Genomic DNA, 72,089 nt, shown 5'->3' with positions numbered 1-72,089 from the left:
ACAAACAAAAAATCTGATATTTTAAGGAAATTTTTGTTACATTGATGATTCGAAATTACAGATTTGGTACAGATTTTAGCAAGACTCATGGAATGATATGTGATTTGCTTGCGCGGACCACATAAATTGATATGGTGGGCTAGATCTGGCAACTGGGTCTTGAGTTTGACACCTGTGAACAAGTGGATAGCGTAAACAGTGAAGCGTGCGTCTTGTGATGGGGATAATGTCTGTAGTTTGGAAGTATTTTCATCTGGAAAGCGACTTGTAATGTTTGTAAAATGAGCGAGCGCTTCGCATGGAACTGAGATATCTGTTGTGCATTTCAATACTTGACTACTTAAATTTATATTCCACACTAGCCTAAAATGCTATTTTTTTTAGCTTTTAGTTTAGTTAGGAGAGCATATTTCCATAAAATCTAGGTGGAATGTGGGATGTTTTGTTTTTTAGATATTCTATTTTATAGATTTTAAGACAGGATATTGAAATGAAATTTGTTTGCATTATTTTGTGCTGCACAACTGATATGCTAGGAAAAGATGTTATTAAAGAAAAGATAGCAGTTTACTTCATTTGAACCACTATTGCACTAGACAAATACAAAAAATGACGACAACTGAGATTATCTGGATGCACTCTTTTCTATTTTAACGCACTGCAGAGGTATCAGCTCAAGACTCCGTTTCGGCAGACAAACTCAAGTGACTTGGGTGCCAAAAAAAAAAAAATTTAAAAAAAATTAAATTAAAAAAGTGATCCAGCTATTCAAAATGTTAAAAATTCTTTAATTTAGTATAATAAGTACTTTAATTTCATGTACTTTGTCAAGGGTCAGACGACCGATGCTGTCTGTAAACAACGCAGGATTACCGTCCGTAAAAAGTCTGGCAATATGACTAATTTATTTTCCCGTTTCAGCTGCTGACCTTTCAAGCCAGCTGCAACGACGATTGCTCTTACTGTGCATTACAGTAACACGCCGCCAACAGCTTGCGAGAGCCACCTTCAAAATAAAACCTGATCAAATAATATATGGACATCAGTGCTTTGGATTTCAAAGTATTATATGAAAGAATCTCCCGTTTAACACACAACCAGTCCACTTCTGGAAGAAAGTAGACTGTCCCAAAAATGCACCCACAAAGGTTAATTCGGATCTAAAATTGCATTAAAAAAATAAAAGTTTATTTGAAAGACCACCCTAGAACTCCAGCAAAAGAATGTCCATACAGATCTGGTTTTGTTGGTTAACAGTTGGTTAATAGCTGTGGTGACCTATTTTTAAAAGGTTAAAGATTATGTTTTAAAATAAAAAAATATAAAATCAAGCCTTTTTTCTCCAGGTCCTTATTTTGAATAGGTAAAAAAAAAAACAATAATTATCAGTGTCGACCGTTATGAAATAATTATATTGGGATAAATTTTTCAGCCTTATAGTTTTTGTCCTGCTTGACGTGTTGCGCACGGGTTTTGACTTACTTCATCTGTTTAACAATTGTACTCTTCCCAGACTCGCCAGCACCTGAAAGAGACAAACATGGGAATTACACCACAACAGACAAAGGGATGCCGAGTTGACATCGGGCCAAGAAATTCTTTAGCGGGCAATAAAAACAAAAACAAAAAGTTGGAATTCAGATATTCTTTCAAAAATTATTTTTTTTTTTGGGGGGGGGGGGGGGGGGAATATCCGGATGGGACTTTAGAGATAATGTCAGACCTTTAAATATGAGCCTTGAGAGAATGATCTTTTTTTTCCCATTATCAGTCCAGGCCCGTTACAGTGGGGGACACTTACACCATACACCAAATTTGCGAATGGAGCTTCCCTCCTCTCCATCTGCGGTTTGTCAGCCGACATGCTAACAGAATCTTGTTAACGCTGCGACTCAATCCGCAGTTGAGCCGCATCTCAGCGCAATTGGATTAATCAACTCGATCCTGGCGTCAACGAGATTACACATGGCTCAAACATCCCTGGGGTTACAATTTAATGCAGGCTGGACTCGCATGTAAAGTGAGGAACACATAGCTAATCAGGCTGAGTTTGAGCTTTCTGAGTTTTCTACACCTTCCGAACAAATTAAGCAAAGGCCAGATTGTCGGAGGACTGCAGTGTGGAGTGGTTTGGTAGAGAGATTTCTCTCTCCAATCTACTTGGAAAACAGTCAGGGCTGACAATCGTAAATGTTAAACCTGTTCAATATTTAATATGGCAAATCCATATGTGTAGGTCAACACTGATTGTGGTGATTATAACATGAACCAAAACGATAGCCAATCAAAAAGCAGCCTGAAGTTGAAACAGAGAGCAACCGGTTGTGTTGAGTGTTTGTATGTGTCTCACAAGTGATTGACAAAAGAAATTACATGAACAATTTGAAACAAAAATGTAGTTACCAGACATGCGAAAAGTTAGCCTAGCTTCGATTACTGCTCCTGCTACTATTCTTTCTTGTGCTTTGAATTTTCTTGTCAGTCTGGATTCCCTGTGGTACTATGCTGCCTCTCATAGGTCAGTCTTGGTACTACGGCAGACTCTGGATTGTCAGTTACGCGCGGGGTGTGCTGCACCGGTCCCCTCGAGTACACCACACACTAAAAGCAGGAAGCACACACACGACGATTTTTTTTTTTTTTTCCTCGTGACGTGTGGGGTCTCACATTTTGAAATTTAATCCCCCTTTAGACACCCCAGAAACAAAAATGAAACTTTTTGGAGTGCATCCCAGCCATTCCCGGTGAGGCACGACAACTCCCCATGAGATCCATGTGTGTTTACAGGTGAGAAGACAACATTTTAATTACTTTCCCTCTGCTGGGACTCCATGGTCCCAGGTGAGGAGACCTGTTCACCAGTTGGGTGTCACACAAAGCTCTGAAAACACGACAAGTAATTTGTCTGCAAATATGTTCAAATTCTAACTCCCAAATTGGAGAGCAGCTGCCATGCGTGGGGACATAACAGGAGACAGAAACGTACAGAAGACTTCAGTTCAATGAGCATCCAAGGAGTAACTGGGGGTGTGTTGTGCTTTCACATCTATCCATCTTCTATACCTCTTACGCTCACTCGGGTCACAAGGAGCTGGAGCCTATCCCAGCTGACTTTGGTCGTGAGGCGTAAAATCGCAAACACTGGCCAGCACTTGCGGAGCAGAGAGACGACAACCAGAAGCAGCACCGCCTTCATTCACGTCTACAGCTCAATTTAATTTCGGATTCACCATTGAATACGACAACGAGGGAGTGAAAACTGTTGAGAGGCATTCTGCAAACGCCACTTGAAACATGTCTCATACTTGAAAGGACACGCAAGCAATACGACCTGGCATGGGCAGCGTGAGCATCCTGATACTTACAGTCGAGCGATTTGAAAAGGGAATGCCATGTCTGTTGAGAATGCTTTTGAAAACACCCTGCCACTTCAGATAAACACTTGAGGATAACCCAGGCAGTGGGAGGATTTATTGCTAAATATTTGCAGCCCTTTTCTGCGATCGAAGATGTGGGGTTTGGTCAAAAAATGAAAAGCCTCAACCCACGTTATGTTGTGGCTTGTCGTACATATTTCAGCAACATAATTCCCAACTTCTGAGACTGACTAGTGTTTTTGTTTACATTTCTGTACAATTTGGGTTACATATTTAGTACAACTGCATCTTTACGTGTACAGATGTAATCAAAAAATAAGAGACAGTTTACCATATGAAAGTGTTGTTGTTAACTGTCAACTTTAAGTAAAAGCGGTATATTATTCAGTACACCAGTAATACCGGAATTTCACAGCCCCATACCATCACAGATGCTGGCTTTTGAACTTTGCGTCCATAACTGTCCGGATGGTTCTTTTCCTCTTTGGCCCGGAGGACACGACGTCCACAATTTCCAAAAACAATTTGAAATGTGGACTCGTCGGACCACAGAACACTTTTCCACTTTGCGTCAGTCCATCTTAGATGAGCTCGGGTCCAGAGAAGCCGGCGGCGTTTCTGGGTGTTGTTGATCAATGGCTTTTGCTTTGCATAGTAGAGTTTCAAGTTGCACTTACGGATGTAGCGCCGAACTGTATTTACTGACATTGGTTTTCTGAAGTGTTGCTGAGCCCATGCGGTGATATCCTTTAACACATTGATGTCGTTTTTTTATGCAGTGCCGCCCGAGGGATCGAAGGTCACGGGCATTCAATGTTGGTTTACAGCCTTGCCGCTTACATGCAGTGATTTCTCCAGATTCTCTGAACCTTTTGATGATATTATGGACCGTAGATGATGAAATCCCTAAATTCCTTGCAATTGTACATTGAGGAACATTGCCCTTAAACTATTTTCTCACGCACTTGTTCACAAAGAGGTGACCCTCGCCCCGTCTTTGCTTGTGAATGACTGAACAATTCAGGGAAGCTCCTTTTCTACCCAATCATGGCACCCACCTGTTCCCAATGAGCCCGTTCACCTGTGGGATGTTCCAAACAGGTGTTTGATGAGCATTCCTCAACTTTCTCACTCTTTTTTGCCACCTGTCCCAGCTTTTTTGGAACGTGTTGCAGCCATAAAATTCGAAGTTCGTGATTATTTGCTAAAAACAATCAAGTTTATCAGTTTGAACATTACATATCTTGTCTTTGTAGTGTATTCAATCAAATATAGGTTGAACATGATTTTCCAAATCATTGTATTCTGTTTTTATTTGTTTAACACAACATCCCAACTTCATAGGAATTGTACATATTACTCGTACTATTTTATTGTTATTTTTTTATATAATCTTTCTTGAATTCTTTTTTTATTCGTTTTTCTAATAGACAGAGCGCAACGGCATTTCTATTCTTCTGTCCGTTCTACATTGGAGGATTGGCAAAACAGGCGTCCCGATGCAGTCACGTGATCGAAAATGGGGGCCAGTCGCATCATTTTCATCTGATCAGTATAGGCTGAATTCTTTTTTTTTTTTTTTTAACAGAGCTGTTTCATGCTGTAAAATATATTTTTCGAGGTGCAAATAACAGTGGAAGAAGTATGTCGCTGTCGAATGTAGTGTTACGTTCTGTCGCTTCCCGGGCCTTCACACACTCACAGAACGGCAAGCGAGAGGGACACAGCCCCAAGCGGCGACGAAAACTTAACAGCGAATTCACAATACATGACACAGCGGCACCTTTTTGCCCGGAATGCTTGTTTTCGGAGAGAGGGTATAATTCCACAAACTTTTGCTTACAGGCCCGGGCAGTCAGGGCAAGCAGAAAGATACCACAAGCTAAGTCTGCAAAGTCACACAGGCCAGAGGAGGGAAAAGAATGGCAGAAGAACTCGCTTGTCTTCATGGAATGGTGCAAGAGGTCAAAGGGTGACAGGTTAGGAAATTTTATGAACTTTAAACAATTTCAAATAGAAGTCTTAAAAAGTGGTTTTGTGTGTGCTTATTTTGTGACGAACTAGTCCCAGTAGTGTTGGGTGTAGACGAGGAGTCACGGATTCACCTAGCAATTACGAATCTGTATGGACTCGTTATACTTAATGAAGACAGCGGTTTCTGAATAACGATGTACTGTACTGAAAATGTATTGTTTACTATCGAAAAAATCCTATGCACTATGCAGACTTTTCTTCTCAATGCATTGCCGAGGTATCGAATCGGACTCTGTATCGGCTGATACTCATAATCAAGCGACATGACTCGGACACAGGAAGAAAAAAACGTGATCGGGACATCCCTATTGACAATTACTTGAGTCCTTGAATTGTATAGCACCATTTAATGTAGAAAACTTTGGATTACTACATGTAAAGCAGAATTTTATACAAATCATGTACTGGATGAATTTATTAATCAAGTGCCAGTGAGCTCAATTTGGCATCAATTTTGTGGTGAAATTTTAAAGTCTCCGAACAAACTCACATTTAAGGAGATAGACTTGAGAATGACTTTGCTGAGTTAGAAGCTAAAATTTACACCAAAAAAAAACAAAAACAAAAACCAGACCAACTAATTGGGATTAGGCATGACAAAAACAAATCCAAATGTCACTTTATTCATGGACACCCGAGTTTGATTGCGTCTCTATCACTATTTTCACCATAATACTGTTCCTTGTTAGCACAAGATGTGGGATGCCCATGTGCCCCAAATGTGATTAAGTGAGACAGCAAGCTAGATTTGGAGACAAACAACAAACAAAGGTAAATCAACATTTCAAACCAGTTTACCTACATTGTAACTAAAACATGACTTGACCGTCATGATAAAATCTACGATACCGGCGCCATCATACTGGTCAAAGGAAACTCATCTCTTAACTGTTAAGGGTTGGGTGAAGGGAGCCACGGTTTATTATTATTTTATGCGTGTCGTGTTTTGTGTACAGTTTATGCACATCACATTGTATAATTTGCTGCCTATATCTTTATTTGAACGAGCTTTTATTTTGCCTTGTACTCTGGTGCCAGCAGCCAGGTTGGCATTGCAAATAAGAGTCTGTTCTAAACGGCCTAACCTGGATGGATGGATAAATAAATGTCTTATTTTAGGCCTACAAATACTGTCAGTAACTATGGTTTCCGGGTGTATGGTGTGTTGTTGTTGTTTTAAATAACAGGCTGTACATTGAAGGTCTTTAAATCCATTAACCAGCCATCTGTCCGTCGCTCGATAGCGGGTCTCCTCATTAGGGCTGTGGCTGTTGTGTAGCCTAATCCCAGCTGGCGTACACCCTAAACTGGTCAGCAGTCAATCACAGGCCACATGTAGACAAACCAGCATTCATTCTGACCTTCACCCCTATGGACATCAGCAGCGCCACCAATGTTCCCAAAATGAATGGTTTTTTTTTAAATTATTATTATTGCAATGTGAGAGCAAGCCAGAGTACCCAAAACACATGCAAGAATAAGGAAAACACCTCAAAAGTGTGAGGCAGGCGTGTTCCCCCATCTCCAAATGAGCTTTTCTGAATTTTACCCTGAAGCTATCCACATTTTGTCCTGAATTTTCCACCGACAACACAACGGCAAATTGACTCTCAGAATCGATTTCACCTGATCAACTGCCTACGGGCAATGAAATTATTCATACGTGAGAACGAGCGAATATTTGTAATACGCGGAAATTTACGGCCAAAAGTTCCTCGAATTGAGCAAGAGGCCACCACAAGTGTGATAGGGTTTATTTTCGCACCAGTCTGCGCGCAAACAAGACAAAGTCAGCTGATTGGAATTGATTGGAAACCGTGCCACGGCAATTAACAGCGATTTTAAATCGCTGGAGTTAAAACTAATAGAAGGGGTGGGGAGGTTTTGTACCCCCCCGCCCCCCAAAAAACTAACAAAATACATCCTCAATTCGCTAACTAATCCGGGCTAGCGACGCTGAGGTGGCTAGGTTAAGAAGCTAATTGCTAAATTAGCTTAGCGATTTAATGCTTTAATGCCAGTATTGGGCGGCAGCAGCTGGCTAAAGTGGCGATAATCCTCCACGGCGGATACATTTTAACCACCTTTATAACTCTTACGATGGAGTTAGCTGACGGGGGGGAATAACAGTTGAACTTTTGAGCTATCTGCGCGACGAAAGCCCATTGACGACAAAATGTCTCCACTTGTTGTTTCACGAAAAGTTCAATTGAACCGCAGATGCAGCTTTTAGACGTGGCGTGATTTGACGAGACGAAGACGGACGACAGCAATGAGTTGGTTGTGTTGTGTAGGGGCTTGGGGAAGGTCCCGAGACCCCCTTCCGGCCCGTCCATCTTTCTCTCACCGAGCAGCAACAGCTTCACCTCCCGGGCAGCTTTCTCTCCGTCGTCCCGGAGGTTCCTGTCGATCATCTTGCTCCGCTCCTGCGCCGCCTTGTCGTCCGTGCTCAGAGTACATCCCATCTTTCTTTCTTCTTTCTTTTTTTAAATTGTGCTGCAGTCGGATATCCCCCGAAAAGAATATTTTTGGGGTAAAACCGGACGAAACAACTTTTGACTGGGAGTGCAATACGACATACAACGGCGACCAGCGAGCTAGCATCCACCAGAAATGGGGAAGAGGAAGAGGAGGGGGAGGAGGAGTGGGTTTCCAGTTGCGGATTGAAGCCCGCCCTCCTCTTCCAACCACTCTGACTTCGCAGCGAATACACGTTAAAAAAATTGTTTTTTTCAATTGTGTTGTTTACTTGACGAACCGAATTTTTAATAAATGTGTTATCCCTCTAAAAGGGAATATAGAATCGAAGTCTGCCTCATATTCTGAAGAAATTCTTCCTTTCCGGGTCTGCACTGGACGTAATGTGTTATGCGCATGCGCAGAGGTTCATTTAAAAAAAAAAAAAAGCTATAAGAGCGCATGCGTAGTGAGGTTCAAGTTTTAAATAAAGGCTGTTTAAACTGCTGTGATTGAATCTTAAAATAATTTCAAGAGAACGGAAACACGGTGTAAAAAAACAAAAATATGTATTTTTACAAAACTTTTTTATTGTGCCTAATTGTGCACTTCATTAGGGACATCTACACAGTCAAATCAGAGCTGATACAAGAGTTGCGCCAAATCCTTTTTACAGTTACTGAGATTAAAATGCTTGGATTTAAGTGGCACTGTCAAAAATGGATTCATTTAGCAATGCTTATTGTGGTTGTAGTTTGTGGAACTACAGAACTGTACTGAATCATACTTAGAGCTCATGATACATTTTCACCCTATGTGCTACTCGATAGCTTTCTAAAAAAATATTAAAAACAAAACATTTGTTTTGTTTGTTTCATAGCGGCTACATTCTATCCATCAATTCCTTATTAGTCCTTATTAGGCTCCTGGGCAGTGGGGTGAAATTGGCATGTGCGACGTCTGCAACCGCACAGGGCATCATTCATCGGGGATGAGGCCTGACGGATGGATTTACAATGCAATAAAATCCAATTTTAATTTGTCGATCACATAGTATTCCGAACATCATGGAACGGTGAAAACGGTTTGTTTTGAAGATCACCCACGCAGGATTTTACTAGCTAGTTACCAAACATTTGGCACTCCTGACAATCACGCGATCGTTTAGGCAAATTTAGCCGGAATGTTGGGTGAAAATGCTGGTGGCAGATTTGCATGGTTGGCCTCTGTCATAAGCCGCAAATGCTCACTAAGCGCCTTTGCATGTGATGCTTTGACAGACAGACATGCTGCCAGTGCAGAGGGAGAAGCACAGAAGACATCCCCACATGCACGTCTAACAGGTGGAAATACAATAGGCAGTGTAAAGGAAATCTGTTTTTCAAAAAAAATACTGGCAAAAGTGGTGCTGATTCTAGCCCTTAGCAATTTTAAAAGAAATCCCTTTGAAAAATGTATCAAAACTTTCAGTAAGACCTGACAGTATGACATGAGTAAAATGATCTGTACAAATAATAATAATAATAGTAATAATAATCCGCCCTCTCTGGCAGCAGGTTTGACCTCGAATTAGATTTTTAGGAAACCACCACGCCCGAGAAAGAACAACCAAACAGAAGTAGAAGGTGTGACCTATGAGGTGTCGCTCAATTGTCGCGCACTCGTGGGCACAAATGTAGCTGCTCAAGTACAATTATTATTATTTTTTTTAACTTTCGGTTATATACTGTACGATACCTGTTTTTAAAACTTGGCACAATGAAAAAAACAATTCTCTGCACACCAAATAGTTTCCCTTGTTTATTGACTTACATGTCGCTGCTGTCCCTGTTCTAATAAGATCCTGAGATTTTAATTAATCACGATCTCAGCTGCAGTCCATTTATGTCCGCACAGGTTTAAAAAAAAAAAAAAAAAAAAAAAAAAGAAATGAGCCCTTTTTGACAAAGTAAGGACGAGAAAGTACAAGTATCTGTTTTCAATTATATGGAGTAAAAGTAAAACAAATTATTGTCAGAAACTCAAACAAAGCACAGATACCTAAAAAAAAATCTACATAGTACAGTGACAAAAAAAATGTACATTGTTACTTCCCACCACCATTTCAAAATAAACTGAAACAAAAAGCCAAGAATTAATGGTGAAGGCCTGTTTTTTTTTTTTCTCTCTCCATGGGATGAAAGGATGTGCTGATGTTCACAAATCAGGGCTCCGCCCGGTGGTTACATTTTCTCTGTGACCACATCCAGCAATTCAAATGAGTGTCAGATGACTGCGATGCAGCCCGGGGAGTGACAACACCTGAAATGAATGAAAACAACTCGTACACAAAGGGGTATTCACAAAAGCACATTACCACAGCCCTTTTGTGTGTGTGCAAATGACGACGTGTTAAGTAATGTGTCAAATGTGCAATTGTCAGAAAGAAAACCACAAAAATCAAGTCAGTCACACAAGATCTTTTTCAGTGAATGTGTGAATGGACAGACAGAGGTTAACATTTTGTGTGCGTGTGTGTGTGTGTGTATATATATATATATATATATATATATATATATATATGTTTGAATGAACAGACCCTATTTTCGTGAACGGCATAAATCTGAGGCGGGGAGCGCGGGTTAGACCAGTGTCGGTAATTTCGTGGACCAGCGCTGCCCGGCGGATCTGCGTGCGGGCGGGCCGTGCCGACTTCATTCGGCTCCAATCAAAGCAGCTCCTCTCATTCCCTTTAAATGTGGCGCGGAGAAAGAATGGAGAGAGAACTTTACATTATTTGTGTTTGTGATTGAACTGAAAGCTGTTTAAACGTGTAATAGACTAGAACGACAGATGTCAGTTAAAGAAAACATAACTTTGGTCCCATTCATTTGAATGTCTTGTAGCGCAATAGTGTTTGACCTCAAGTGGCCCAGTCATATTCTTAGGAGCTGTATGTCTAAATGGGATGGAAAAGGTTTGAAATGCGGTCAGAATTCATCTCTTTGCTTTGCATGCAATTTCCATTGCAGGTGGCTCCTGTATTATGCAAACGTACAACCATTTCACCGCATTCTTTTTCAACCGAGTGAGCCAGGAGGGCAAAAGTGCATTAAAAAGCCCCCCGAACAAGGCTGTTTTGTTGTCCTCCCAGAAGAAAGAATGCATTCATTTTTCTGCAGGGGAGGGATGTGGTGTACTAATGTCGCCATGACAAAACCATGTTGCTGCACTTCCAGGCAACCAGAAATGTTTTGAATCCTTCCAGCGACCGAGTGTGAACGCAGGACGGATACTCGGCACGTTGATGCTCATTAGGGCTGCGCGGCCGGCGTGCGTGCGTGTGTGAGTGTTCATTATTTAAAACTCAAAATTGCCCGAAGCTTCACGCACTGCTGCCTAACATCTTGTTATTATCGATTCATTATGTTAATTATCTTATTCGAAGAGTTTCAACGAGCACTTCAGACATCAAACTACTGCACATTCCCAGCTGGGACTGGTTAAAGAAAGCGCAAATATGGAAACACAAATCAAATAAATTGGGACATAAATAAATATTGAAATCATTCAAAAAAAAAAAAAAAATGTTGAAATAATTAAAGTTTAAGATAATTAAATAAAGGTTGAAGTAATTACTTAGCTGTTGAAATATTTAAATGCAAACTGAAATAAATAAATAAGTAATCCATGACACATTGAATTATTGGTTGCATTATGTATCCATTTATTTACTTTACTTTTACATTTGGGCACTTTTACATTTGGGCACTTTTGGTCCCCCCCCCCCCCCAAGTCTTTGACTCCTCAAAGACTTGTAGTGACGCATTAGTCCTCTGGGTGGCAGCAGAGTTGTAAAACAAAATGGTAGTTCTGATGGAACCATTAACTGTGATTTAGAAAAATAATTTATTCTGCTTCAGTAATCCCACTATAAGATTTTATCACTGCATTCTGATTTACTTTACATACATCGCACACACGCGCGCGCGCACACACACAGACTCACACACAACACACACACATGCACACGCACACGAACCTACAACTGATTTTGCGAATGGGCAAACAAATGGCTGCATTACATGTTCATTGGATGTTTACATTCTGTGTGTTATTGAATTAGAGTAAAATTATGTGATTATGTGAATGGACAGACAGACTGATTTACAGTATGTGAGTAGATTTCCAGTCATCCAGATCATTGTGATCCGCAACGGGGGAATCGAATTAAAAACCTTGTAAACTGACCCAAAAATGTTTTTCGTAAATTTAACTCGCCACAGAGAAGAGTGTTGTTAACAAGTCGGCCAAATGTCAATGAATAAAAAAAATCAAATAATCGGCAAGTATATGAAATCAGGGTTGAAAATGGCGGAGAAATTACAGTTTGTCCGCTTTTGGAGGCTTTAGGCGTGTCGGCTAAAACGCGACCTGTGAAACTTTTAGCCGTTCCGCCGCGGAGGGGGGGCACAAGACAGAGACATTTAGCCCAAACATCACAAAACACAGATCACTTCAGGGAAGAGGAACTTTTTTTAGTTTGATGGCTAACTGCACGCTACAGTGATAAAAATGTTCCAAGTTTATTTTCAATAAGCAAGTGGCAATTGCGCCGAATCGCCACAGCTAAAAAGTGGGCGGTGAGTACTTCTACAGTGGGGGAGGGCCGACTCATTTTGTTCCCTGGTGCCAAAAAAAAAATCCAGACAACTGCGATGGTGAAAAACTGGGAATGCTAGATCTCAACAATTCAGTCCTAAATTGTTTTCAGTCTGTGTACGTTTTCAGCATGTTAATGTACAGGATTAAGAAACAAAACATGAAAAAGACTTAACAAGGTCTTTTGTGAAGCAGATGTTAGGTTTAGCAAAGTATAGCGAGGGGGTTACTTTTGGGTGCCGGAAAAACACAAAGGTCCTGCTGAGATTTGAACTCAGATCACTGGATTCAAAGTCCAGCGTGCTAACCATTACACCACAGGACCACAGGATGGATTCACTTGACGACAAAAATACATTCATCATAAGTCACTTGGCAACCCTAAATTGAGGCATGACTGTTTTATATTACTAGTACAGATGTTCCATGTTGCCTCAACTCTTGCCCTGAAGCAGGGTACACACATTCCAATTTGTAACATCTCAAACTTGTTTCTAAAATGTGCGAGACTCTGCAAAAATTAACTTTTTAAAAAAAAGTTTCTTCTTAAAGTGTGGTGTGTACTCCAGACGACCAACACAGCAAATCCCACATATAGCGATAATTCCACCGACAATCTGGAGCAAATGAAGTCATAGTACCAAGACCGACCAGTGAGAGGCAGCACGGTGCCACAGGGCATCTAGACTGCTGGGAAATACAAAGAAGAAGAACTGGGAGAAGCTAGGCTAACTGTTAGCTCATCTGGTCACTAGGTTCTTCTTCTACTCTTCTCCTTTTTATTTTTTATGTGGTAAAGAACTTGGGAGACATGTTATATGAAAACATCAACACGACCAGTTGCGCCTTTCTTTGTGTCCGACCACACGCGTAAGGATTCATGATCGTCGAATATTAAACAGGTTGAACATTTATGATTTGTCGTTTGCCGTTTCCCAAGCAAATCAAGATCGAAAAATCACTCTTAACATAGAGGATAATCGCACAGGGTATTCCCTCAGAGACATCCGGCAATCGAGCATTGAATGCCTTGGAGCAGTCGTGATGAAAATGGGTCAAATTCTTTTTCAAATTCTGATTCTTGCCATGTGTACCTTGCTTTAGCTTCTCGGGTCGAATCACAGTTTGGGTGTGCAGCAACAAAATGTTTCTGTCCAGATGGATCATCAAGGGCTTTATGGAAGCTTTATGAAACATGAACATTAGTCACTGTCACAGATTCTGTGACGCTAAACTGGGTAATAAATCATAGGCACAATAATTGATGCGACTGTGAGTCGGTGCCAGGAGTCAGGTTGGACTAAATCCCAAATCGTAATGACAAATCGCAAGTGATGACGATGCATTTCCCTTGCTCGAAGTGATATTATGCGACATTTCCAATTCTTGACCACGAGAGAGTGAGTACAGGTGCTAAAGAATACAGATACGAGTGACTTGATTTACGGGTTTTCCGAGATATGCCGTCATTTGACTGAATTTTTTTTCTTTGCTTGGACTTGCGAGCACAGACTTGAGATATGAGCGCTGTACGACGGCAGTGACTCAACTCGCGTCACAACAAGCAGCATTTTGGCAGATACAATTTGTGGGTCATCCCTGAAAAAGAGGCTTCAAACTGTTTCATGTCACTCCCACTTGAATGTTACTGTCAAACTAAATGTAAAACTAAGATTTAAAACAAACACATAGCTCAGCGTTTCAGTTAATGCTAATGCTAAATAGCATCTACTGTTTGCAGTGTTTATTCTCTGCATAGAACCACTATTAGTGTCATACTGATGAGCTAAAAGAGGAGTTGAGACATCTCAGTGAACAGTATATCTGTCTGTCTTATACTACCCTAAGATGACCAAGGCAGGCACACCAGAAGGAGAAGCACAATGGCCATTCAGTTGATGCAGTGTGACAAAAACTACTGTATTTTTGTATTAAAAAAAAAAACAAAAAGTACAATATTATGGGGCACTATCTTTTCTTCATTAAAATACACCGAGAACTGCCAGTGATCGCAGGGCACCAAACATGTTTTATTTTTATTTTTTTTAAAAGTTTAAATATTTTTAAAGCATGTGGGAGTGGTAAAACTATATAGTGGATTATCACCGACCACAGGGGTGTCAAACAGATTTTTGTCACGGGCCACATGGTAGGTATGGTTTCCCTCGGATGGCCAATATGACTGTGAATCTAAGTAAATGTATCATTGCCTCATGTTATTCCATCCATCCATCCATTTTCCTAACCAGGGTCATATACAACAAACGGATGTATAACTAGTTTTGAAATCAGAATCCAGTAAAAATAGCTCAAGTATTATGCAATTTCTTTGAAATGGGACATTGGCAAAAAAAAAAAAAAAATGCTTGAAATATCTCATCATTCTTAAAAGTGAAGACAATTTACAATTTTGTTATTTTGGGGGGGAAAAACATGAAGTCGACGCACATGATTTGCTTTCGCGGGCCACTTAAAATGTTGTGGCGGTCCAGATGTGGCCCCGGGCCGCGAGTTTGACACCTGTGACCTACCACATGTGTGTCTGCGTGTGTGGAACGTATCCTCTGCGTTCACACTCGTCGTAAAATGAGAAAGAGAACATGTAAAACTCGAAATTTGTTTCTCTTTCTGGATTTCAACTTATTTGGATTTCTGCACGCACCAGTAAGTTCGTCAGCTAAAACGTTCCATAGCGGGCTGCTGCTATTGTGTTTGGCTCTTCGTCATTCATTCAGAAAGCTGCTCCAACTAAATGACCTAATTTCCCCTTTTTAAAAGAAATAAATAAATACAATAAAATAAAAAATAAAAAACAAGCTCGGGGCATGGCTTCAAATAGTGAAAAGAAAAGAGCTTGCTTCATTGTTAGCATCGGTGTTTTCTTACTTTTTGAGTGGTGCGGGGGAAATGAGGATGTTACTCTTGTTTTTTTCCAGGACTCTTCTCTTGCTCTGACGTTGGCGGGGAAGGGGAAAAGAAAAAAAGAACCAACCACATTTACGTGATTGACAAAATGAAAGAAACTGGAGATAAGGAAATGAATGGGCATTATGCATGCACATGTGTTCAGGGGTGATGGCTTTTATCACTCAGGGCGCCGTACAATCCTATATGGTACTATACAAGCGTCCTTTTATCAGTCCTTCTATTTAAAAAAACAAAACATTGTAGTGTTGTTAATAAGAAAAATAGCACTGAGTACTTTTTTTAAAAAAAAGATACGTTAATAAAATAATTAAATCAAGTTTCGAGAATCAAACAGTTTTTGCATCATGATGAATTAATTATGCAACTCCTTCTGTTGTGCAACACTTGGCCACCAGAGAGCAGTATAATATATACACACTGACAAAAATAAACATGGATGTTCACAACTGCTCAGTGAGCTGCAGTATGATGAGTTGTTTTTTCGCAGAGGATAAAGAATACATGCATATTGGTGTTGTTATGTTGTCTGTATATATATGTGTTGCTGCACCGTTTGTGTTCAAAGAGCCGATGCCTCGCAGGTTCTAACACTGCAACATCAATGCTACTTTTGTTAGCTTGTCCATGATGTTTTGCATTGTGCGTTAGCCAATTCCGGACGCTAACCAGGCGCGGGAGATGTTCTATAATGTTAACACGCATAACAGCTGCTCATGGCCAGCGGGAACCAAACAAGAGTGTACGTGTGGTCATGAATTATGCATTTCATATTGCGCTTTTATCATGGCACAATCATTGCCCAAAGGTATTTTTTATTTTATTTATTTATTTTTACTATTTATCTCCATTTCCAACACATGATCATCCGTGGTGCTTTCTGTTTTAGTAGCTGAAATAATAATAGTGTTAACAGTCCAGTGGTACCTTCGCATTCGGTGGCTGTTTACTTTTACATGTGCTGTATATGAAATAAGTTTTTCCCATTTAAATACATCGAAATGCAATTAATACATTCCAGACCCCCCCGAAATCAATGCATTTTTAATATAGAACAATAGTAAGCCTACTGAAACACATAAAAGAAAATAAAGAACTAAATTGGTTTTATGAAGGGTAATTACTGTAGGCACTCTCGTATTCGTGTGTTGGATGTGTGCCTGTAAGGGGCGTGGCCCAGTGAGTGACATCAGAAGATTCTCTTTAGACCACTGCTACACTACGGTAAAAAACGCATACCGTGCTATACCTCGTGCAGCCCTGGGCTCGTCTGATCACTGCTTAATTCACTTAATACCGACGTACAGGCAAGAACTTAAATGTGCGAAGCCTACAGTGAAAACAGTCAAAAAGTGGACCAATGAAGCCAAGATGGAACTTCAAAGCTGTTTCGACTGCACAGACTGGAGTGTCTTTGAAAATTCAGCTGGCAGCCTGGATGAATATACGGACACTGTCACATCCTATATCAGTTTCTGTGAAGAGGTTTGTGTACCAACAAAATCATTTTGCACATTCAACAACAACAAGCCGCGGTTCACTGCTAAACGTAAGCAGCTTCTCCAAGCTAAGGAAGATGCATATCAGAACGGGGACAGGGCCCTGTATAATCGAGCTAGAAACCAGCTTACTAAAGAAATTAACATTGCAAAGAGGAACCATGCAGCAAAGTTGGAAAAACAGTTTCGCGTAAACGACTCTAAATCAGTCTGGCATGCATTCCAATCGCTGACTAATTACAAGCGACGACCCCCCCAAGCTGAGAACAATAGCACACTAGCCAACTGACTTGAATACCTTCTATTGCAGATTTGAAAAGGACAGTTTCACTCCACACACCCACCCGGCCGCACCCGCGACCACAACCAGACTTCTGACTTCTGCGTTAACCATCCATGAACAGGATGTGAGACGCATCTTCAAACAACAGAAGATTAACAAAGCGGCAGGCCCGGACCATGTGTCCCCATCCTGCCTCAAAGTCTGCGCAGACCAGCTCGCTCCAGTCTTCACTCAGATCTTCAATAGATCTTTGGAAATGTGCGAAGTTCCATCCTGTTTCAAACGCTCCACCATCATTCCAGTCCCCAAGAAACCTGCAATCTCGGGTCTGAATGACTACAGGCCTGTCGCTTTGACATCTGCGGTCATGAAGTCCTTTGAACGTCTCGTGCTGGACCACCTCAAGAGTGTCACAGGTCCCCTGCTGGACCCCCTGCAGTTTGCCTACCAAGCGAACAGGTCTGCGGATGATGCAGTCAACATGGAACTGCACTTCATCCTAGAACACCTCGACAGTGCAGGGACCTACGCGAGGATCCTGTTCGTGGACTTCAGCTCAGGGTTCAACACCATCATCCCTGAACTCCTTTCAACCAAGCTTCTCCAGCTCAGCGTCTCACCTGCCATCTGCCAGTGGATTTACAGCTTTCTGACGGGCAGGACACAGCAGGTCAGGCTGGGGGAGGCCACCTCATCCACACGCAGCATCAGCACTGGGGAGCCCCAAGGTTGTGTCCTCTCTCCGCTGCTCTTCTCCCTCTACACGAACGACTGCACCTCAGCGAACCCGAATGTCAAACTCCTGAAGTTTGCAGATGACACCACTGTCATCGGCCTCATCAAGGACGGTGACGAGTCTGCATATCGACAGGAAGCGGAGCGGCTGGAGCTGTGGTGCGGCCGACACAACCTGGAGCTGAACACGCTCAAGACTGTAGAGATGATCGTGGACTTCAGGAGGCATCCTTCGCCACGGCTGCCCCTCACGTTGTCCAGCTGCCTTGTGTCAACTGTCGAGACCTTCAAGTTCCTGGGAATTACAATCTCTCAGGACCTGAAGTGGGCGACCGACATCAACTCCGTCCTCAAAAAGGCCCAGCAGAGGATGTACTTCCTGCGGCTTCTGAGAAAGCACGGCCTGCCACCGGAGCTGCTGAGACAGTTCTACTCAGCGGTCATCGAATCGGTCCTGTGTTCTTCCATCACAGTCTGGTTTGGTGCTGCTACAAAAAAGGACAAACTCCGACTGCAACGGACAATCAAAACTGCCGAAAGGATTGTCGGTACCCCCCTACCCACCATTGAGGACTTGCACGCTGCCAGAACTAAGACAAGGACGTGCAAAATCCTCTCGGACCCTCCGCACCCCGGTCACCAGCTCTTCCAGCTCCTTCCCTCAGGTAGGCGCTACCGATCAATGCAAACTAGAACTAGTAGACATTCCAACAGCTTCTTCCCTCTTGCGATCAACTTCTTAAACACCTAACCTATAATTCCATTACAACAAGCTGGCAATTTTTTGACTTGAGTTCGTTGTCACATTTCTGTTGGGGCCAATTATGTATTACTCGCGCACTCACTGTAGTTGTCTCGCCATGCTGCACTATTTGCATATGCTGGCCACTCATGCCAGAGTAGCATCTGCTCCATTTGCACACCGATTGAGGAGTATCTGTAACATTTGCACAACCGACATTGTCCCAGATGATCGCACTACTCGTCACTTTAAACCTCATACACTCCTTGAAGTCTCGGCGCCCTTTGCACAATGGTCATTGCACCGGATTGTACGCAGAGCAGCAACACATACAAGCAGATTATACAACAATAGTCAAATATTAAAATGGCAAAATGTCGTACTGTATAACACCAAAGGGCCGTCCGCGTTTTCTTGCTGTTAATTACGCAGATTCTCTTCCAGTCGACCTCAGTGCTTCCCAGCATGTTGCTGAAGACGCACAACTCTAAATTTCAGACTTGCTTCTATACTGTATACGTCTGTCTTGAACATGTATCATCCAGAAAGCAGAGTTACGACGGTTCTATGTAGCTACCCGGGGGGGGGTTCTTTGATCAGTCGTCTCCATCCAAATCGCTTCTTTGATCAACATTGCGCTCTTCCTTCGGCGATTATTGTCGTGCAAAAGTGCGACCATTCTTCTTTGTGATAATTCCATCAAAGGAAGGTCATCCACCAGCTGGAGCGCACTGCGTCACGGGTTCGCTGAAAAGGTCAAACAACAGAGTTTTAAAGGTTAACGTCCTGCAGCGACGCAGTATAGCAGGGCGGACGCTCCTTTTCTTTTATATTTTATTTTCTGTCCGGCCACTAATTGCGGCGTAGCATTTTACATTTGATTCCGTGCGGCGCAAACATCGGGCCTACAGCTGCGAGCGGAGGCCAGCACGCTCGCTCGCTCTCGAACAAAACGTCCCTCGGCGCCTGTCTCGTCTCTTGTTTATTCAAATTTGCCACTCTGGCTGCAGGCTTGCAACGCTAAAGTCACTAAAAGCTCCTGTAGATCCCCCTCCCCGTCTCCCTCCCTCTTAACTGTCTATCAGCCACACACACACATACATGTGGCACAGACACACACACGCACACACACGCACACACACACACACACACACTGTCAGAGGAGGAGCAACATCCAGTCGGTTTCTGCTCGCATCCAGTGTGTCCACAAAGGTGACAGTAACATGGAGCACGTGAAGAGCGCTCATCCACGTCACTGCATGCATGTAAAGTGAGATTCCTCAACAAACTTTGCAGGTAAGGGCACTTTTTTTTTTTTTTTTTTTTTTACCCCCCAGAAATAACAACATTATTGGGATTATGTGTTATAGTATGAGGATATTCGATGAGAAAAGATGATCCAGTTCAGACCACTAAAGTAACCAACTGTGTTTGGTCACCTTCTTCTTATGTTGCGTATGTTTTCCCCTTGGAGCGATATTTGAATGCCTCGCTTGTTCATAATGCACTAATCAGCGATTCCTAACTAGGGTGCTGTGCCACTCTAGCTTGCCCTGAGAGATCATCAGGGATGCCGAGTGAAATTATCCAGTTTCATCTTTGTTCATCTAACAGAGCCGACGACGTAGAGTGGCAGGGAGAACAATTTAATGCTCTTCCGCTAGATGGCAGAAGGTACAATAAATGTGTTTCCACCTGTTGCCATTCAGAATGGCCTCAGCTGTCACACAGTCACTCGGTGTGGGACTAAATTGACTATTCATACTTTGTGTGACATTTTTAGGTGTGCTGGGAGATTTTTCTAATGTTGAAACGGGTGCCTTGGTTCAATAAAGATTGGGAAACGCTGCTCTACGTTGTGTGCTCAATGTACCCCAAAATGCATCTTGAAAAGCAGTGAACAATCGATGGTCACTAGAAAAGCAGTACAGTGATCCCGAGAGACCGAGACGTGCCGCGAATATCGAAAACCCATGAGTAATTGACCCCCCACCCCCCACAAAAAAAACGTTTGTAATTGCCAATAGGTGCCACAGGATGGTGACGAATCACTACTTTTCTATTAGACAGGGCTATGAACTGACTAAATGAAGCTCCTCCACTTCAACATAGTTCCTTGGCAGCAACATGACACAAAATAGCATCAAAGCAATAGTGAGGTGATTTTTTTTTTTTCCTCAACAGAAGTTTCTTTAAAAAAAAAACCAAACAAACAAAGAAATCAAAGTGCTGTAGATCCAACACAAAACATCCATCCATTTTCGCGCGCTGCTGGAGCCTACGCCAGCTGTCTTCGGGCGGGAGGCGGAGTACACCCTGAACTGGTCGCCAGCCAATCGCAGGGTACATACAAACAAACAACCATTCGGACTCACATTCACACCTGCCGGCAATTTAGAGTGTTCAATCAACCTATCACGCATGTTTTCGGGATGTGGGAGGAAACCGGAGTGCCCGGAGAAAACACATAAAACCCAATCATAATAATAATAAAAAAAAAAAAAAAAATCTTTTTTTTTATTTTTTATTTTTTTATTAAAAACTAAACTCCCGCAGCGCTTCTACTGTCTCTTTACACCTTGCAGCACTTATGTTGGTCGCCAGCTGTTCCACCAGCAGCCTGTCGGTGGTGTCAAAGATTATAAAGTTTTGGTCAGAATCCCAAAAGGAAGGCACGAAAAAAATAAATAAAATAATTCCCGAATATATCCGAAGACAAAACAAAATCTTTGATTCAGTGAATTCGGAAATCATGAGGATGATGATGATCAATCACATGATGCATTACGCCACTACTGAAAAACGAATTTCTTTTTCTGGGGTATTGAGATTTGACACAAGACAAATTTATGAGTTGTAAAAATTTCAATAACTTTCATGTCTTTAGAGCGACACATCACAGCATGGGTGAACATAAAGTGCTTTGTCTGTATCAATTTTGCAAAACTCACTCACCCTAAAAATAAATCATGCTATAATACTTGTTTATTTGTTCCATATTTATTACGCAAGTCTCCCCCAGTTGACATTGTAGTTGTGTGACAGCAATGATGGATTTAACGCCGTGAAATAATTTTTGATTTGACTGATGAGTGAACTAAATCGTCCACTACATAAAAATCCCTGTAGTCATTAGTGAGCAGGGAATGACAAATGATTCTAAACGCCGAACACGACTGCGTTTGGAATCATTCATCATTCCCTATTCACTCATTACTATATCGAGATTTTTAGTCTACTGTCACTAAAAATCCCCGTATTGTGATTAAGGAGTAGGGAATGAGCGAATGAAGGTGTTGTTTTATCCTTTGTGTACTGAGCCCGAGCCCTGGAGGATTCGCAACTGCGGCTTTCCCTCATTGTGCGTCCTGGCACATCCGAGGAATCTCCTGAGTTGCGTGCAGGAAATTAGATGACTTAAATAAAGTTATGTATCTTAATCACTGCTGCTGGTTTGCCTCTGCAGCTGCCTCTCCCTTTGCTGCTTTTGTTTCACTGAGAACAGTCTCCACTGTTTTGAGATGAATTCAGTTACACCTTCCACCGCCGTGTGTGAGGCCACAACTCAGGCAGATGTGAAATGTCCCACTTCTCAGAACAGAGACAAACTGAGCTCAAATACTCTTTAACAAATAGATGTTGCTAATTTATCCAATAATAGCTAGGAGGATCATCTGGAGCAGTTCAGAATCGGAGCAGTTCTAATAACATGACAAAAACAAAATATTTAAACAAAATACATCATACATTTTGGAGGACTGGAACAAATTAATGGCATTTCAATGGGAAATATATAGTTTATATATAAGTAAATTGACTTATGAGCTTGGTCACAGAACGTGTGCTATGTACGTATTTAGTTGAAATTGGTAAATTGAAACTGAATTTGGTATCTCAGACTCAAGGGTTATGGCCTGTGGTGTTCCGCAGGGGTCAATTTTGAGACACCTATTGTTCAATCTGTACATGCTTCAATCAATATGTGGATGCAAAACCATTTTTATTCCAGCTGAACTCAGACAAAACTGAAATAATTATCTTTAGCCCACATAAACAAAGAGAAAGTGTCATGTCACCTGGAATCTAAAAACCTAAAAATCTAAACATAGGGTAATATCAGACACAGACCTGAATTTTAACAGCCGTATTAAATCAATAATATCAGCGGCTTTATACGTCTAAAAAACATTGCCAAAATCAGTGGAATGCTACTAATCCATGGGCTTGTCTCCAGGTTAGACTGGTTAGATTACTGTAACACAGCTGCTCAGTGGGCTCTTTAGACGAACTATAAGACAGCTGCAGTACATTCGGAATGCTGCTGCTCGAGTCCCGAACAAACACGAAGAAGTCACACTTTGCTTTCATGGGCCACAAAAGATGATGTGGTGGGCCAGATCTGACCCCTAGGCCTTGGGTATTACAGGTGACATTTAACCATAACTGGGACTCATAATGTATATGCCAGTATACAGGATATTGCTGCTTTTGCCTGTTTCATCTGCAGGATCTAATTGTCCCAATGTTTCTGTCCCTGTCAGGTAAATCGCCCTGAATAACAATTAGAGAGTCGAGCAATGTTCAACTCATTAGTGACTTAGGGCAAGTGAGGGCAGACCATAAAAACCTACTGTCAGTCCATTTTTGCTTTTCTTTAACGCTTTTCTTTTATCTTTGTTTATGCATTACATTTTTGTAACTGATCGAAGTTGATTCCAGATTTCCAATTAAAAGTTGTGTATACACTGGAGGGGGAAAGAAAAAAATCATGATTTTGAAAGGATGCTGCTGTCAACCACAGCTTGCCACAGTTCGTCATAGCTTTAGCCACAGCTGTGTATATAAAGAGTATGGCCAACTTGGCGACAGGCGCCATGTTAGCTACAAAGGGTGTGTGCGCACAAGGGCGCATCTACTGCACTTGCCAGTTCCTCGCAACGGTCGGGTGTTTTCATACATCGATCGACACTTTTGTTTGTGTTGCGTTGAATGCAAATCAATGACAATTTAAAGCATTGTTCAAAGTTCATAAAAAAATGTATACACGGCTCAGGGCTTCACCCAATCGATCAACCTCCCTCCAGCTCGCCATGTCACACCTCACCCCACTAGGCCCCCGCCTCTTATTGGCACATGGCCAGCAAGGCCTGCTCCACTGAGCAGAAGAACTAACCTTTTACGACCTAAATTTCAATATATGTTTCATGAAATGTATTCCCAACAATCTCTTCTCTTCATTTTGTAGGCGTTTCTCTTGGCAACACAGCTTCCAGTACTTGTACAGTACATTTTTGTCCAATCAGATTTCAGTCTCTATGTGTTGCCATGTAAATGTAATCTGCCCTGGGCCTTCAGAATCAATCGTGTTCGCCCGTGTAACTAAAAATGATTTGAGGAATGGAACTGTTTCTTTAACCAATCAGATTTCAAATTGGTCCTTACAGGGCCAGCGCGCAGGCCCTCGATGATGTCAGCATTTTTCCATCCCCCAATTTGGTTGGTCAGAGCAAAACTTGATACAGCTAACTTGGACTAGCAAAACATGTCTGCAGCGATCTGCACACATTAATACGCTACATTAATAATCTGCTTCTCTGGTGAGGATGATGTATTTTATTTGAATGTTTTATGTTTTTGTCTTGTTATGAGATAAAATCGATTCTGTGGCACAGTCGCATGGTTTTTATATTGCGTTTTTGTATAGTAACGAAGTTTTCTGTAATTGATGTGATAGTGGTGGTATTAGGCGGTAGATTAACTCAGGAAAGTCTCCACTTAAGGTCCATGTACCAAACGCACGGCCTGCCAACATATACTAATCTATAATACAGACAGTATTTTCTATACATTTTATGCTTGCAATAATTTTTATGTTCAAATACATTTACAATGTGTTTAAAGTGTGTGGGAGGTGTAAAACTATCCCCCAAATTTTTTTATACGGTCTCGCCATATCACAGATTTCCACCCATTGCGGGTGGTTCTATAACATATTCCTCTGTTCCACTGTAACAAAATAAAAAAGAGATGATATGATTTACCAGTTACAGCACCGTAACGCTGAAAAATTGGACCAGCCATGTCCAGACTGAAAAACATGCTCACGTGATATCCATACATCGACCTCAGACAGAAACCAGGTTATCGGGCATAGATGCAGATCATATGTGAACACACGTAACAGTTGTAAGTGGACTTGGACTTGGAATCGGTCTGGGACGAGGAAGTGATGGAGTTAGCGACGCAGTAATGAAGTTTCACGGGGCTGTAAGAGCAGGAAGGAAACATCTCTCAGGTACACTGTGATGTTATCTTGTGGCCTAATGGAGTCACTTACAAGAGCAGCATGCAATGATTCTGGGGTGTCTTCACATTGATTTTATAATGAGAATATATCACTTCATCACATTGTGATGTTGGTCATATTTGGCAGCCTGCTTTTTTTCTTTTTAAATGCAATCACATCAATCCCTCTTGCACTGAAATTGTTGTTTTCACCTTAAATGTGGCTGGCATTTGTTGTCAGCTTAATTGTTTTGTTGTTGTTGTTGGTTTTTTTGGGGGAACGATTTTAAATGTACAAGGTATTAAGGATCTCTAAGCGGATGCTTTTATACAAAGCATGAAAGAGCAGAGTCATGAGTGTTTGGATGTTTAGCGTGGGTGGCATTAGCAGGAAACAATAACTCACTGAGCAGACAGTTTCAACACTGACAAAAAAAAAAAAAAAAAAAAAATCATTCCCAGGGCTAAAATTGTTATTTACCCATCGAGAAAATTACAGTGTACGCTCATTTATCACCGGAGGGATACGTTCAAGACCTGCCCGCGAGTGGTCAAAATACGCCCTTTTGAGGGAACATATAACATCTGTTCTCACTAAAGAAGTCACACATGACAGTGATTGGACAATAACACTGAGGTAGGATGGCTGGAGAGCATACGTGGACAAAATCAAATATGCAGCGCTTGTATTTTGAATGTGATGCTGCGAGAGCTACAACTCGTGTCTTCAATGTTGCTGACTTTGCGACATTTTCACTCAATTTATTGACCTTTCTGACCCTTCTAGTGACGATCCTTTTCTCAAAAAAACAGACAAACGTGCCAACAGTGGTCCTCATGTTCGCGACATTTTCATAATTTGGGAGTGTCCCGGCTAGCGATATGAGCCGGTGGTTAGCGCCCCAAATGTCAGCACACTTTAAAAATCTAGAAAAAAATATACACATTGTAGACAAGGCTTTTTGTACACGTTCATAAAATAATGATATAATGTTCATAAGTGTAGATGTGTAACTTTAATGGTTTCTTATAATCCACCCGGGGGGGGGGACACACACACTGAAAGACCCAAAAGGCTTGAAATACAGTTGATACTCAAGTACAAGCTACAGCCATACAGTATTACTACATATGTGACTGCAGAAATGGCCCTCAAAAACACGTTAGATCCTCTCAAAGAGCATTTTGTAGATCCAAAAGTCAGGAGGCAGAGGAATTTAAATGAATCCTCTCGAGGTATAAGGGTAGGTGGCTTGCCGCTACGTGGTCCCATCCAACCTGTCAGGTCATATCCAATCAGAGTTTACCCTTCCAGGTCAGTTAAGATGCCGGTTTAGGGGAATAACAACTTTCATTTGCTGTGATGTCCTGTCACACAACCAAGCCCTGATTGGTCACTGTTATGAGATTTCTGACCATTTTCAGACAGTTATTAAGTTCTTCTCTGAGCCTCATCGTAATTTAATATCTTAAAAATGCTCTCTTGGTGCTGTGATTTCCCTCTTTCAGAAGTAATCCGCTCGTGATGCCTCTGAGACCCCAAAATGAAGACTGACTGACCGTCTTAAAAATTAGCCCGCGAGATGTCGTAAATGCGTCTCGGTGATCCTGTTCGAGCCTCGGGAGGAAGCCTGTGAGCAAACAGCAGATTGAGTTATATTCGCGCAAAACGGAGGCTTTTCGGAAAAGCAGGTCATAATACAGTCACGTCCGCATCAACAGAATGATGACGCTCAAGATTAGGATCTGTTCAATACTCTTGCATTTAATAATTACATCTCGGCAGTCAGATTTGAAATGACGTACCGACTAATAGTTGTGTGCATTCCCGATATGAGACCACTCTATGTTTTCAAACACAGCTGCTGAAGCCTTTATTTGCTCACCTGGTCACTGTTCACACATACTCAGTGGAAGCTAAAACACTGTAAAAACACCTGCCAAGTGTTACACATCAGTTTGCATTAATGACCTTCAGTGGTGCAAAGTAATACAGCACATATAGTACTTTGTTATTGCACTGAAGTTGATTTTCAGGTAGTGTATCTGTACTTTATTTGTGCATTTATTTTACTGACAACTTTTGACTTTTGACCTTGCTGCTAAACGAACAAAATCTGGTGGGTTTTGTTTTTTGTATCTGCAGTCATACTATATGACCGCAGCCTGACGTATCCGTGACCACATCCGAGACCGGAAGCTATGGAGACTGTGAATACCAGCAGCGGGGTCGAGCCCGGCCTCTTCTCGGCCAGTCCTTACACCGCCGTGGAAATTGTGCTCATCATTCTGGTGGCGGGATCCCTCAGTCTGATCACCGTCGTTGGAAACATCTTGGTCATGCTGTCTATAAAGGTTTGTTTGTTGCTTTGTGTCATAGAAATTGAAGTGAAAGTGGTCGATGAGCTTTCAGACTCAAAGTGTGTACTTGTAGAAGATGCCTTTTGGGCCAAAGATATGCTCAATGAACATGTGAATAATGACTGACAAGCCAGCCAATGATAATACAGTCAGACAGAACGCATGCCTAATGAGTTAGTGCAATTCTCGAGGATTTAATGCTACGTTCACATTACGTTCCCAATCACGTTTCAAGCCACCATGGACAAAACAGGATGGGTGTGAGGCAACGCGGCGGGGCAGGACAGCAAAACGTGACGATCCGTGATGGCCGTGAATGCCTGGCCAGATTTTTAAACTGTCAAAAAAATCTGCCACGGCATTCATGGTGCGCATGAGAAACCTAGGCAGCCGTCTGTTTTTGAATCGATTTACCTGTGGAAATTGTAATTACGGCCAGCGTTCAGTCTCACTTTCGACTGACATGGTCACGCATTCAAACTACGGTGGTAGAGAAGAAGGCTGAAACCATCATTCACGCCATTTTGTCAATTGCTCTACCTTGGTCAAATGACATGGCTTCGCTTCCTTTAGGAACGCTTGAGCTTTTGCCAGCTCCCAAAAATCCCAGCAAGTAATTATTTCTTCGTTCCTTTTCCATTTCGTTTTGAATTTTTATTTTACCCATAGCCTTTCATGAGGTCTCCAACATTGGAGAAGCAATTAGAGAGCAAATATCCGGATATGTAATCTAATACAAGGGAGAAAACATACATCACACAAAAAAGATTAGCATCTGACAGCCTGCTCCATGTGGTTTCTCCAAAGGTAAACAGGAACCTGCAGACCGTCAACAACTACTTCCTGTTCAGCCTGGCCTGCGCGGACCTCATTATTGGCGTCGGCTCCATGAACCTGTACACCGTTTACATCGTGATTGGCCACTGGCCCTTGGGAGCCGTGGTGTGCGACCTGTGGCTGGCGGTGGACTACGTGGTCAGCAACGCCTCGGTCATGAACCTCCTGATTATCAGCTTCGACCGATACTTCTGCGTCACCAAGCCGCTGAGCTACCCGGCGCGCCGAAGCACCAGGATGGCCGGTTTGATGATCGCCGCCGCCTGGGTGTTGTCCTTCGTCCTGTGGGCGCCGGCCATTTTGTTCTGGCAGTTCATCGTTGGTGGGAGAACCGTGCCACCGGGGGAGTGCTATATCCAGTTCTTCTCCAACCCGGCGGTCACATTCGGCACGGCCATCGCGGCTTTCTACCTGCCCGTGGCCATCATGATCTACCTCTATTGGCGCATCTCAAGGGCCAGCCGTAGCCGCATGCAGAGGGACAGCAGGAAGACATCCGGCACTAGTATCAGAGAAGCTCACTCTCACAGTCAGGAGGATGCAGGTGAGAACCAGATCCAGAACAACTGCATTCAGAAGATGAGGGAGCAGCTCAGGGAGGTTGTGCAGAGCAAAGAGAAGGAGGCACTGCAGCAGCAGAACGGAAGTGCTCCCTGCAAGGTAGACAAACCCGAGCAGCTGGAACCGGAGATGGACAGCGTCCAACCCTCCACGTCTACAGACAACGAGGTCCCCGTTTCAGTGCTGAGGGGACTGAACGCCATAAGAAGGATGAACCAAACAGAGCCATCTTCCAGGGGGGCGTCCTTGACGGACTGTCAAGCCACAAGGACAATGCTTAAGGTAAACAACTTCACAACTTCACCAGAGTACACAATTTCTCACGTAACGTATGATCACCATAGGACAAGGGTGTCAAAACAACGGCCTGTGCTCATCTCTCACTTCCTTGTTTTCCACTAATCACACATATTTCCGTAAGACGCGGCTAGGCATACTGCGTCGCTGACTACTACCTCAACTACAACCCCAATTCCAATTATGTTATTGAATGTTCAAACTGATAAACTTTATTGTTTTTAGCGAGTGCAAAATGGATGGATGGAATCATTAACTTGGAATTTTATGGCTGAAACACGTTCCAAAAAATCTGGCACAGGTGGCAAAAAAGACTGAGAAAGTTGAGGAATGCTCATCATACACCTGTTTGGAACATCCCATAGGTGAACAGGCTAATTGGAAACAGGTGGGTGCCATGGTTGGGTTTAAAAGGAGCTTCCCTGAATTGCTCAGTCATTCACAAGCAAAGATGGGGCGAGGTTCACCTCTTTGTGAACAAATGCGTGAGAAAATAGTCCAACGGTTTAAGGACAATGTTCCTCAACGTACAATTGTAAGAAATTTAGGGATTTCATCATCTACGGTCCATAATATCATCAAAAGGTTCAGAGAATCTGGAGAAATCACTGCATGTAAGCGGCGAGGCCGAAAACCGACATGCCCGTGACCGTTGATCCCTCAGGCGGCACTGCATCAAAAACCGACATCAATGTGAAAAGGATATCACCGCATGGGCTCAGAAGCCCTTCAGAAAACCAATGTCAGTAAATACAGTTCGGCGCTACATCCATAAGTGCAACTTGAAACTCTACTATGCAAAGCAAAAGCCATTTATCAACAGCACTCAGAAACGTCGCCGGCTTCTCTGGGCCCGAGCTCATCTAAGATGGACTGATGAAAGGTGGAAAAGCGTTCTGTGGTCCGACGAGTCCACATTTCAAATTGTTTTTGGAAATTGTGGACGTCGTTGTCCTCCGGGCCAAAGAGGAAAAGAACCATCCGGACTGTTATGGACGCAAAGTTCAAATGCCAGCATCTGTGATGGTATGGGGCTGTGTTAGTGCCAACGGCATGGGTAACTTACACATCTGTGAAGGCACCATTAATGCTGAAAGGTACATACAGGTTTTGGAGCAACATATGCTGCCATCCAAGCAACGTCTTTTTCATGGACGCCCCTGCTTATTTCAGCAAGACAATGCCAAACCACATTCTGCACGTGTTACAACAGTGTGGCTTCGTGGTAAAAGAGTGCGGGTACTAGACTGGCCTGCCTGCAGTACAGACCTGTCTCCCATTGAAAATGAAAACACTAAAGTATTGAAAATACCTTAAGAACAAATCTATTAACCCTCTTGAATGCTCAACGGTCTGAGAAGTGTTGTAAAATTGTCCCGCTTTCCTTACTCTGCGGGATAATATAAGTGACACTTTAGGTTAGATACATTTAAGTAAGCCTGTTTTGTTAAAAATTTATCGTTGTAATGCTTTGGTGCAGACGGAATTGGTCAGCCCTGAATGTACGTTGAGCTTTTATTCCACTGCTTAGACAGCTCATCGTTTTATTGACTGCATTACTCATGGCTCAAGACCTTGCTGCCCTGCGCGCCCACCACTACTGATGTGGCGTCATCTGCTTTCGCACAGGTGACAAGGCAGAGTGCAGTGGCCAAGTGGCGCAAGAAAAGCACGTCCTCGCGGGAGAAGAAGGTGACGCGCACCATCATGGCCATCCTCGTGGCCTTCGTGGTGACGTGGACGCCGTACAACGTGATGGTGCTGATCAACACCTTCTGCTCCATCTGCATCCCTAACACCCTGTGGACCATCGGCTACTGGCTTTGCTACATCAACAGCACCATCAACCCGGCCTGCTATGCCCTGTGCAACACCACCTTCAAAAACACCTTCAAGCATCTGCTGCTGTGTCAGTACAAGAACATACGAGCAATGCGGTGAGGCTGATACCGTGCAGACTCAGTGCTCCAAATGTCAACTAAATGCTGAAATGTTGCATACATTTCTTCTGATGTACAGTGATACCTTGACTTACAAGTGCCCCAGTTTACAAGTTTTCCTGGGTTAGAACCCCATTTAGTTCAATAGTTTTTCCCAGTTTGAGCCGAGCCATACGCAATGTCCCACAGGGCTCACTACCAAGGCCCCCTGTCATTGTTAGATTTGCTATGTACAGTAAATACAAGATCTGCTAATTACAGGCAGTCCAACTAAAAGTGACCAATCATATAAATAACTACAGCGGCATCTTGACTTACGTGTGCCCCGACTTGGGAGTTTTTCAAGTTATGAGCTGTTGCTTGGTCGAATTTAGACTTTGTGTTCTGGGCCAAAACTTCAGGCTTGAGCAAGCTTTGGACACGCCGCTACTTGGGTGAAATGGACAAAAAAAATGGAGCAGATAAGGTACTGTAATGCCCATGCATATGGATATGCGGATAAATACAAAATGACAGACACACACACACACACACACACACTCAGACTAACCGGCCAACTCGACTCCAGCTCCTGACATCACACACTAGGCCATACCCCTTAAAGACATCTTTTCATGTACTGTAATGAAAGTCTGCTAGCTTAATGCTAACATATAATACGAAACGCCAATAGAAATTAGCATCGATATTACGGTTATTAAAAAAACAACAACCTTCAAACAGTTGCTACTTTAACACAAACTGAACAGCAACACACAACAGAGCGTACAACGATACTCACAGACATACTGTATTCTCGCTGAATTGTGGAAACAACGATTATTATTGGAGCTTAGGTGGGGACCGTTTCTTCCTCTTCTTCTTGCTTTTAACGAGATGTATTTTTTTCCCCCAGTGGAGCTCAGTGCTGCCCGGTACGTTGTGTCTCAATGTGTTACTACACTGAAGTCGCGCAACTCTCGATTCAGACTTGCCTGTATACTGTAAAAAAACGATAAAAACGGATGTTCGAGAAACCGTGCGAATGTGTGTCTGCTTTAAAGCCGACCACACCGTGTAAACGTGTCAAGTGTATGGAAATAACCATCAACTATGGATTAGGACACAGTGTTAGTGAAATAGTTTTACACCATGTTTGTGTGTGTGTCTGTGTGTGTGCATGTTTAATGTATGTTGATTGCAGGTAGTGAAAGTAGTCCAAATGTAATATTTATTAATGCCTGTATTTCGTCCTCCGTTAATTGCTGTTTACTTAAAACATGTACAATAAAACCTGGCATGAAAATAAATGTGGTGGCATGTTTAAATGAACTGAATCAATGCGCGGATGCAACATTTTATGTGATTTAAAAAGTAAGAGACAGCTGTCGATAAAAATGACCGGAAAATATGTATTGCCTCAGTATATATCAAAAGACAATGAAAGTAACTAAACTATTGAGGTCTTGTCGAAATGATAGAAAGCATAATCAGCGTGTCTTTCCACACAAAACCAGAATGTAAACGGAATCGCGTACAGTTTGCTAACCTCCACAAACAACAACGGTGAACTCTGAAAAATACTGTACACTCTTATGCATGAACGGTAACATTTCATCTCAAAACAGATCTATAATTATTTGCAACCAGTCCACTTTGCTTTAACTGTTTAAAATATACATAGTTTTAAATGGAGGTATTGACAGACTTGTATAATTACTGTGGAATTCATGTATTTAAATAAACATTCACTGCCAAATTCAATCTCTGTTACCCAGTATTATAAAAAAAGAAAAAGAAAAAAAAAGCAAGTGGCTGACTATCTAATTTCGGTTTTAAAATTAATAACTAAATAAATAACTCTTATTCTTTAAGAACTTATTGTTTTGATTCACCAGACATGTTAGGTGTATTTGCACAAAGTATTCTTATCGGATCCTTTTCGCTGGTAACAGCTTGAATTTTATTTGAAAGTCACTATTAATTGTGTGCGAGCTCATACATAATAAGCACGTGCATGAAAAATACCCATTTTGTTCAAATGCTAAACGAAATATGTTGTTTAATCTTATTATTAATGAATATATATGTGAACCGATTCATATATACGACATTTAGAGGTGTCACATCTTAATTTTACGAGGTATCGTAGCAGGCCTATGTTAACAACGTAGTACCTTGATTTACGAGATTATTTGTTCGGTGACCATGCTTAAATTGTAACTCAAAACATTCATACCTCAAAAAAATCTTTCCCCATTTAAATGAATGCAAATGCATTAATCTGTTCCAGACCTTTTAAAAAAAAAACGAAGAAAATAACACAAAACAAGAATAACAGTAAGAAACACAGCAATCTACAGTATTGTTCTTTGAATAAACAAGCGGTAATGGCACAATTAAATGGAATGGAATTAATTAAACAGTTGTGCATCATGATTTCATGCTTTAATTCAATGGGCTCCTTGGTGTGCGCTTCTTGACCACCAGGTGGCGGTAAAATACACTACACAGATTTGATAATGAAACAACAACTGAGCTGCAGTAATAGCAGTCATTTTTGCAAAAGATAAAAATGCCTGCCTAGTCAATGCTAGTTTCAAGAGCCTGCCAATGGTGTTTTGCATTGTGTGTTATCATTAAGCTAGCAGAAGGCAGAGTTGTGGCTTTTAAATGCAAAATGTGTAATTCTTTTGGTTTTATGTTTCGTTTTGACAGTAAACTTCAACTGCAAAAAAAAACCTTAAAGCCTGTTTTTTGAAGAATTGTTTTTTATCTTTTAACTACTGCTAGCTGCGATGTTCGCCACCATTATCGTGCACTCGTAACTCAAACTTTTGCTTGCAACTCAAGACGAAAAATCGACCGAGCAACGAAGGGAGGAACCACCGTACTCAAGTTTAGTCCAATTTATGTAAGTACAGTAACACAGTACTTGTACTTGCTAACTTCCCACCACTTTCCATATGTGCCACAAGTTGCATTTGATATTCAGTTCTCTGTGTGCCAACAAGTCGTGTTTACCGTGTAAACACTGTCACCTAGACTAATTAGCCACTACTTTTCATTTCGACAAATACTGCTGTTTCGAGTCAAAACAGCCCTCATGTACAGGCAGTTCAGCGCCGTTACGTCCACTTGAGCAAGAAGGGACTTGGCTGCAAAGGGGAGTCCTATGGCTGAGGGAAAGCAGCTGACGGGAGCCTCCAGGATGCCCCTGCCTGTGCCCGACCACCACTGTCCTCAAGCAGGACAAGCAGAGGACGAGCCAGGCGGATGCGAAAGCGCCGCAGAGGAGCGGGCGGTCAAGACCGGCCCCAATCTGCTGCAGATGCTGAAGGCGGCCGAGACCAGGTGGCCCCCCCCTCAGTGTCGGCACAGAGAGGGAGAAGAGTCCGGGTCGGGGGAGGTCGTTACCGAGGCTCTGAAGACTGATATGGTGAGCAAGCGCACGCACAGTGACCAGTGGTGAGAAGGAATCAAATACAAAGTAAAGTGGTGCTTTGGCTTACGAGTCACAAGCCGTTGCTTGTTCGTTTTTTGTGTGTTTCAAGCCGGGTTTGAGCCTATAACCGTCTTTAAGTGTCCCGCAGGGCTCATTACCAGGCCCCCTGTCATTGAGTGGAGCTTTGCGATGTAAAATTGCGTATAATTGACACCCATTATAATTGCATTGGTAAAATGTTTGGGGGGATTGTTTCCCCCCCCCAAAACATCCATCCATTTTCTTTACCGCTTATCCTCACAAGGGTCGCGGACGTGCTGGACCCTAACCCAGCTATCTTCGGACGAGAGGCGGGTTACACCCTGAACTGTTTGCCAGCCAATCGCAGAGCACATATAAACAAACAACCATTCGCACTCACATTCACACCTACGAGCAATTTCGAGCCTTCAATCAACCTACCATGCCTGTTTTGGGGATGTGGGAGGAAACCGGAGTGACCGGAGAAAACCCACGCAGGCACGGGGAAAACATGCAAAATCCACGCAGGCGAGGGCGGGATTTGAACCCCTGTCCTCTGAACTGTGAGGAAGACGTGCTCACCAGTCGCTCACGATGCCGCCACCCTTTCCCAAACAAAAGGAAAACAAAATTCAAATGGAAAAAATTGTGGAAAAAAAGGGGAAAAAAATCAGCAAATCGGTGAATCTGGAGGTCCCAAACGTGAGTATGCGTGCATCTACTGTAGCTTGAAAAAGGGCTTTGTGGGCATTTCCTATCCAAATTGTCTTGCAAATCCCATACAAGGACATCAAAGTTTGTAAAAAATAAAAAGAAATTGATGGACGGGGACCTGTAAGTACAAGTGTTGAAAGAGTGCTTCTATTTTTACCACTTCTACAACCCCAATTCCAATGAAGTTGGGACATTGTGTTAACAAATATATATCAGACTATTCATTAGTCTGAGCCATTCAAAATATCAGTAATGTACAAATATTTTGTAGTAATGGTTTTCTACAACCCAATTCCAATGAAGTTGGAACGTTTTGTTAAACAAATAAAAACAGAATACAATGATTTGCAAATCATGTTCAACCTATATTTCATGGAATACACTACAAAGACAATATATTTAATGTTCAAACTGATAAACTTGATTGTTTTTAGTCAATAATCATGAACTTAGAATTTTATGGCTGCAACACGTTCCAAAAAAGCTGGGACAGGTGGCAAAAAAGACTGAGAAAGTTGAGGAATGCTCAAACACCTGTTTGGGACATCCCACAGGTGAACAGGCTAATTGGGAACAGGTGGCTGCCGTGATTGGGTAGAAAAGGAGCTTCCCTGAATTGCTCAGTCATTCACAAACAAAGATGGAGAGAGGTTCACCTCTTTGTGAACAAGTGCGTGAGAAAATAGTCCAACAGTTTAAGGACAATGTTCCTCAACGTACAATTGCAAGGAATTTAGGGATTTCATTATCTACGGTCCATAATATGATCAAAAGGTTCAGAGAATCTGGAAAAATCCCTGCATGAAAGCGGCAAGGCCGAAAACCAACATTGAATGCCCGTGACCTTCGATCCTTCGGGCGGCACTGCATCAAAAACCGACATCGATGTGTAAAGGATATCACCGCATGGGCTCAGGAACACTTCGGAAAACCAATGTCAGTGAATACAGTTTGGTGCTACATCTGTAAGTGCAACTTCAAAGTCTACTATGCAATCGTGGACGTCGTGTCCTCCGGGTCAAAGAGGAAAAGAACCATCCGGACCGTTATGGACGCAAAGTTCAAAAGCCAGCATCTGTGATGGTATGGGGCTGTGTTAGTACATATGGCATGGGTAACTTACACATCTGTGAAGGAACCGTTAATGCTGAAAGGTTCATACAGGTTTTGGAGAAATATATGCTGCCATCCAAGCAACGTCTTTTTCATGGACGCCCCTGCTTATTTCAGCAAGACAAAGCCAAACCACATTCTGCACGTGTTACAACAGCGTGGCTTCGTAGTAAAAGAGTGCGGGTACTAGACTGGCCTGCCTGGAATCCAGACCTGTCTCCCATTGAAAATGTGTGGCACATTATAGAGCGTAAAATACGACAACAGAGAAGATGAAGCTGTACATCGAGCAAGAATGGGAAAGAATTCCACCTACAAAGCGTCAACAATTAGTGCCCTAAGTTCCCAGACGTTTATTGAATGTTGTTAAAAGAAGAGGTGATGTAACCCAGTGGTAAACATGACCCTGTCCAGGCTTTTTTGAAACGTGTTGCAGCCATAAAATTCTAAGTTAATGATTATTTGCTAAAAACAATCAAGTTTATCAGTTTGAACATGAAATATCTTGTCTTTGCAGTCTACTCAAATAAGTATAGGTTGAACGTGATTTGCAAATCATTTTATTCTGTTTTAATTTATGTTTATCACAACGCCCCAACTTTTTACACAAGTATCTGTACTTGCACGAACGTACACAGTGTGATTACTTTTTTCACCGATGACACTGACACACTTACACGGGGGACGCAATGTGGAAAGTATGCAAGAAGTGTGCGTCTCCATGTAGTCACGTTGTCAATGATTTTTTTTTTTTTTTTTGTGGTACACGTCAATGAATGTTTCACCAGGCAGCAGGAGTCACCAACATAGACTGGACAATTTATTAGGCACACTTGCAAAATCTCAATCTCTCAGGTGTTTTAATTTGTGATTTTCTTTCTTTTTTTTTCTTCAAAATACCGCAAATATGAAGAATACACCCTATTGCCAATGGCAAGTCTGAATTTTGTTAGCGTGATGACCTGAGGCGGATCCTGGGTTTTGCGACTAGAGTGGCTTCTATATGTGGGCAAAAGAAGCATTTTTAATCATGGAGGCAGCAGTTCATCTACTACACTGTGTTTATGTGGCGCCCGGACAAATGACCAAATCTTTCCCCCCCCACCACCACCATGTCAACAACTTCACAGAGCAATCAAGTATGTGCCACTCATCGATAGCTAACAGTAATTTGTACATCCAACAAAACTCAATGCAGGTCTGCTTACCTACGTTTAAATGTGTTACATGGATCCGGGAGGGGTAAAACTATATGGCAAAAAAAATAAATACATTTTTTACACAATCTCTTTATATCGCAGACTTTCTCCCAATGGGGGTGCGTCTGGAACGGGGATTCACTGAATGCCATTCTATCTTCCATTGTGAGTAAATCTACACCGAGCATTTATTTGGTTCTCAACAGTCCTCATACAAAGACTCCTTTGAGCGTAGTCTGTGCTTTTGTGAGGCGTGTCTAGTCCCTCTGTCAACTTGTGCTCTCACATCACGCTTAACGGTTGATACGGCAGCTCTGCCAAGGTGTAAGCATGAAGAAAGTGTACAGTCTGGTGAACTCGACCAAAGCCAAGGACCGGGATTCCGTACAGTCCGTCCGCATAGAGGTAGCACTTGCTTTTTTTGTGTGTGTCTCCTGAGAGGCGTCACCTATGAAATTAAAGCAACTAAAATCATTCTTTTTACATTTTCTGGATGAGTCTGTGCGCTAATGACAGTGTAGAGATTGTTTTCAGGCTTCTAAAATCCAGATAGTAACATGGTTTCTGTCTTTGAACTTTCACCCTTGCCGGCGTGAACTTGAAAAGCAATTTCTCAGCTCTTGAAATGTGATCATCAGATTCATCGACACGCTTGCTGGGCAGCTTGTGTTAAATATTAAGCTCCTCGACTTAAGTGCTGCCAAATAGAAGAAAACAGAAGCTGCATTCGCGCAAATGGATTCACCTGTAATCATTAGCAAGGAAAAAGCTGCACTATTAGATGGAAATGAGTTGCTTTTCAACCAAATTATGACTTATTTTGTGACAATATTGCACGATTCAGTTCATTTTTCTTATTTTCTTATTGTATTGTATTGCAACTGGCTCAGTCATTACAATGACTTTGACTATGCAGATTATAATGGCGTCTTTTTCGAAAGCACAAACACGTTTTCTGTGACAAAGAACGTAATCTCAGAAAAACAAATTCACAGGAGAAAGCACTGATAGAAACGGTTTGGCATATGATGATTTACCACATACCGATTTTTAAAAATCGGTATGTGGTAAAATGCATGGTAAAATGCATGGTAAAATGCATGCTCTTTTAGGTTTAAATCTGGGGATGAACTTGGCCACTGTGAAACTGTTGACTTGCTTGGTTTAAAAGGAAAAGGTGCTGTCTTTGAAGATTTTTTGTTGCAACTGAATGTATGTAAAAATCGCGTAAAAATCGCTTATCGATAATTGGGCCCGGTTCCTTCCGATCAAAGTTATAAAAGGCCCGATGTAAGGATTTTAGTACAGTATAGTGGACGATATAGTCAAATAGAAAAATAGCTTTTTGTCTTTTTACATCATTGCTGTCGCATAATTCCAGCATACCAGATCAACGTGAGCTGGTTCACCTTCCGTAATAAATATTGAAAAAAAAAAAAAATTATAATAACAGAAAATTGTTTCAAACTGAGTGAACTTTACAAAATTAATTAAAACAGAGCACTTTATGCCCATCTGTTTGTTTTCCTCTATTGATGCAATGCATCATGGGATATATTGCTTCTTATTTACTTTTTTTTTTTTTTTTTTTGTAGTGACTACCAGTTCACTACCTTTCAAGATGCATTGTGGGTTAAATTGAGGACACGCTAGAGGGGATAACTTATACTCACTACACATTTGAACAGCACTAAAAAAATAGCCCACTTATTACATAAGACACGATAAAATGGATTGGAAGTGATTTCAAACACAGCAAAAGAGTTACCCTACCTTCTTCTATGACTACACTTTCTTCTTTGTTGTATCTTCAATAATATTGGATGCCTAGTGGGCCTGTGGCACTATGCTGTCTCTCTGAGGTTAGTTGTGGTACTACAACAGGCATCTGATTTGGGAGAGGAGACTCCTAATTGTCGGTGGAGATTTCGTTATGTGTGTGGTGTGCTATCTTGGTCATCTGGAGTAAAGTGAACCCCTGTACATTTGCTAATTGTTGTCGCGGGGAACTTATCCACTGTTGTTTGAAGGAAATAAAAACTCCTCTTCATATTGTCTGGTTTTGTGCCTGGGCCAAAGCCATGTCTAACATTGCTTTAGATGTTAGACATGGCTAACATTGCTAATATTGCTTTGCCGCCATCTTGTGGCACATGCATGTACACAGTCATTTTACGCTTGCATTTTTTTGTGTTTGAATATATATACAATATTTAAAAAAGTATGTTTTAACACATTTACATTACATTTAATAAGATGAAATGTGTTTTAAGCGTGTGGGAGAGGTAAAAGTGTTTGAAAAATTTTAAAATGATATGGTCTCGCTAATTCACCGATTGCGGATGGGTCTGAAATGTACTGTATCCCCCTCGATAAACGGGGTTTCACTGTAAGAGTAGTTCAGGTGCACGTGTAATGTTGTTGTTGTTCATGGTCCCGCAGCACATACTGTTGACGGAGCAGAAACAAGAATTCAACAAGCGTCCCATCAAGGCCGTCCCGCACTCACGGTCTCGCTCCATCTCGCAGTCGTCCGCCGAGAGTTACAGTTCAGGTGCGGGAACCAACATTTCAAATATCGTCATATGGTTTCCTCAAACACTTTCTCGAGACTGGCCTATCCAGGGTGGTCCAATATTTTTCAACTGAGGGCCACATAAAAACCTAAATGTGAGGGCCCTTTCATGATTTTTAAAAAAAAATTTTTTTTACATTTGGTTGATTTAACACACCAAAGCTAATCCACTATACGAGCGTACTTGTGTGTGGGTGATTTTATTTAAATGAACCTGACCTTGACATACAGTAGGGCCCAAATCACCAAAATAGCACCTTGTTCTGAATACCATGGATTTACATACATCTATTAGTACAGGACAAGCTACAGTTAAAGACGTCACATCACATATTGTTGTCGTTGTCATACCACTCCTTTTGGCTTGCTAACTGCCAAAAGTACATTAAGAAAACCGTACAAGTCATTTTCTCCATTCTTTCTTACCCAACCGTCTTAACTCAGTACAATTTAGTTTGTTAAAACAATAAGACTGCAAGTAAATTAGAAAATACTGATAATGTAACAGACGAATCAAAGGAACCGGGGTGGAAAGCCCAGCGGACATGCTAATATTTAGCTAACTAGCACCGAGTTGTCTAGCTGCTGTCGTTCTAGCGTATTCTAGAAATGCAGCTGGGTAGTTTGCTGGTTAGAAAGCCAGTTAACTTGAAGTAGCCGGCGAACTTTTGAATTAGCGAACTATTGAAAATACAATTGACGCTGTAGAAACTCAACATTTCAGTCAAACATTTGAATCTGTATCTATTTATCGAGCTAGCTAAAGGAAAATGGCTCTCGAATGAATGCTATAATCCTTCACGCTAGTCACAGCTTGATTGTTTCATTTGGAATTCACGTTGTGTAAAAATGCGAACTAACTTTATGTGGACCTAACTTTATTGTGTTGTATAGTGGGCAGTACCAGCTCCGAGGATGAAACGTCTCCGAGAAAAGAGGTCGAGAAGACGTCCTTTTGTGTTAAAAACATCAAACAGGCTGATTTTGGACGTCGCGAAATCTGCATTGCAGAGCAAGGTGAGGAGAAGCGCACACACGTGCACTCTCACTATTCATGTTTTGCACTTCACGATGCCGGTGGTCTGCGCTCAGAGATGCCTGCTCTGATGGTCCTGAGGAAGAAAGTGGGAGCGGAGAAACCTCTGGCGGGAGCCAAAGTGGTTGGCTGCACACACATCACTGCGCAGACGGCGGTAAGCACCCTCGCCCAACCGTTATTGAGCCAAGGCACAGTGGGGAAAAAAAACAAAAAAAAAAAAAAAAAAAAAACAAGCTAAACTCAAGGTACCACTGTACAAACGGAGTTACGAGCTTGACACAGAACGAGGTGGCGCTAACGAAGCCATAGGATTTCATCTATCGAATGTCCGCTAGCTTGAAGCTAAGATGTAATCCGAAACGCCATAGATGGGCTCGTGGAAATGAACATAGCTCGTACTGTAATTGTAAACCTTCAAAAAAAAAAAAAAAATGCGACTTTAAAGTCCCAGTAAAGTGGCCCAGAAAATGTCTTGTAAATTTGAGAGACCACAGAGAAGGGTGTTTTTAAAAAGCTCCTCATTAGCTCGCGGGCTAGCAAACATAATAAAACAGTTAAGTTCCCCTTAAGTGTTTTTGTTGTGTGGATCTACGCGTGGCGCGTGGAGCTAGGCTGCGGAGTATTAGACGGAGCCAATGCCGGTCCGGGAGCCCAATAGCGACTAATACGTACTAGCCTAACCACTCGTAACAGGAGCTGTCCAAATCGCCCGTCACAAAAGAGACATTAGCCCGAAAAACAAAAACACTTCAGGGAAAATGCATTTTTCGGGTTGCAGGCATAGCTTGGTGGCTCGATTTAGTTGCACTAGAAACAGGCCAAACTATTATTGCTAAGTAATGCGCAATTCCAGCAGATAACCATAGACGGTGCTCGTTAGTAATATAGTGGGGGAGGGCCTCACGCCAGGCCCTCTTTCGTCACGGAGCTAGTTTTTAGCCCCACCCCAAAAAAACATGAACATTAACACAATAAAGACATAATAAGAGATTGAAAGAAAGCACCACTTAGGGTTCCGCTTCGATTCCAAAGACTTTGTGTGCGTGCGTGTGTGTTCCAGGTTCTTATTGAGACTTTGTCGGTGTTGGGAGCTCAGTGCCGCTGGGCCGCGTGCAACATCTTCTCCACCCAGAACGCCGTAGCTGCGGCTCTGGCCAAGGGAGGTGCAACACGATGCGAGAGGACTGTTTTTGTGTTGTTTCCCAGCACTTCCTGTCTTTCTCACACTATTTCCTGTTCTGAATGTCAACTCAGGTGCGTCTGTGTTTGCTTGGAGAGGGGAGTCAGAAGACGACTTCTGGTGGTGCATCGACCGCTGCGTCGGGGCTGACATCTGGCAACCCAATGTGGTACATGAGACACTTTTTACTGGACCTTTTTGAATTGTTACACTGGACTTCGAAAATTATTTTAAGCTCTTCCAATTGCAATAATAAAACAATAACAAAAATACTGTTACAGTATATCCATCCATTTTCTGAGCCGCTTCTCCTCACGCGGGTCGCGGGCGTGCCGGAGCCTATCCCAGCTAGGCGGGCACGGGCAGAACATGCAAAATCCACACAGGCGAGGCCGGGATTTGAACCCATGTCCTCTGAACTGTGAGGCAAACGTGCTAACCAGTCGCTCACCCTGCCGCCTATTATTATTATTTATTAGATTTTTATATTTATATTTATTTACATAATAATAATTATTATAATTATTATTATTTTAAAAATGTAACAGTAATAAAGACATTTATAATATAGTGTGATGATAAAACACAAATAAGGACATTTTCTGCAATAATGAGAAATAATATTTTAAATACTTTTAGAAATATTACAATATTATAGTTTTTTTTCATTTTAGTGCAGCATCTATATCCTGCTTGAAAATGTCCTTAATATTTGGGTGTGTTAAATTTATATTTGCATCAATATGCACCAATTACATTACACACAAAAATGTTTTTTTTTAAATAAAAACATTTAATCAAAATGAGTTTTTATAAAACCATATGTAATTCTTTTATACTCACTTATATAAACTGTATTTTTAAAATAACGATGCTACTTATTCAAAAATGTTTATTTTTGAATATATTCTTATAATTTATAATATACATATATTTATAAGGAATTTCAAATTTAGATATTTTATTCAGTTTAAAATTATTACACTTACTATAGTTAAATAAAAAATGTTATGTCCTTTTTTAAAAATCATTTTAGAACATGGCCTTACATTTAAATTGTATTATGTTATTGTTATATTTAATTAATTTTATATCATTACTCTAAATATTTGAATGTAAAATGGTCATATTTTTATCTCATGCAATATCTTTGTTAAATTTTATTTTATATTGCTAAGTAATATTACTATACTATTATATACAAACGTTTTTCATTTTAATATATCAAATATTATTTCTTATTATTTCAGAAGATTTCCTTGTTTTATCATACAAAATTCACGATTAATTATGATTAATTAGTAATCACACAATAATTGATAACTAATAATTGTGCGTGATTATACTTTGTTGTAGCCTTCAATGCTATTTTTAACATTTCAATTGAACTTATTAACGTATTATACTTTCATCACGAGTGAATGTAAATGTCACGGCTTTCTACTGCCTCCTAGTGGCCATTGTCACGAAAATGTTATTTCGGTGGCATTCAGTCAGTTGAGGTTGCACAGCAATGTTGAAGCTTTATCACACTTATCGTTAGCGTAAAGGCAACAATATATCTCTTTTACTAGTATATCTTTAGCACAATAACCCATCTAAATGTTACATCACGGAATGCAAATTAAGCCGACCAAACACTTTGCATCTTTATTTTGACAGCTGCCCTTTTGCTTGTTTTAGGCGGAGTTTGAGTGAAGTAGCAGAAACGTAAAAGTACTGTCATCTATGCTATAGATGTGTCGAAATGCGAAGAAAATTACAAGCTCTAAAATCTTTATGTCAGAAGTGGGATTCGAACCCACGCCTCCAGGGGAGACTGCGACCTGAAACGCAGCGCCTTAGACCGCTCGGCCATCCTGACAGTGTTCCAAAGTGAGATCGAGTTTCAGCAAGGTTAATGATCAGTCTACTGTACTGAAAATGAGATAAAGTTCCTCTGGGTCTCAAACGCACTCACACAGGAGATATAAATATTTTTTAAAAAATTATAATTTAAAACTTGGACAAGATGCAGCAGTTCTATATTGCACACCTTGTTCCATAGCACCATTACACACCACTGAGGGTCCGTCAGGGGTCATGGCTGGTTCTTCAGAAAGGTAAAAAGTTCACTTATCACTGGGAATATGTTCCAGATTCACCCAACACAACGCAGGTGAAAATCAGCGCGATCGAGAGAATATATTAGTAAACTCTTTATGAAGAGCGCCGGTCTCTTCTCTGTGGTCAGATTCTGGACGACGGCGGCGACCTGACCCACTGGATCTACAGGAAGTACCCGAGCCTGTTCAAAAAGATACGAGGCATCGTGGAAGAAAGCGTCACAGGAGTTTATCGGTTAGTTCACACGCAGTAAACCCCACGCTATTCTCCGGCCCCCACTAACTGACGCCCCCCTCTGAAAATTTTGAGCATTGCCTAAAATAATGCCGCGGTACCTTGATGTGTAAGTTTCGTTAGTCCCGTGACCGAGTCCGTGTTTTCGACAGCTTGTACCAGCTGGCCAAGGCGGGCAAGTTGTGCGTTCCTGCCATTAACGTCAACGACTCGGTGACCAAGCAAAAGTTCGACAACTTGTACTGTTGCAAGGAGTCCATACTGGATGGGTGAGCGGTCACGCACACAATCACACAACCACACACAGACATAGACACGCACACGCTTACACAGCTGACCGTGTTGCTTTCAGGTTGAAGAGAACCACAGATGTGATGTTTGGCGGCAAGCAGGTGCTGGTTTGCGGCTACGGTGAGGTCAGTAAACGTGCTGCTGTTCTCTCGGCCGGCGTTTTCCCAACCTTTGCGAGCCAAGGCGCCTATTTTACATCAGGAAAAATTCTCGTCTCACTCTCCTCTCACTGTACGTCGCTGGCATAGATCGATGAACCAAGATATTTGACTCCCATTTCAATTCGTTCCATGACCACAATCGGAACTCAAATCATTTGTATCTCAAATCAACTTTCCCTATCGAAATGAATGGAAATGCCATTAATCTGTTGCAGCCCACCAAGGGGCAGTAAAAAAATATTGCTTTTGAAATTTGTTTTGTAAATGTTGTTTTTTTACTTTTTCATGTCTATGATTTTATGCTTTAATTCAATGGACTTCATCCACTTCTTCTCAGCACTTACTTTTTTAGGACCCATGGTTCGGCAAAGGAAATTTGGCAAAACACCTGCTTAAAAAAAATAAAAAATAAAAAAAAAAGTTCAAATGCGAGCACAAAACCCAACAAATACTGTCAAACTTTCACTGCGAGGTAGCCAATGTGAATTGATGGTGGACGGATTTTGAGCAGTTGGTGTTTCTGAAGCTCATTCATGAATCACTTTTTTTACTACTAAAAACAGTCCTATCTTGACCGTCAATTTGGCGAAACTGGATAATATCCCGCGGCACGTCCGATGATCTCTGATGGCACGCCGGTTGGGAATGACAGTACTCGGCCCCCGGCTTTATACGTCAGGTAGCATTGAGAATCCGTAAGGTTCTTGCTCCAGGTTGGCAAAGGTTGCTGCGCCGCCCTGAAAGCGTTGGGCGCTATCGTGTACGTGACAGAAGTGGACCCCATCTGTGCCCTCCAGGCCTGGTACGCTAAGCTATGAACACGGGCATGTTTAAAACCAGAAACATATCCTGAATGAATTGGACGCCTCTGCCACGTTTTTTATAGCATGGGCGGCTTCAGAGTAATCCAGCTGAGTGAGGTGGTCCGGCTGGTTGACGTGGTCATCACCTGCACAGGTACACGCGCGCACCGAGGTCACATAGGCACGAAACTGTCCTGCGTCACAGCCAGATGTGACAAAAGTACTCACACTCTCTACTTGAGTAGAAGTACATATACTTGTCGAAAAAAGTTACCTTGGTAAAAGCAGAAATCTTGATTCAAGCATGAACATACGGACTCTGAAAATGTACTAAAGTACAAAACATTTCCGGGGATCCAAAAGGCCGCATACCCAGGTGTCCGATTGTTATGCCAACACATAGCTTTGAAAGGGACGGTTTTGACCACGAGTTAGGACAGGCTTTGTAATGCTTCACATAGACTTAATACATCCATCCATCCGTTCTGTGAACCGCTTCTCCTCACTAGGGTGAGTGCGCCACAACAAACTCGTTGATTGTTTTGCCACGCAGGAAATAAACACGTGCTGGGCCGGGAACATCTGGACAGGATGAAGAACGGCTGCATCGTCTGCAACATGGGACACTCCAACACAGAGATAGATTTGGTAAAATATTTGCCCGAGAGGCGCGGTACACCCTGAACTGGACTGTGAGGACGAATTTGAAATCTGATCGGTTAAAGAAATAGTCCCGTTGCTAATACAGTTTAAGTGACATCAGGCAGCACTACAAATTGTGAAGGCCATGGGTAGATTCGATTGACATGGCAACACAGACGCTGGAAACTGATTGGACCAAAAAAAAAAAAAAAAAAAAAACATCGTAACGTCCACTTACTGGAAGAAGTTCAGGCAAGAGAAATGCTACAAAATGATGAAAATAGACTGTTGGGAATGAATTAACATTTAGAGGAATACATTTGATAATTTAGGTTTTAAATGTATGTCAGTGCATCTTCTAGTGTTTCAGCCAAACGACATTATTAAATTACATCATTATTGACATTTGTGAAAATGACAAGTTGTCGTCGTTATTGTTGGTCAGGCGAGTCTGCGTAGTGCCGAGCTGCGGTGGGAGCGCGTGAGGCCTCGGGTGGACCACATCATATGGCCAGATGGAAGGAGGATCGTCCTGCTAGCTGAGGTGATGTCGCTACTTTTATTATATAACAGCTATGAATATCGCTGGCGTGGGGCCGAAACTTGTCAAAATATGCAAAATTAAGTTTTTTTTCCACAGATCTACACGACTGGTCAGTCTCCATGTATGTGTGATATTCTTACAAATTATTGACCAAGGGTGACTTGGGGTCGATAATAGTGTGGTTTATCCTAAATAACGCAGGAAAACTTTAAATTGACAAATACATCATTGAGTTTCCTGGTTTACGCGGGTCTACCGCACTGCATTAATTAGTCTGCCGTCTGATTGGATGTTGAAAATGTGGATTGTTTCAACTGACCAATGACCAATGGTGTTTGTTGTCATACTCCCAGGGCGGTTTGCTGAATCTGAGCTGCTCCACTGTTCCCCCCTTTGTCCTCTCCGTCACTTCCACCACTCAGGTGTGTGACCTGCACACACACAGTTTTCTTTATGGTGTTGACAAAAGTATTGGGACACGTATCATTCATGTTGAGAGTCTAAGATTTCGACCGTAACTCCGGGTTGATTAAAGCAGACATAGTAGGCATTCTTTTCTTAACAATTTAAAACGGTTTCCGGGTGTCATCACTACGAGCAAGAAAAAAAAATAATAATAAAACAAAAAAAAGTGCCCACAAAGTCATTTTAATTTGTGGAGACGGCAGTTAATGCACAATACAGCACATCTATTCTTAGCAGCTTTTCTCACACCTGCTGTCAGGAAATGGGATACTATCGCATGACGTCACTCTTGAGTCGTCCCGCACAGATCTGAAAGCAAGAGGCGAAGTGGTCTTGCTTCAAGCTGTTTTCCACTCCCAGTTGAAGTTTGCTGTGAAACTGACAAAACAAGACTATTAAACATTCTATATTTCAATACCAAAATGTTCAACCAAACCATATACAGTGGTGCCTTGAGATACGAGTGACCCGACGTACGAGTGTTTTGTGGCGGCCGTCACTCAATTCACGTCACGTCAGCAACACTTTAACAAATGGTGAACAATTCATCAAAAAAAAGAGAGGTTTAAGGCTGTTTACTGCCACTCCCAGTTGAATTTTTGGGTCCAACTAAGAGTAAAATAAAGATAATTACAAGTTATTCACAGGCAAATATTCCTCGTCCTTGACAAAAAAATAAAAAAATACTAATATTACAGCAACTTACTGAGTGCTGTAACAGCAGCAGCAGCAGCAGCAGGAGAAGAAGAAGAAGAAGAAGAAGAAGAAGTCTATTCTTCTTCGTTTGTCTGCATGACTGTACTATTCAATAGCGCCCCCTGGTGGCCAAGGCGGGCACACCAGAAGGCGCAGCACACTGATGGATGAAACATTAGATGCGGGCTCACCAACCTTACTGAAACTGAGAGCTACTTTTTGGACTATTTTATTGCCCTTTGTTTTGATAAAGTACAATGTTACAGAGTGCTAGTTTTCCTTATTAAAAAACAAAAACATTTTTTTTTCTTGGGGGGGGGGGAGACGGGGAGGCTCGAACTGATTATAATTATAATTAATTTCAGCGGTCAAAGATGATTTGAGATAAGAATGTTTTGAGTTAAGAGCTTCGACACAGGACAAATTAAACGCGTATCTCAAGGCGCCACTGTAATTTCGTTTTATGAATGTCAGCTAGCTTAATGCTAACCTATAATGCAAAATGCCATAGACAGGCTAATGGGAATTAGCGTTTGCAGAAGTATTAAACTTATTAACTAACATTCCTGTGTTCGTATGTCCCAAATGTTTGTAAGTAGAATTTTCGGAGGTAGTTTTACGTTGTAAATATCTGTGATATAGCGGTGGAATTATGACTGTCGCTCAATTCTGTTCAGGCTCTGGCCCTCATCGAGCTGTACAACGCTCCAGACGGACGATACAAACAGGATGTATACCTGCTACCAAAGAAGATGGGCAAGTTCAATAACTACAATTGACAATCATTTGGACACCAAATGCCACAAATTTGGTATCTGAATATTTATCGTGACAGACGAATACGTGGCCAGTCTTCACCTTCCCGGCTTTGACGCTCACCTCACCGAGCTGACTGACGAGCAGACCAAATACTTGGGCATCAGCAAGCATGGACCCTTCAAGCCTAATTATTATAGGTGACATACATGCACAAACATTACATTTTTACGACATAACATGGCTCACTAAAAGCTTTTTTTTTTGATGCAGGTATTGACCTCCGGGACCCCGAAGACTTCCTGTTTATGTTATGTTATTATTCTGAATATTGAAATAAAACCAACTGTAAACACGGTTAACTATTCACTACTGACTTGTTTCGTCAAGTGGCACATTCGGATTTCACGCTGCACATTTAGCACAAAGCACCCATGAAGAGATAACAATAAATAAGTTGTAAATATAAACTGTACACGTGGTTTCTCAGTGTTTTTCCTGGTCTACCTTTTCTCCACGAGAATGAAATGAGTTGCTTTCATTAGCTTTCACTATGGGAAGCCATTTGAGCGTTTATTTGATATCAATGATATCCATGTACTAGTACGCTCTTTGTCCTCACTCGTAAAATAATTCAGTGCGCTTGTAGAATGACCGTGTCGTACTAGTAACGTTTTCCCCACTACTTGTTCCACTTTTTGGCCCTCTAGCACAACATTTAACTGGCTAATAAGGATTGCGAATACATGCTTAAACGGCCGTTTGGCGGATGTCACAGTGTAATCTGGCAACCTCCATTGTTGAATTGTGTCTGTCTGTGATAATCAACGCATAACAATACTGCACTATCCATCCATCCATTCTCTATTACCAGATGAGTCTAATCACGAGTTCTCTGGCCCTAAATTACACGTAATGACCAACATTACAGGACGGTGTTAATAAAAATGTACACGAAGGTCATAAAACGGTCATCAGTGGTTTAGGCTGCATAGCCAATCAACTTCAATGTCGCCACTGTATAACCAGCGTGTGTGTGTGGCTAGTTGATAATCCATTGGTTAGTAAAGCACAATGACAGATGGTCACTAGTGATATATTCTCTTATAACCAGAATCCAGTGCGTGTGTGCGTGTGTGCAGGCACGCGCGTGCGTGTCCTTGTCTCCTCCCAATCAGGGATTCTGCTTAAAGAGCTTTTGATGCACACACGCTAATCACTGCTAGCAGCTGTTCACCGGCCATCGGTTGGTTGGTTGGTTGGTTGGTTACTTGCTTCCTTGCTTGGATGGATGGATGGGACATAATTCGAAAATCAACCAACCGATGGTTGATTGGCTGTTTTGGTTGTTGGGAGGACGGACAGATTCAACGGGGAATGACTGATGAATGAATGGACAAATGGGTGATAAGGTTGGATGATCAATTCCTTTCACCAATTGTGTTTGGTCGGTTGGGTAAAAGGTTTCTGATGGATGGATGACAGACAGCTTGATCATTTTACCACCATCATCATCATCATCATCATCATCAATCCATCTGTCCATTGATGTGTCGTGGATGGATGGATAATGAATCAACCACCTTGAGTGAGTGATCAACCAACCGATTTATGGATTGACTGACTGACTAGCTGACAGACGGGCTGGATTATTGATGGAGTGACATCTTGACAGACTGTCCGACCGCCGAACTGACTGGCCAACTGATGACTTATTGATTGACTGACTGACCGATTTATTGATGATGCAGAGATCAGACTACAGGATTTTAGCCCTGAGAGTGGCCCGATTTGCTATCGCGGGTGATTTCTCAGAAACTTCTTGTCGTGTGACATAACCCACGACCACAAATTTGGGCCTACGATGCAAAAATAAAACGTGTGACCTATCAACGACAACTCTCCGAAAGCGCACCCGGACGTCGACCAGTAGGGTTGCGTATTGCGACCGACGCTTTGCCTCGCGTGCTTGCCGTTGTCAACATACTTGGTCGCCGTCGAAAACACTTTTTCACACGGCGCACAAACCAATGTTCACCGAAGCTTTAGAGCATGTAGAGGGCATGTATACGTACAAACAGTAGCGCTAGCACTAGCTTGCTAGGCTATGTAACGTTTTGTTGCCTGCTTGCGAGCCATATCGTATTAAATCCTTGAATGGACAGCCCAAAACATCATCTACTGAGCACCTGGTGACATTGCACATTTTATTTGATGCCCTCTTTTTGTTCTTTTTTTCCCAATATTGTTGCGGCGATCCATTGTTTGACAACAACTCGTCCGTACGGTAACGGTTGTATCCGGTTGCAGTGAAAGGTGGCATGTTTTCTGGTCACGCCTCCCCGACAGTCTTTGATGATCCGGTGGTATCGGAATACATGTCGTCTAGTGTTGCCAGTGGCTGAACGATTTGATGGCAGTAGTCTGACATGGTGCAATTGTGAAGGATCAAATTTGATCCAGGCATCAATTAATTGACTGACTTTACTGATTGACTGACTAATTGACTCAGGGACCGACCGATTGACTGACTTATTGAATGATTTGTGAGCGACTGACTAAGTGACTTACTGTATTGATTGGCTGACTGACCGACTGATTGAGTGAGTGACCAACTAACTGACTTTCTGACTGACTTGTTGATTGACTGGCTGACTCACCGACCGAGTTATGGAGCAATTGAGTGAGTGACTAACTAACTGACCGACTGACAGATTGACTGATTTATTTGACTGAGTTAGTGACATATTAACTCACTGGCTGACTGATTTACTGAGTGAATGACTAATGTTTCCTTAGAAAGACATGCTAGTAGTGTCCTCCAGTAGTTGTCATGTTGTTCTGAGACTACAGGACACTCAGGAGAGGAAAGGTAACCGTAAAGCCCTCACTGATGCGCATGTTGTCACTCACAAATCCTTGCGGTCACTCGCCTTCACCGTACGTCCTGGCCAATAACTTCATGAAACTGTCGCAATCTCCCCGTCAGTTTTTTGGCAAGTCTAGAACCACCGGATCCTTCCAAGCCACCAGAGTGAGTTCTAACATTGCCAAACACCGCAAGAGAGCCACCGGGCCATCCAGGCCCGTGCGACGGCACGGTTTCAGGTTGCATCCTCTCAGACACCCGGCGCCGGTCTCCACAGCAACAACAGCAAGCGATCTCTACAAAGGACGGTGCAATCGATCAGCCTCGCAGTTTCATCATTCAACACCCGGGCTGAGGTCACCGGACCTAGATATCACCATCACCGTGCGCAAAAAAGAACACACACGCGCAGATGAATGTCCATCTTGTCCTAGTTTGGCACCATACATGACTGCTCAAGCACAGACACAGAAAGCAAAAATGTGCTAGTGCCAAAATGGGCAAAGTAGATCAGATGCACTCGGTCGACCTCAGACGGCGGGATAGATAGATTCTCATGGAGGTTCTGTCTCAACTCTGTTTATGGCCCGTTGGTAATTCACTGATAGTTCTGCTAGCACAGTGAATATACCAGTGCCATACACAGAAGAGGAGGAGATACAAGTGCAGCATTTTACTGTCTAGTAACGAGTTAGGGTAAATATATCGGAGTAAAAGTTAGTCAAATGTTAACGTGAAACCGGAAACAAAGTACAGATATGTGGAAATCCTACTTCAGTAATGTATTGAAATATGTAGTTGTTGTGCTGGGAGGATCATTCCTGCCTCAGATTGATTCTGTCTGCGGGGAATGATGTGCTAAGTGATTTTCGAGATGCTCCGAATGGCTCCCAAAGCGGGGTCTCATCTTCCCGTTTCCGGCCGGGATCAATGAAGTCAAACGCTTGAGAGGAACAACGAGAGAGAGAGCGAGATGACATCTTGCTTGCTATTTATGCCGAGTGATAATCACATTGTCTGCGAGGAAGCCGAGGGCCACGACGACGATGACGACGATGGTGAGTCCTGGCGTCTTTGAGAGGAATCAAATGTATTCAAGTCCTCCCAATCAAGGCCAGAGTGGATGTTGAAATATAAAAAAACAAAAAAAATGGATTGGCATCTTCACAGTTGTGCAGCAGAATAAATTGTCCAAAAGTGTGAATGTAACGTGAATATGAATGGTACAGTATGTCTGCATGTGCCCTCTGATTGGCTGGCAAGCAGTGTGTGCAAATATGACAACATCGCTCGCTCAATTTTCTCCATTCTTACCTTCGTCAAATCCTCATCGCCATCCCACCAAAAAAAAAAAAAGTCAAGTGTCTTCACGTTGGAGTTGAAGAATGGCGCAGATGACTTGTGTGTGTGTGTGTGTGTGTGTGTGTGTGTGCTCCTGAGGATTTCCTCGTGAGGAAGCAATTAGCTGCTAAGCATCTTACGCCGGTGGAAGCAGAAGTAATCCACGCTAGCCCTTCTTCCTTCTGCGACTCCACTCGCCGTTCACCGTTTTACGCGTCACGTTTCGAAAGCGCTGCCGAAAACGCACCGCCTTCACTTTCAACATAATAAATATGTCAAAGGGCACGATGTGTCACTACCGTGGAAAGCCGCTCCGAACAGTTATTGTCAGAGGTTTTGCAAAGGTTCAATGGCTCAGTTACACTTTTTAACACAAAAGAAAATTGACTTTTGAATAGTTTCATCGATCAAATCTTGGACTTTTTCTGGAATATTCACTTATCTGATTTCTCGTATGTCTCAATTGTGCACGTTTGTCATTAGGTCAACATGGTATCATATTTTCCACAACCTGGACACTTACGATGCAAAAAAAAAAACAAAAAAAAAAACCACACATTTGTTTACGATGTATTTACATTTCATCGTGCTTTTTTGTCAGTTGATTATTTGGGTAAAACGAAACAAAAAATTCGCGGTTAATTCCAACATAATGATGTATCGTTTTAATCCACTTTTTTGAGAGGTTGATGCATTCATTCAAAATTAAGAAAAGTCATCAAAATGTAATCAAATGTCATTCATTATTTAACTTTTAAAAAGTAATCCAAATAATTACACGACTATTATATTTCCAACTTGTAATTATAACCAACTACATTGACAAAGTAAGCTTCCCAATCAGTATGACAACTATATGTTACTAGTAAGACAAAACTACCTGTGGTTATTTTGGTTTTACTCGTAAATACAAGGAGGCTACTAGTGCATGTAACATGCCAACTAGTTGGGCCTTTTTTTTTTTTACGTTAGCTATTTTTAGCTTAGTTCAATTTTTTGTTTATTCAGTCACTCTACTAGTGTGCTGAATGATCAAACTAGTGATTACAAAGAGTGTACTAGTACACGGGCTTCAAGTGGTATATCAAGGATATGTAATAAATGCTCAAACAGCTTTCCTATTCCAATCAGTCTGGTCCACTAGTGCTATGTGGAAAAAAAAACAAAAAAAAACACTGGAGTAAATATTCAAACTGTGCATAATAGCACAGTGGATTAAAGTTTTTTTTTTTTTTTTTAATCCAGTACAGTACCTTGATGTCAAGTTCAGATCAGTTGTGTTTAACTTTCAAGTACAATACATTACATCTTTTAGAACTGGTTGTTTTTAAATTTTGAACTGAATTTGAATTGAATCATGAGTTGCACTACTCCCATCTCATAGCTTTTCTTCACGTTAGTTGCGTAAAACAAGCTTACCATGATCAGCGGGTGTGGCGTCCTGCTGCAGCCCGGCGACTGCGCTTCGTCCTCCCGCAAAGTCCCCTCGCCCTCATCCGGTCCCCCCTACCCCGACCCCGGGGCTCACTCACCTGCTGTCGGTGACTATCAAACAGATTGCGTGCGGCGTGGTGGAGGATTATTGAAAAAAAAAAGAAGAAAAAAAGAACGGGTGCTTCACCCTGTAGAAGCTGTGCGCTGCAGGTTTGCGTTACAAGCGCTCCAAAAGTTGTTACCGATAGCAAATCGTGGAGTCTTTTGCGCATCCGGCTGCGGCTCCCCTGCATGCATGAGAGGAGAGTGCACCCGGCCAGTACGACGCTGACTTCATCTCCATCACGCCATTGGACTTTGAAATCCTGCAAGACAATTTGCTCACGACTACTACTACTACTCGTCTCTTTCCTTAAACATAAATATGTAATGTAACGTTCTTAGTTAAGTCTAAATGTACAGTGTATAGTAATGGGAATAACATACTCATTGTCTATCTATCTATCCGTGAACTATGACGCCCTCCAGTGGACAAACGAGAGACAGCAGTCTAACAATACTGTATCTGGGGTCCTCGGTTTACGACGGCATTCTGTTCAATTTAATTTCCCTCACGGGATGAATACTAAAAGTATCTCCATCACATAATTACATATTTGTAAGAAAAACGCTTAAAGGCCATACATTTGAATCAATCCAATGAAATATTTGATAGCGAATTGCTAGCTACCTCACTGACTATAAACTTTAGCCGTAGCAAACCAGCTTGCTTTACAACTACCGGTACTTGTTAGCTAGCTTTCTAACTAGCTATAAACTTGTTCCGAACTAACAACAAGCTAGCTAGCTAGAGGACTAACTGCGTAAAACTCAATAAAAAAAAAAAAAAAAAATCCGATTTTCGACTAATTTAGGCACAGCTGTAACACAACGTTGCATGTCCGGAGCATCGTAAACCGAGGACACCTTGTAGTCAAAATACTCGTTAACAAATCTAATTCAATCAATTATAAATCGAGAAAATGACACCGACAGACTGTATGATTATATTTGTTTGTTTATTTCTTTGAAGTTACAAACGTAAGCACATTTAACTCTTTCCTTTTTTTTTAAAAGAACAAAAAATTTAATAGCTTGTATCCTGAACAAAGGATTTTAAAAGACAGAGGAAATTAAAACAGTAGGTATAAAATATTCTGTGTCGTTTACAAAAAAAGAAATACACTGATGAGTCAGGTCTTATTGAGAGCAATTCATCACAACTACTAATGCCAGGTACACGCATACGGATAATCCGGCCAAATTTTTCGCTTCTTCTGATCAAAGTCAGCAAAATCCCAATTATCGGACGCCGCGAAAAAGATTATCCTGAGAGATTATCTTGTGGGGTGGGGTGTGTTAAAAAGTCATTTTCCTACGCCTCTGCTCCGAAAAAGGTTGGTGCTCAGTCATAATTGTTAAACCTGTTCAATATTTCCCATCACAAAAACTCATTTGTGTGCTCAACACCAGGTTTGGTCAATCTGCAGACTCAGTAATTGTGGAGATGATAGGTGGCGGTATTATCGTTGTTGCCATGTTGGTCATTTGAAGTACGCCACACACTAGCACCAAGCGCAGCTTTAGTCTCAAAAGAATTCATTGTAAACTTTGATTGAGAATGCTTGTGTGTTTCCCTTTCATTAATCAAACAAAAGCTGCACTCAAACACAGAACAGTGAATGTAATGCACTGCATTTAACTTTAGTATAAACTAACTTTTCTGAGTGCAATTCTACATGACTTGTGGTCCTGCTGCAACAAGCCTTTAGAAAAAGTAAGTGACCAAAAGAAGGTTTGTTGGAATGTTGACTGCCTGGTGGGGGAAATAAAAGAGCACTTCAGTTGGACAACGTAACATTTTACAATTTGCATATAAGATGTGATTGAAACAAGAGTCAAGTCCTACTTCTCGTCGTCTTCACAGGAACCCAAACATGTACAAGTGTGTTATATAAAACCGACGTTAGGATTCACCACCTGCAAGAAAAGAAACAAAAGCTATCCCTACGCAAGTCAAACAACTAGCACAGTTCGGTACAAGCACTAGGCAACAACGAAACAAGGACCCACCCACAATGCCTCGGCTGACCGGTTCTCATGAGAATTGAACTGGAAAGTGTACCAAAAAATAATGCCTCATTCAATGCTCTGATTTCACTTCATCACAAAGGAAACACTGCTAAATAAAAGGCCAGTCGTACCTCAACGTGGCCGACATGCTACGCTGAATATGCTAGAATTGCTACAGAAATCTAATATTTTGCCATCATTTCAAAAGGGTTGCAGCATATTTATTTATTTAACAAATAGGTATGGCTGTATTTTGTTAACACAATTTAAATTAAAACCATAAACTGGCTTATGGAAGATGGATTTTTTAAATGGAAATAGGTTAGTTAACTGGCGTAATCCTGCTAACACTAACTAGCTTGCTAACCAACTAGCAAGCTGCCTTGCCAACCATATAGCAAGCTAGATTTCTACCTGATTAGCTGTCCATGTGCTAGCTTGCTAACAACTAGATACCTAACTAACCAACGATCTTGATAATCTACCTTGCTCACTGACTGACTAACAAACTAGCGAGCTAACTACTAACTAACCAGCTAGCTTGTTGGCAAACTAATCTGTCTTGCTGACGAAGGATGAACATGCTACCTAACGGGCTCATTATCCAGTTAGCTAGTTTGCTAACCAACTAGCTTGCTAACAAAGTAGCTAGCTACCCAGCTTGAGAATTAATAGCTCACTAGTTTGCTGATAAACAAAATACAGTATCAACTTGCAACCTAACCAAACAACTAGCTCGCTAATAAGCTAGCTATCTTACTGACTGAACTTCGGCCACAAAAATAACCAGCTAGCTTGCTAACCAAGTTGCAAGCTTGCTTGATAACTACATACTAGTGAGCTTTGACTGTCAGTAACTATCAACTTGTGATCAAACAAACCAGCGAGCTTGCCAACCGTCTAGCTTGCTAGCCGACTAACGAACAAGTTAGCTAGCTAACCGCATAACAATTTGTTTAAAAAAAAACACCAAAACATTTTCAGCGCTTTAGAAAATAAAAAAAATATAAAATCCAACTAAATTCTCATGAGATCCGAGTCCAATGTCCGGCCAGAACCAGGTGTCCTCCCACCCCCCACAAACCTTACGCAACTTGAACTCTGCGTCATGCCACACCAATACACAAAAGACACTCAAGAGAATGACAATGACTTTCCTAAAACGGAGAGGAGGAACGGGATGTCGGGAGAACGGAGAGCGTCTCCTCTGATTCCCGCTGATCGTCAGGATTACATTCAAACACTCAGACTGCAACTTTTTCACTGCGTCTGCAGGTCCTCCAGTTCCAAATGGAAGATTAGGAAAAAAAGGGGAATCCGCATGGTTTCTTCCAGCCTTCTCAGTCTGGACTCTCAACGATAAAACCTGGAGCCAGGTGTGACACGGGTCCATGTAACCATAAAAATCTTGGTGTAAAAAAATAAGTCTGGTTTAAGTAAGAACTACAACTCCATGTCCTGAGCCTCGTCCTCAGAAAAGTCTGACATGGAGCTCTCAGAGGAGGATTCGCCGCCGCCCTCCTCCTGCTCCTTTAGCGCCTCCTCTGTGGCGTACTTCTGGATGTACTCTGACAAAGAAAGACAAGTTAGGAAGGGGATTCAAGCTGGAAACATGGGGCCACCTCATTTAAAATCTAAGGCCTGCCGCACACTGCGCAATGCTGTCAAACCTGACTGGACCGGACCCTCGCATAAAAATGAGAGTTGCTGACTGACCCTGCACAGTGAGCGATTAGATATATGGACACTCTGAACAGCGAGCCTATACAGGTGTTTAATGCTGTACATTCAGTATACTGTACTTTATCGCTTTTGTAAAACCGTAAAAGGGTAGTTTAAAAGTTGAGGAAGAAGCATGTTACTAAAGAGAGTGCACGTGGCCGAGAATAAAAGAGAGTGTGGATATTTTAAAAGCATCTCGCTCGCTCGCTCACTCATTTGAACTACCCAGCGCCGTATGTAGAGCACACATACATTTTGACCACGAGCTTCACTTTTTCAGCCGCAGGCACATTAGAAATTATAAATGCTTTTAAGAATTTATATAAAACACGTTTGAAGCTTGATATACTGTATTTATATGGCTTGAGGGTGGCGCGCCGGCCGTTCGGTGTCTCGCTTGCCTTAATGCCGGAAGCATAGTTTTAGCATGAGTGACAGTTTATGTGCATTTTAATTGGCTGTATGCTGAGACGTTGCACAGTGTGCACCGGCGATTCAAATTTTGAATCATGGCAAAACCAGTGGCAGGTTGAAAGGCTACTCATGAAAACAGTTGCTTTACCATGCACACCGCGACAATTCAATCGGGTTCAATTCTCCCCCCACCCCCCCAAAAAAATACAAAAATAAAATAACATCTCAAAAGTAAATATAAAAAAAAATATCTTTTAATTTGGGAATTTTATTGTGAACATTTTGGAATTAGATAAATAGGAATCAAGATGTCGTGAATGAAGTAAACAGTTTGAAGTTGGAATGGTTTGAATCAATCAAGAACATGTAAAATATCTGCATTAATTTGGGAATGTTATCACTAGAAAAGTGGAATAATGAAAAATGTGGGGATTTCGGGAATGTGAAATTTGTGTTTGAATTTGTAATGGGAAAGATGTGGAACATTTTTAATGTCTCATTCATTTGAATATTTGTGGGACAAAAATGTGGAATCCTGGAAAAAGGGTGAATTTTTGGAATGTGGAAAGTAGTTCTTAACAAGTTAGAATGGTTTGAATCGGTTGAGAAATGTGCAAATGTAAGCACGTCAAAAAAAAATGGAAAGAAATACCGCAATTTCTCGTATATAATGCGCACCCATGTATAATACGCACCCCCAAAGTTAATCTCAAAATTTTGGAAAACCCTTTTACCCACGTATAATGCATTTTTACAATCCATGGTTTTGCTTCTACCCATATGATCGAAACATTAAGTATTATCTGTATTTGATTAGTTTTTTTCAAAGAATTATTCTGAAGTTAAGCATTTTATTTGAACAGGTAATCCTTTTTTTAATTTACTTGCTCTTATTTTGAAATTCACAGCCCTACTTTTATTTAGTAAATTAGATAACACACAGTTGTGCTCACATGTTTGATTACCCGGGCAGAATTTGTAAGATGGTTACAGTGCTTTAAAGAAAACATGAAGGACCAGGCGAAACACATTTTATTTTAATGGGATTCAAATTAAACAGTCAAGCATTTCAGAAAAGCATTATCATTAAACAAAACATAACCATAAAGAAATTAATGATGGTTGTTGTTCAGTCATCAGTCATATTTAAAAATAAAACAATATTTCACACATTCTGCCAGGGTATGTAAACGTATGAACACGACTGTACATATATGCAGTCATACGTACCCCTGTCACATTGGAATGAAAGTGTAGGCTACACTTTTTTATAACCACTATGTGGCGGTGGCATTTTGGAATGAAAGTGTACAACTTTTTCATAACCACTAGATGGCGGCATACATTTATAAAATGAGAACGTTTATTCCATTTGCCCCTATACCTATGTATAATGCGGACTATTGACTTTTGACATTTTTTGGGGGGAAAACAATGTGCATTATACATTAGAAATTACAGTAATAAAAGAAATAGTTTTGGGTGCAGAATAACACTTCTGAAAGCTGAAGCATTTGTTGCATCATATTGTGTCATGTGAGACCTTTGATCTTGTGTTTGTAATCCTCCGGTCGGTGAAGGTACATGGCGGCGGCGTCCCCGTTCAGAGGATCGATGGGGTTGGGGTAGGCGAGCAGCTGGGGCAGGAAGGACTCAAAGATGTTGGTGAGGTCTGGAGATGAAATGGAGAGAACAAAAATGGAGTTAGCCAGAGAGAGACATGCACGTTTTAAACAAAAAATGATTATCATTTTTGTATCTATGTATTTTGTAATACATTTAAAGTATTTGAATGCATTAATCGTAAAACGAAAGTCTCAAGTTTGGGAACATGTCATGGTTTACGTGGTTGATCTGGTTTGACGGTGTTTCTTCAGCTGCCACTCGGCCAGTCAAACCTGAAGCTCAACTGACACTTCGCGACTTGCGTGTGGGTGAAGCTGCTTGTTACACTCACATATGGAAATAAAATGGTGTTGCATTGTTGCCTTGGCGATGCCACACAGCTTCCTGTCACAGTTTCAAAAATACCATTGCAAACATGCTGTGTTCTCTTGTTTGTCTAAATGGAAATAGCTCCAATGGCCTGTCAGTCTTATTGTGCTAATAATGCAACACATGACAACAGTTATGCAGTGCCGCTGGGGTTCTGGGGAAAAAAAACAAAAACGTTCCAGCCCTCCATTTTCTATAGCGCATCGATGCTGCTACTTCAACTTCTAAGTTGAATATGTATAGCATGGTCATTAGGTAGCATAAGAAGGGCATTTTGACTGTGTGACAACACTGGAGTGCGAGTGACGTACCGTAGAGTGCCGTCCACGTCTGGTTAATGACGTCCAAACATACTGTTCCTGACCTGCGAGGACAAGCAACACAGTCAGAATAACATTATCGGTGACAATGGTATTTATTACTCAACTTTATTTCTACTTTATTTCAACTTTATTTCTAGAGATCTTTCACAACAACTGCAGCTGTAACAAAGTGCTCTGCCTAAAACATAAAATACATTAAAATAATAATCATCCAATAATGAATAACTAAATATTCTTTTCTAATTAAAATATTAAAGGGCTCCCTTTACATTGGCGTTTGGCACAAAGGAAGTGCAGAGTTTTATTCCCTCTTGTTGCACAGTCTACATGTTGTGTGAAGCTGTTAGTAGATGAGAGAGAAGCGCAAGACTGACGTCTCCAACGCCCTGTATGAGGGCGTCGAGATCACCGATGTCTATGGCCGGCATGCTACAATTTTAATTTCACAATCACAGCCCGTAACGACGCCCACGTTTGCCACAAGCTGGGTTTGAATGTACAAACAACTGCAGTTTTCCTAACATATTGTCCAGTTTGTCCTTTGCCGAGTCATACACATACAGAAGAAAGTTTTCTCCTGTACTGTTCTGTTTAGGGTCCACTTTCCTTCTCTCTCACTTCACTTCACTTTATCTTAGTGAAGAACGTGACAGTCAAAAATGCTGAAAACAGTCCGAAACGGGTTCGCACAAGGTACAATAAATGACCAAAAAAAGGGTGAAAAAGTAAAAATTAAGGAGAAAATTAGCAAAGCTGATTTTTTTTCAACTGACAGGCGCCTCTTTCATTAACCTCACACTATATAACGCTTCAAAGAGGTTACAACGTACTGAGGAACCTCGGTTTACCACCGTCCCGACGGTTTCGAAGTTATGAAGGGGGGAGCGAATGAGAAGCCACTATATAGCAGGAGAAAACTGTACATGAAATATTTACTGTACTTCACAACTGTGTTAGCAATAGACAACACAGCCAACGAAACAGAACTGCGTTGTAAACTGAGGACCCCAGGAACTTGAGGTGAAAAGGGTGTGTGGAATACCGAACAGTCCTAGGACAATCAAAAATGACTTACGCTTCATCAATGTTGGGATGAAATATTTTGTTCATGAAACCTGTTTTCAAAAAAAAAAGAAAAGTGGGGGAAAGTGTGATTTTTTTAAACAGTGGAGAGTAAGACTTATTAATAGATCACACAGGCAAAAGAATACACACCTATTGATGGGGATTTGAAGGGGTATTTGTCTGGTAGATCCACTCTGACCTTCCACACGCCTCCTTCGTAAGGTGCTGGAATGAGACAAAGCCAGGATTTCAAAATGGAATCAACACAAGCCAAAAATGCACTTTGGCTGTACTGTAGATACCAAAAATATGAGGTTGATTTCTAGGAGGCTCTTACATCCGGCGGGTCCATGGAACTTGACCACAAACTCATTGAGTCCACTCAGGATGGTGACCTCGTGCTTGCTCTCGATGCTGACGTCTGGTTAAGGAAATACGCCATGAGAGCGGGAAACACACAGAACAGGATGCCGAACAAGAAGCTGTTTACTTTCTGCTTTTAGACGTTGAGTGTATGAATCAATAGCTGCCATTGTGATGGGAAGATCAATAATGCAGCTCACAAGTTCCTTTTCCAGAAAAAACACTTTTACAATTATTTAAATAATGCACTCAATGTAATGTCATAATTAATGATACCACGTAACACCCCGCCACACAATGGCAAGTCTGGCTTTTGTTACCATGACGACCAGGGGCAGAGAATGAGTCTTGTGACTATAGAACATGACTGAACATTTACACACAGTTAAACACAAAACTGGCTGCTATAAAAAAAGAAAAGAAAAATACAATAGAAGGCGACAGTAGATTTTGTCCTTTGATAGCCTACATAGGAGTCAATAGGAGTAGGAAGAGGCAAAAAAAAAACCATATTGGGTATGTACAGGCAGTTGCCTCTACTTGCTGTATCATATTTTAAGGCTCCACATACAATATATTGCATTGTATTATTTTTTTATTGAACCGCAAAAACATAGCTTGATTGTCAAGGAAAAAGGATTGCCACAAAGAAAGGAAATGGGCAAGAATAAAGGTAAGAATGTGAAGATTTTGAGAGGCTAATGGCAATGCAGGTTGCGGGCACCCAGCTAGATCTCGCTAACGCTTTGTAAATGGGAAAATATTTTTGTGTGTGTGAAAGTTCACATGCATTTGCGCTGTTGCATCTGTGATCTTGAGGTGCCGTTCACTTGTGATTTCAATTTTATAGGTGAACGATTAAAATCTTGACTCGCAGCAAAACTAGCGGCTGACAGTCAGCCACTCATGAAAACCAGTTGCCGAACCCTGTACGACAGTTCAGTCGGGTTCAGGCGCGTTGCTCAGTGTACATAACGCTAATCTATGCAACCCAAAAAAAACTCAATGCACCTCTGCTTACCCTTCAAGGATGTGGGTGTTACTGCACGATAGTACCTCTGCCTGATAGCGGCCCAGCTGAGCTGATCGCATCAGGGGTGGAGAAACCTGTTGTGACGGTTATTATGTGAATTAGCCAAAGTGTAGAATGTCTCACGCACATTTTCAGGACTAGGCAGATAACCAAACCTAAAACTATACAGTTTTATCCAGTCTATTAAAAAGTACAGTATACATGATTATGTCCTCTTTGCGGCACGGTGGACAGGCCGGTTAGCACATCTGGCTCACAGTTCTGAGGACCCGGGTTCAAATCGGGCCTTGCCTGTGTGGAGTTTGCATGTTCTCCCCGTGCCTGCGTGGGTTTTCTCCCGGTACTCCGGTTTCCTCCCACATCCCCAAAAACATATACGCAATAGGTTGATTGAAGACAACACGTTCCAAAAAAGCTGGGACAGAGTCATGTTTACCACTGTGTTACATCACCTTTTCTTTTAACACCATTCAATAAACGTTTGGAAACTGAGGACACTAATTGTTGACGCTTTGTAGGTGGAATTCTTTCCCATTCTTGCGCGATGTACAGCTTCAGCTATTCAACTGTCCGGGGTCTCCGTTGTCGTATTTTACGCTTCATAATGCGCTACACATTTTCAATGGGAGACAAGTCTGGACTGCAGGCAGGCCAGTCTAGTACTCGCACTCTTTTGCTACGAAGCCACATTGTTGTAACACGTGCCGAATATGGTTTGGCATTGTCTTGCTGAAATAAGCAGGGGCGTCCATGAACAAGACGTTGCTTGGATGGCAGCATATGTTTCTCCAAAACCTGTATGTACCTTTCAGCATTAATGGTGCCTTCACAGATGTGTAAGTTACCCATGCCGTTGGCACTAACACAGCCCCATACCATCACAGATGCTGGCTTTTGAACTTTGCGTCCATAACGGTCCAGATGGTTCTTTTCCTCTTTGACCCGGAGGACACGACGTCCACAATTTCCCAAAACAATTTGAAATGTGGACTCGTCGGCCCACAGAACACTTTTCCACTTTGCGTCAGTCCATCCTTGATGAGCTCGGGCGGAGAGAAGCCGGCGGCGTTTCTGGTTGTTGTTGATAAATGGCTTTTGCTTTGCATAGTAGAGTTTCAAGTTGCACTTACGGATGTAGCGTCGAACTGTATTTACTGAAATTGGTTTTCTGAAGTGTTCCTGAGCCCATGCGGTGATATCCTTTACACATCGATGTCGGTTTTTGATGCAGTGCCGCCTGAGGGATCGAAAGTCACGGGCATTCAATGTTGGTTTTCGACCTCGCCGCTTTCATGCAGTGATTTCTACAGATTCTCTTAACCTTTTGATGATATTATGGATCGTAGATGATGAAATCTCTAAAGTCCATGCAATTGTACATTGAGGAACATTGTCCTTAAACTATTTTCTCACGTACTTGTTCACAAAGAGGTGAACCTCGCCCCATCTTTGCTTGTGAATGACTGAGCAATTCAGGGAAGCTCCTTTTCTACCCAATCATGGCACCCACCTGTTCCCAATTAGCCTGTTCACCTGTGGGATGTTCGAACAGGTGTTTGATGAGCATTCCTCAACTTTCTCAGTCTTTTTTGCCACCTGTCACAGCTTTTTTGGAACGTGTTGCAGCCATAAAATTCTAAGTTAATGATTATTTGCTAAAAACAATCAAGTTTATCAGTTTGAACATTAAATATCTGGTCTTTGTAGTGTATTCAATTAAATATAGTTTGAACATGATTTGCAAATCATTGTATTCTGTTTTTATTTGTTTAGCACAACGTTCCAACTTCATTGGAATTGGGTTGTAGAAAACCATTACTACAAAATATTTGTACATTACTGATATTTTTAATGGCTCAGACTAATGAATAGTCTGATATATATTTTTAAAAGGGCTCAGTGAAGTGCATCTATGTTCTCTCGTGTTTGTCCTCATTAGGGTCACAGGTGGGCTGGAGTCATTTCCAGCTGACTTGAGCGAGAGGTGTGGTACACCATGGACTGGTTGCCAGCCAACTACAAGGCATATAGACAAACAAGCATTCACGCTCACAGTCACAATCACGCCTATGGACAATTTAGCCTTCAATGAACCGAACGAGAATGTCTTTGGAAGATGGGAACTACCCGAATAGAGACTTAGAAAGCCGTGCCCGCCCACCACTGAGTTCTGGAGGAGCAAACGAAAAAAAAGCTCCAGTCTTGCGGGGCCTGTTCCGACACGTTGTTGTTCCTCTCATCAGCTGTGAATTCGATGTGCGTGAAGCCCCACCCTCTGCCATGTTCCGGATGGTAACAGGCTGACCAATCAGAGAGCGGCGTCTCGCTGCAGGACAAAAACAAAACAATTGAGCTCCGTTGCCCGAGAAAAAAAAGAAAAAAAAAACTTAATTTCACCCCAACGCGGAAAAAAATGGAAATATACGTCCATGTAAAAATCTCTTTTAACAAATTTTCCCCCAGAAAGACTGTAAACAAATATAACCATTGTGGGACGTTACAAATTGCTGAAGGATAAAAAGTCACAATTTAAGAACCTGCGGCGACATCTTTACATAAATCTGTTAACCATTAAAAAATAAATCAGTGGAGGAAAAGAAGAAGACAGTTATATCGTCATATAACATATCGATGGGCTCACACGAACCCAAAATATTAGTTAGCATAGCCCTCATTTGTTGTCTGTCAGCTAGCAGGCGTTCACGGAACCCGTGACAAAATGCAAGTGTTTGCCCGACATAAAATAGCCTCCAAACATCCGCAAAGTCAACCCTTGGTCCCTAGAAAATGTGCGTTCGAGCAGCTGTGGTTAGAAAGAGCGACGACGACGACATGTTTGTTTTTCTTTGCTTGTTTTTCTCGCCTGATAACAACCTGGAGCTAACTCGGAGTTAGCCCCTTATGTACAGTAGGTAACAGCGATGCTAACACTGGCTAATTGCAAACAACAAAGAATGTGGACAAAAATGACAATTATTTATAAGAAATATAGCCTCGTAAATAGAATGCAAATTTTGGTCATAGCAGTGTCATTGACACACAAGTGGGGAGCTACTTTTTTCCCAACATCCCATTCTTGTGAAAGAGCACAATAACCATCCAAAACAACACCTGGCAAACACTACAGAGTATTTTACTTGTTTTCCATCCAATGAGGCGCAAGTGTTACAACATTGTAAGAAAGGATACAGTTTCACCACGTCGGTGTCCATTCGCCTCTTGCCAGGACTTGGGGACGACATTTTTGTATGTGTATTCCTTCCAGAAGTGAGCTACAAAATACTGCGGTGGTGCTCCCTTTTTCCGCCGTGGAAATAGCTACAAAACCTGCGGGACTGAATCGTCAGCCTTCCCACGGGCTCCATAAACAAAAGGCCGGTTCTGTCATCGTCCACTTTGTCTTTTTTTGTTTTTTGGTGGTGGTGGTGGGGGGGGGGGGGGGGGGGGGGGGGAGTAATATTTCGAGTGCTTCGGCGAGTTTTGTGCTCGTCCTCGTCCGAAGACGTCAAGCTCCAGTCAGGGGAGGAGTTGGGGTATAGAAATACAACACACAGACACGCGACCGCGTCGCATCGCGTCGTTTAACACGGCCTATTAAAACTATTCGTGTCATTTATGACCATAAAGCCGACGTGTAATCACAGGTTTCATTGAACGTGGTATGTGTTGTACTTTGGCGTTAACACGAAGACCTTTCTGTTGCTATTGGTTCTATGTTCCCCCAAAAGTTGCCACAGTATCAAAATGTTCGCGTTGGGGGGGGGGGGGTCATTCTGTCTTGGCGCTTGTGTTCCCTCGGCCACCGTAGTTTTACATACAACGTGATACAGAGGGAAAGGGGGGGGGGGGGATAAAATAAATCAGAACAACAACTTTTGATTTTGTTTTACAATAGTAGGAGAGCTGCAGTTTCAAACAAGAATGACAAATTAATCATTAATATAATGACATGGATTTAATTGTAAATATACAGCTCTGGGAAAAAAAATAAGACATCTGCAAAATCATCGGGTTCTCTGATTTAGCTTTTTATATGTGTATATTCAAGCTATGGATAGTAATAGCTATGAATAAAATGTAATCACATACTGTCTGTATGTATAGTGCCCTCTGTTGGATGCATTTAAGAACTACTGGTGTCAACAGAAGCATCAAATTAATATTAATAACGATATAGAGCTCTTTTGATAATGTTTGTAAACAACAGGTGCCAGGGTACTTGTGTATTGCAGAAAGTGGTTGACTATCACAGATTTGAAAGTAAAATGATGACAAAAACTTGTGTTTAGGGTTGTCACCAGGGGGAACTCGTCATCTCCAGTTGCCAGTTTTATGACTTGCTTGCCAAATTCTTGACTAAACTCAGTAACCAAGAGACTTGAATTAACTTTGACGAATTAAACCCAACCACACACACACACACACACACACACACACGCACACACACACACACACACACACACACAAAGAAATCGAATCATGTATCGAACTGTGGGTCAGAAATCATAAAATGTATTGAATCGTGGCCTTGTTGTATCATTACAGTACTAACAATATGTATAAAATGCAGTGTTGTACCTGAATGAGTTCAATGAATGAAAGTTCACGAACTCATTAATTGTCTTTGCGAACGGGAACTGAACTTAGTTCATTTCTGCCTGATGGACGCAATTGAGAACGCGCTCATTCTGGCGCCAAAGAACGGTTTTCGAACGAAAGTTCTTTTTCATTCAAGAGTGCCAGGTTTTGTTAGGGACTTCCAGGACAAAAACCACGTGAACACAGTATATATGAGCCTTCATATGTCGGCGGATAAACGTCGTATTTGACAACCGATTCAGTGCGGCCACGGTCGCCATTGATGGCGGGACACTGCGGAAATGGGAGTGAAGGTGCTCTCGGTGGTTCTTTTGTCATACAGTACATCATTGTCAAAGCTGATTACGAGGAAAATTCTTATTTGTATCAGAATGCCTTAGTTAAAACTCTGTGCGACAGCACTGCCATGATATGGAATTGATTTTGTTTTGTAATATATGAGTAGATAATGAATGCATGAATATTATTATATTCAGCCAGAGCTGCGAGGAATGCAACATCATCAATGTCCTTTCACCATCGTTCCTGTCATACTGTGTTGTTTTTGTTTGCACGTTAAGGACAAAAGTCCTGTTTTTGTTTTAATTGCTCATTTTTAAAAAGACCAATCAAGCAACACATTTGTTCCTCGTGTTTTTGAGATTGTACGGCGAAAGGTGCAGCTGGCTACGAGTGTGGACTGAATGGGTGGCAACAATTGGAAAATGAAATGCCGGTGTTTTAAGGGCAATAGCCCGTCAGCAACATGTTGATAAAGAAAAAACAAAAAACAAAAGTTCATTTTTGGAATGGTAAACTTAGTTAAAAATGTGGAATTATGAACTACGAACTGAACTGAACGTTGAAGTAGTTCGCGTGTAACATGAACTTTGCCAGCACTGATGAAAACGTTTGGTTGCATTGTCTTTCAGTAATTTATCAAAATATAATGGTGAGCTTGCTAGCTAACATCAGCTGTATACAGGCCGCTAAACATATCAGCATCGCTTGAGCTTTTGCCACCCGGGGTTTCGTGTGATGTCGAAAGCTTTATATGTTGCTGGACATTTTGATCCAGTTTCAACATAACGTCTGTTTCCCTCACACGGGCGTCCTCCTCCTCCTCCGGCATTCAGGCGCTTTGTGACGCTGAAGCTCCCTCCTCACTCGCGCTTAGGGAGTCATTAGTTGGAATGACCTGATCTCCACGGGAACACAATGAAGCAAGCATAGCGGAACTTGCCGAGAGTCTTGGGCTTCTGTGTACATTTGCCAGATGATGATCCCCACACGGGGAAATGAACACTCCAGTGGTGCCGGTTGGAATCGAGGTCATTCCAAGAATCATGTTCATTTTGGAAAAAGACGCCTGCAAGCTGGAGATGCCGACGGTTACACATAGGAGACTTTAAAGCAGGGGTGTCTAACTTGTTTATGTGGTACTTTCAATACTGATATTTAAACAATACCACCAAAAGACCAAAAAACGAAGCAATTTACCTCACATATTCTCTATTTGCTGATCCTGTTTGTAATGTTGATATAAAAATCTTTCTTTCTGTATAACGGTATATCTTATATGTCACCAGCATGTACTAACCAATAGGTCATTTGCATGTACTAGTGGTTAGCACAATAGTCTCACAGGTTTCGAGTCTGCCCGCTGTTAGCCGTTCATCTTGAATATGACTTAGCGTTATAAAGTGATGCATAATAACTCATTGGTAAATACAACGAGGGAAGAGAGAGGGGCTAAACACAGAAATACATGAATGTTTTATCACGCTCATGAGCTGGCGCACGCATTGCAATGAGTGCAGCAGTCCGATTGGCCACAAGAGCGTGTGGTTCCTCTACTTTTTGCTCCTCCACAAGTACAACAGCTTGCCTGTGGTCTTTGCTGAGCAGAAGCAGTGGATTACAGCAAACTACACGTCAGTGAGCCATGCACAGCTCCTTTGAGGATTTCAGCCATTAAAAAAAAAAAAAGCTTATAGAGCCATCAAACCATGTCAAACCCGCAAGGTCACCCAAAGTCGACCCTTCTAGGCGGGGGTTAGAAACCTGCACGTCAAGCATCCTCACACGGCAACTTGAGGACCTTTTGGATTCATCCGGCTTGATTTGCTTGGGAAAAAAAGCTACGACGTGAAGATGAGATAAGATATGGCTTGTTGAATTTTCCAAGAATAGCCTTCATTATACTATTTCAAATATGAAGGGTGGTGGGATATGGTGTCCGGCTTGGAAAGGGGAAAACAATTACGAGGGAATTATTTGTCAAAAATAAGATGGATGTGTGTAAGCGTAAGTGATATTAACTCCTGTATTATGAGCTCTTTCCTTGAGAGGGACGGCTCGCTCTATTTAGAGATAATCAAGTGACGACACAAAACAATGCTGCTGCTTTGAAGTCTTTCTTTTGCCTGGGCTGCCATTGTGTTGGCATAATTTGGCATTTGGAGGCAATTATGACACTGTTTACGTTTGCATAGCATTTTGAGAGCAGCGGTTCCACCATATTGAGATTTTTTTGAAGGACGCAGCAGAATGAGCCGTTTCTAATAAAGGATAAAAGTTGGTGCTAATTGTGAGCGTCTGGATGAGGCGCCTCGTCGTCGTTACATAATGTTGCTCCTTCAGCGAGAGGAGCCTTGGAAGTTTCATGACGTGACAAGCCGCTCAAAAGCTGTGCCTCATCCCTTTCCTATCCGTTCCCCCCGGTAACTATGGAAACTATGTGTTTTAATCTAGAACATGATTTTTGATTGCCGACACACAGCGAGGCGCATCGAGTTTTCACACATCCAAAGGAGGAGATTGGCGAAAGAAAAGAAGGTGTTAACTGTTGCGACTAAGGTCATATTTGTGAGAACTCAGAGAGAATGTTCCCCTCAAAGTTGGAAGGGAAAACTTGGTGGTAAAATGCAATTAATATATATTAATTGCATTTTACCTCCATATATATATATATATATATATATATATATATATATATATATATATATATATACACCCACGTGCGTCTAATTAAAGATAGGCTGTTTGATGATGACACTGAGTGAGCTATGGAGGGGAGTTAGTCTGTGATCTCGGATAGTCAATAGATCCAAAGCTCCCTCTTTAATTAGTAACAAAAGACGAAAACCCATCACCATGACGACACAATATAAAGACAGAGGTGAAGGAAGGCGGGTTGGTGAGCATCCGTGGAAGCAGAAAGGGCATTGCATATCACCATGCATCTCTCAGCTCCTGCTATTAACATCATCTGCTAATTTCTTTGGTCATGACGCATGATTGGCTCCTCTGTACGTAAATAAAGATTGGATGGATTGTACGCGTGCTGTTCAAGAGCGCAGGAAAATAGCCTGCTTGCGTTTTGTAAAGAAGGAATGAGATGGGAGAAGAGCAGGGCATCACCGCCATCGCTTGCCACCAGCAGCCCACCCACTGGCGTGCGGGGCTCCCCACCACTATCCGTTGCCATGTGCCGAGTGTTTACCATGCCGGCCTTGCTTTGCCACAAAACAGACTTAGCGATTCTTTTTGCGTCACACTTGCGTGAGGCCATCACATGCAAGAAGTGTATTTTGGTTCTGAACTTTTCCAAGGCATAAGAACTCTATAAGGTTTTGACTATATTTCTTGTGAAAAGACACCAAAATAGAGCTGTGTGATAGAACTATACGTTACTATACTATACTATACATACTATACATTGTATCTATTGTCTATTGTACGGAGAGAGAGCAGCATGGCTGCGGCGTTAACTCTGATGAGTACGAAACAGAAGTCTTGGGACTCTGGAACATGCTATTTTTGGTACAATAATTTTTTTTTTGTCAAGCCGTTTGGTTTTGGCAACGGATTTGGAACTGAGAAGCACACTAATTCCTCGTG

General features: G+C 41.8%; 3 protein-coding genes and 1 non-coding gene across 10 annotated transcripts in view; 1 reads left to right on the top strand and 3 right to left on the bottom strand.

Annotated features, from left to right (window-relative positions):
* Window positions 1-8,257, bottom strand: part of LOC133402875 (guanine nucleotide-binding protein G(i) subunit alpha-1) — a 15,383-nt gene extending 7,126 nt beyond the window's left edge. Inside the window, exons 1-2 of the mRNA XM_061677122.1 lie at window positions 7,759-8,257; window positions 1,483-1,525 (exon numbers count right to left, since the gene is read on the bottom strand). Coding sequence (XP_061533106.1) covers window positions 1,483-1,525; window positions 7,759-7,876 — 161 coding nt within the window. The 5' untranslated portion in view covers window positions 7,877-8,257. The remainder of the gene's footprint in view (window positions 1-1,482; window positions 1,526-7,758) is intronic.
* A 4,505-nt stretch (window positions 8,258-12,762) lies between these two features.
* On the bottom strand, window positions 12,763-12,834 carry trnaq-uug (transfer RNA glutamine (anticodon UUG)). The gene has a single exon. It is a non-coding gene; the product is annotated as a tRNA-Gln (tRNA).
* A 7,029-nt stretch (window positions 12,835-19,863) lies between these two features.
* On the top strand, window positions 19,864-49,374 carry LOC133402873 (S-adenosylhomocysteine hydrolase-like protein 1). 3 transcript variants are annotated; one of them, XM_061677117.1, is made up of 19 exons: window positions 19,864-19,989; window positions 27,125-27,333; window positions 28,147-29,019; window positions 39,888-39,999; window positions 40,915-41,037; window positions 41,113-41,213; window positions 42,120-42,222; window positions 42,314-42,408; window positions 44,473-44,579; window positions 44,732-44,848; window positions 44,932-44,995; window positions 45,745-45,833; window positions 45,918-45,988; window positions 46,388-46,482; window positions 46,922-47,020; window positions 47,374-47,442; window positions 48,859-48,937; window positions 49,017-49,137; window positions 49,211-49,374. In XM_061677117.1, the coding sequence occupies exons 2-19, from the start codon at window positions 27,181-27,183 to the stop codon at window positions 49,215-49,217; spliced, it is 2,478 nt and encodes an 825-aa protein (XP_061533101.1). In that variant the 5' UTR covers window positions 19,864-19,989; window positions 27,125-27,180; the 3' UTR covers window positions 49,218-49,374. The 3 variants fall into 3 exon arrangements, with proteins under 3 accessions (XP_061533101.1, XP_061533102.1, XP_061533104.1); XM_061677118.1 differs by lacking the exon at window positions 49,211-49,374 and having other exon boundaries at window positions 49,017-49,141; XM_061677120.1 differs by lacking the exons at window positions 19,864-19,989; window positions 27,125-27,333; window positions 28,147-29,019; window positions 49,211-49,374 and adding exons at window positions 33,817-33,867; window positions 34,072-34,392 and having other exon boundaries at window positions 49,017-49,141.
* A 6,246-nt stretch (window positions 49,375-55,620) lies between these two features.
* Window positions 55,621-67,057, bottom strand: LOC133402872 (ubiquitin-conjugating enzyme E2 H-like). Of its 5 annotated transcripts, XR_009768572.1 has the most exons (8): window positions 65,770-66,784; window positions 62,550-62,633; window positions 62,363-62,437; window positions 62,223-62,262; window positions 61,136-61,188; window positions 60,373-60,501; window positions 56,530-58,261; window positions 55,621-56,436 (listed from the first exon to the last, which is right to left on the bottom strand). XR_009768572.1 is itself a non-coding variant. In XM_061677114.1 (7 exons), exons 1-7 carry the CDS (start codon window positions 66,848-66,850, stop codon window positions 58,137-58,139), a joined length of 552 nt encoding a protein of 183 aa, XP_061533098.1. In that variant the 5' UTR covers window positions 66,851-67,057; the 3' UTR covers window positions 55,621-58,136. The 5 variants fall into 5 exon arrangements, 4 of the variants coding, with proteins under 4 accessions (XP_061533098.1, XP_061533097.1, XP_061533099.1 ...); XM_061677114.1 differs by lacking the exon at window positions 65,770-66,784 and adding an exon at window positions 66,798-67,057 and having other exon boundaries at window positions 55,621-58,261; window positions 62,550-62,626; XM_061677113.1 differs by having other exon boundaries at window positions 55,621-58,261.
* Window positions 67,058-72,089: the final 5,032 nt, after the last annotated feature.

This window comes from Phycodurus eques, chromosome 5, assembly GCF_024500275.1.
Source record: "Phycodurus eques isolate BA_2022a chromosome 5, UOR_Pequ_1.1, whole genome shotgun sequence".
NCBI lineage: Eukaryota > Metazoa > Chordata > Actinopteri > Syngnathiformes > Syngnathidae > Phycodurus > Phycodurus eques.
This window is presented reverse-complemented; position numbering and strand designations above follow the sequence as displayed.

Bases quoted from the DNA above. Each gene is read 5' to 3' on its own strand.
- LOC133402873 (XM_061677117.1), top strand. From the start codon at position 27,181: ATGGAGACTGTGAATACCAGCAGCGGGGTCGAGCCCGGCCTCTTCTCG. The intron at 42,223-42,313 runs GTGCAACACGAT...ATGTCAACTCAG, and splicing joins TGCGGCTCTGGCCAAGGGAG to GTGCGTCTGTGTTTGCTTGG. The intron at 48,938-49,016 runs GCAAGTTCAATA...TTATCGTGACAG, and splicing joins CCTGCTACCAAAGAAGATGG to ACGAATACGTGGCCAGTCTT.
- LOC133402872 (XM_061677113.1), bottom strand. From the start codon at position 65,890: ATGGCAGAGGGTGGGGCTTCACGCACATCGAATTCACAGCTGATGAGA. The intron at 62,438-62,549 runs GTAAGAGCCTCC...GTCTCATTCCAG, and splicing joins GTTCCATGGACCCGCCGGAT to CACCTTACGAAGGAGGCGTG. The intron at 60,502-61,135 runs GTACGTCACTCG...TTTCATCTCCAG, and splicing joins GACGTGGACGGCACTCTACG to ACCTCACCAACATCTTTGAG.